The sequence below is a fragment of the Ischnura elegans genome, chromosome 13, assembly GCF_921293095.1.
Source record: "Ischnura elegans chromosome 13, ioIscEleg1.1, whole genome shotgun sequence".
In the NCBI taxonomy this organism is placed as follows: Eukaryota; Metazoa; Arthropoda; class Insecta; order Odonata; family Coenagrionidae; genus Ischnura; species Ischnura elegans.
The window spans coordinates 17,951,011-18,023,099 of record NC_060258.1 but is presented as its reverse complement, the minus strand read 5'-3'; the positions used below and the strand labels follow the sequence as shown (position 1 = coordinate 18,023,099).

The 72,089-nt window shown below is 37.7% G+C and overlaps 2 protein-coding genes and 5 long non-coding RNA genes across 7 annotated transcripts; 5 read left to right on the top strand and 2 right to left on the bottom strand.

The window, feature by feature from the left end:
* Positions 1-6,493: 6,493 nt before the first annotated feature.
* Positions 6,494-9,315, top strand: LOC124170416. The gene is made up of 2 exons (XR_006867451.1): positions 6,494-6,590; positions 9,268-9,315. It is a non-coding gene; the product is annotated as an uncharacterized LOC124170416 (long non-coding RNA).
* An 8,137-nt stretch (positions 9,316-17,452) lies between these two features.
* LOC124170322 lies at positions 17,453-17,984 on the bottom strand. Its single transcript, XR_006867434.1, has 2 exons — positions 17,871-17,984; positions 17,453-17,785 (listed from the first exon to the last, which is right to left on the bottom strand). It is a non-coding gene; the product is annotated as an uncharacterized LOC124170322 (long non-coding RNA).
* Positions 17,985-32,591: 14,607 nt separating this feature from the next.
* On the top strand, positions 32,592-43,958 carry LOC124170293. Its single transcript, XR_006867420.1, has 3 exons — positions 32,592-32,630; positions 34,550-34,630; positions 43,871-43,958. It is a non-coding gene; the product is annotated as an uncharacterized LOC124170293 (long non-coding RNA).
* A 13,800-nt stretch (positions 43,959-57,758) lies between these two features.
* Positions 57,759-61,493, bottom strand: LOC124170053. The gene is made up of 7 exons (XM_046548737.1): positions 61,401-61,493; positions 61,228-61,284; positions 61,018-61,150; positions 60,689-60,937; positions 59,489-59,659; positions 58,824-59,071; positions 57,759-57,773 (listed from the first exon to the last, which is right to left on the bottom strand). The coding sequence occupies exons 1-7, from the start codon at positions 61,491-61,493 to the stop codon at positions 57,759-57,761; spliced, it is 966 nt and encodes a 321-aa protein (XP_046404693.1).
* A 426-nt stretch (positions 61,494-61,919) lies between these two features.
* Positions 61,920-62,710, top strand: LOC124170348. Its single transcript, XM_046549070.1, has 2 exons — positions 61,920-62,194; positions 62,356-62,710. Exons 1-2 carry the CDS (start codon positions 61,948-61,950, stop codon positions 62,511-62,513), a joined length of 405 nt encoding a protein of 134 aa, XP_046405026.1. The 5' UTR covers positions 61,920-61,947; the 3' UTR covers positions 62,514-62,710.
* A 3,070-nt stretch (positions 62,711-65,780) lies between these two features.
* On the top strand, positions 65,781-66,102 carry LOC124169983. Its single transcript, XR_006867275.1, has 2 exons — positions 65,781-65,863; positions 65,958-66,102. It is a non-coding gene; the product is annotated as an uncharacterized LOC124169983 (long non-coding RNA).
* LOC124169984 lies at positions 66,098-66,370 on the top strand. Its single transcript, XR_006867276.1, has 2 exons — positions 66,098-66,159; positions 66,234-66,370. It is a non-coding gene; the product is annotated as an uncharacterized LOC124169984 (long non-coding RNA).
* The last annotated feature ends 5,719 nt before the right edge of the window (positions 66,371-72,089 follow it).

Below are 72,089 nucleotides of genomic sequence, written 5' to 3'. Positions count from 1 at the left end.
TTTCACTGAAGGTGTTTTGAATGCTATTGTCAACAATGAATCCAAGTAGAGCAACGACACTAGAGACTTTCCGTAAGTCCTCGCGCATGTAAATTATTTCAAGTTTCAAAATGTGTTACACCCTATGAGGAAGTAGTGTAGAAAACGGCCATACAGATGACTCTGTTGAAGTTACGGACTAGGATCAAGATCGGTAAGGCACAGGTAGTGTAGGTGGCGGCTACACCACTACGCTACCTGCGAGTCACTCACCAAAAATATACGCGTGCGCACTCGCATTGTTTTGAGTCTGCTCCCTTCACCCGTTTGAACTGTAAATACCCCCCCGCTTACTTCGTCCCGCCAGAGCACCCTCAAGCGATCGCATAGACCGAAAATGCGCCCGGCGAGGAGCCACGGAATCGCACACTTGTAGAGCGGTGAATTCGAAAAGGAGATAGCTGTAGCGTTCGGAGGCTCATGTTTCTTACATATGTAGACAGGATTATTATCCTTATCGTTCCAAAGCACTAGTTTTCTTTTAAAATTCATTCATCTTTGGGTGTGCACTTTCTAACATGCGTATACGCACGCCCCTCCACTGGATGAAAGCGTGTTCTGATTCTGTTAGCATTAGTCACGAAGTTAACACGTCCGTGGCATCGGCCAATAGCAATAAGTTTCGTAGGCTGGGCGTGGCCGAAGCTAATAACGGGGATTTAAGGCTGCTTATCTCGAGTGTGAATTGTACATGAGCTCTGAAAATTTATTGAGATTTTATTATCGTGTTGAACATTTAAAATTTAATCCGCAGATGAGTACCGATAAGGATAGCGTAAATCTAGGTTATACTACCACCCCGTTCAATTATCTCTCTCTTCATTCATCTCTTGCAGTGGCGCAGCGGGGGATTTTGGGAGATAAACCCACCCAGAGCTTAGAGAAATTTTTAAGTTTAATTCATTCTACTGAATTGGATTGATGTTGCTAATAGATTAGTGTAAGATTTAATAAATTATCCCTCAGAGAGCCGTAAAAATCAACATGTTGAACAATTTATCTTAAAACTCCAAAATTTATTAATCTCGCACCTACCCCTTATCCTGGTGGGTATTCCATACTCCCACACACCCCGGTATTAGTTGCACCTTAACCACCCCCCAGCCTTAATTCCTAGCTACGCCCCTGATCTCTTGTACCCTCTTTCATCCAGGGAGAACCCTAGTTTTCTATGAGCGATTGTATTGCCACTACAGGCTTTTAATTGAATGAAAGTGGTGAATACGGAAAGTGACGGAGTAATTGGTTGATTAAAGAACGGTAGGAATGATTGTGTGAATTATAAAATGACGGCTCAATGTGCGATCATTCTTTTCGTCCCTGAAAATCTATCCCTTAAGCTATCAATCATTTGGGACTTATGAAATCGTTGTGTAGGCTTTCGCGGTGTGGTGAGGATTCAGCAGACTGGTTTTCGGGGTTACTACAGTGCAGATTCATCTCTGCAGACGACAGTTTCGCCGGCATTGCAGCAGGCTTCTTCAGGTCAATTAAGTGGAGATCCGTGGTATTGTCCGTCTCTTTTACACCCCGCCCATGAAAAGAGATACTTCCCTCGGACTATTAGGGAAGATATAGATATAATTAAGACACCGAACAACCTCAATAGGAAGGACGGATACCAGCACATCCCTAACATATGGGGATGAGTCCAGGAGAGTAAGCCAGGAGAGACAGGACAGAGCCGGGTGATGCAGACCAATGAGAAGCCACCCGGGCCTCCTGAACCAGCCAATGAGAAGACATCGGCCTCCGACGGGATGTATAAGAGACGGGCGTCCACTTCATTGACCTGAAGAAGCCTGCTGCAATGCCGGCGTAACTGTCGTCTTCAGAGATGAATCTACGCGGTAGTAACCCCGAAAACCAGTCTGCTGAATTTGTGAATTTCAAATTTATCGTGTGATTCTGGATTTACCAATTGATTTTCCACATACATCCCTTATTCAATCTGACCTATATTTGAATGAGATGCATGTTGACAGTGTGGCCCAATGTGGGGTTATGCTATCCTGGAGGAAATTCGCGCAATACGGGGGCGGAATGAGATCCAACAGACTTGATAGCACTGCACAAAATGTCCGACCTTCCATAACTATTGCCACTGTTTGCAATGAGCAAGGAGGTTCGAAATATCTGGAGACGCTGTTTCTTAGTTTTTATAATAGTCAGAGTTACGCCAAATTCGTTTGACAATTTTTGGACTCAGTCTCCGACTGATACTTTTAAGTGGCTATATTTTGCTCTGAAAAATTAACTACATTACCCCATTATGACCCAATGTTCAAATCAACATCAAAAACGTATAAAATTTGAGCTCTATTGAGGAAATATCAAAACTGCATATTTTTGTGTGTATATTTTGTTGACGAAATACTTATCAACCTCGATAATTATGATTGAGTGCAAAGTTTTCATCTTTTCAGAATGAAAAATCTTGAACTTTAAATTCTCTCTTTAGCAGCTCTGGGCTATGACGTTTTAAGTGAAAAATGCTTCCATGATCACTAATATTTAGCCGATGGTTGTCATCTCAGTTTTCCCATCCTTACGTATCCGCGATACTTGTACATATTTATGTATAAGCTCTGTGTCCTGTTAGCCAATTTGAAAAGATCGTCATCCATCAGATATCTATGAAGTAGTGTATGAAGTAACGTGTTCCTGTGGTTTATCATACATCGGGCAAACATCTAGATCCCTCAAATGCAGAATAAATGAATATCTTAAGGCAATCGAAAAGAAAAATTTTCGTCTCTCTGCGGTTGCAGAGCATGCATGGTCGGAACCTGGGCACGTCATACTTTTCAAGGAATCGAAAATCATCGCCAGGGAAAATAAATATTTCCCTAGGCTGATAAGGGCGGCGATTGAAATAGCGAGTCACCCTAAGAACTTCAATAGGGAAGACGGCTATCCTTTATCCTCATCTTTCAAAAACGGCTTTTCCAACAATGGAATTAAAAATCAACATCCGTCTGACTAGCTGTAAATAAATAAGGATCACAGATCTGCAAATCATTTGGACCCGAAGACGGGAGCTGGAACGCGCCCGAAACTGTCGTCCGCAAAACATGTATCAACGCGGTGTAAACCCGGAAAACCATCACCAAATAACTAAACGCGGAAGCCTCCGTAATAAATATTATTCTTATATCCTAAAAAAACTCTTTCTCTGATTGCAATTGCATCTACTCAATTCAATTCAACAAAATAATAATTTCTATCGACCGTATACGTCATCAATGTTACCAATGTTAGGTTCACCAATATCAGCAAAAGAGACCACATATCAGTGCGTCAGTCATGTTGCAAACATATCAAAGACTAATAAAATTTTGTTTCGAAAGTATCAACCATGAAATCGTTAAGAAGTTACCTTCACTGTAAAAAACAAGTTTTCAATTAGTTTTTCTGTGTTCATATTCTTTATTCAGTGATTCGCGTTCGAAAAAAATGCACCAACAATGCAACAAGGGGTTATACGCTTGTTCTCTGGATTTGCTGCCTTGGGTTCATTTAAATGGGTTTACAAAAGTGTCCACTCGCGTAATTGAATAGCAGTGATACAAATGTCACGGAGAAATAGGGTAAAATTAGGGGCGTTTTCTGAAACATATTCTCACGGTGATGTGATGTATCGAATGCATACTTTTTCAATGCGACTTCTCATGATTTAGAATGCATATATCCCTGCAAAGTATTTCAATCCTAAGTTTGTTATACCCACTGCAGGTCATCATTTCTCCCTATCTCTCCCATTGGCAGTTTTTTCAACCTCCTTGAAGCTCTTCTTCCCTGAATCCTTCTTCATCTGACTCCAATATTTGTCCTCATGTCCTACTCTGAAGATTTTTCCATTCATTCCCCATCCATTATTCTCCTCAGTCCAGGGAAATATCTACGTATTCCTGTTCACTTAGATGTTAACAAACAACATTACTGATTTCTGTGAATCACGCATCTTTATGATGATGTCGTCTTACTGGACGACCCGAACCAATTTTATTAGCGAAATTTAACTATGCTTAGCGATGAAGAAAAATGCAAAAGTTGATGTATTGTAATACAATACGCCGGGACGGAGGTTGTTATGTTTCTCACGAAATAACACTAATATTTATCCTAATATCTTCCTTAGGAGACTTTTCCATCGGTTTATCCACCCTATTTGTTTTCCACGTATTAACTGCTGTTTCTAATTCTGTTGCCAATCCACCTTGTTCTTCTTCGTCATACAGCGATCTCTAGTGGTCTTTCTTCTACATAATCTCCTTCCTCCTTATTCCTCACCCCATCCGTTCATTTCGCCTTCAGCATTCATCTCCTGCACCAGGGCGCCAAGGTCACTTTTCTTTTCTGATTACTTTTTATAATGGTCCAATCTTATAAACTATATAGGATCGCTTACACATATTTTCACTCACTCTTTCCTGATCTCGAGCCATACGGTTTTCATAGCACAGTAGTCACGAATACAACCTTAGCTTGGATTTTTTAACGCATTACATCATTCGTTCTTCTGCTATCCCTTGTACTGTAATATGTTAGGTGTGATTCAAGATTTGTCACACATGCATTTATGGCAGCACTATCGTTAAATGCTTGATAAATGTTTTGATTTGGTGAGCAATAGACGGAATGAAGTGGTCAATGCACAGTGATTACTAACTTTAATGATTCTACAGTGCCCTTCAGCTCCTGTTTGCTCACTTTTATTACTTTACTATTTATTTATTTGTTTATTCACTTTTAATAATTTTCACTCGATCCAGGAGTTCCTTCATCATGATAAAATCAGCATTTGCTTCCCGGAGGTCGGTCGAAGACATGGAGGAAGGAGTGCCAATGTCTCTACTCCCGTGTCCAGGAGAGCAGCATCCGCTGATGCAAGAAGACCCAACGTCCTCAATTGCTGATACATCAGCGTCTAAAACAGACGGACGGGATGATCGGTACGTATGAGAGCACTTCTCACAGCTTACGCTACTCTGTATCGTTTAACAGAGAGCTCACATTTGGGACACGAGGGAATCACTGACTCAACACTACACCTCAGAGCACAGAGAAGACACAAATTGTCGGCACGAGAGTTGAGCCAAGACAATTAAATGGGATAAATAAAATCTATGATAGTATCTCTAAACGTTTCTTCTAACATCCTAGATCTAATTTTTCTCATAGTTTATATTGTTCCATCTAATCCTCACATGAATCGCTAACTGCAGAAAAGCACGTCCAAGTTTGATAATTTATCTTTTTTAACTAAGTTGTTGCTACGCGCAAGGCGTAACGCTTCTTACAAAATGGAAACACGCATGCCAATAAAATGAAGTATATGTTTCCATAAAATGTTTTGTTTTCAGTAGGGAACGCTGAATCTTTCACCTAGCAACAACTAAAATAAAAAAACAAAATCGTCCAACTTGGAAATGACGACTTTCTGATGTAACCAATTCCTGTTAGGAATGAATGGCGGTTGAAATGGATAAAACGTTTCAATCTAGTACATATTTCGATTAATGGCTATTTCTCAGCATATTTAAAACAAATTATTCCGTCGTATTGTAATACTTCACATCAAAAGAGTATCGCAATCTACCTAGGGTTTTAAATGGTGATCTGTGAGAGTCTCGTCTCGGTGGTCCAGACGAGACTTGACTTTCTCGCCATTGTCGACAAGACTCTCGGTGCGGCGAGAGTCACCCATTTGACTATAGTCCACTCCAGTCTCCAGAAGTATTGCCCCTTTATACTTACCCATCTATAATTAGGTATATATTTTATTTTATCTAAAGGGTTACACCAATGCTTATTTTGTCAGTAATATAATAAAATCGAGACATTCAGTATTAAATCAACAAAAAGGAGAACTACTACACTGAATCACTACACATCTTTTACCAATGATTATGGATGATAACTTAGATATCAAAAATCATGATCATCAGAAAATTTTGGATAGGCAAGTAATGAATAATTTTTCTTAAATTAGCTATATGAATTTTTTACAACATGCATTTGCTATGAATAAATAATCCATTGCATTGAATGATCTTTTTGTGAAATTATACTTAGTATATAAAAGAGATAATTTAAATAAATATAATATTTTATTTTCTTAGAGGACCCGAGAATAATGACGGGTTTCTCGAAGGGTCAAGACTTCACGAGACCACTGAAGACTGAAGAAGAAATGTTTAACTTCAAGTCTCCAGCGGCAGTGGTTAATATTATAATTTTTTAAAGACTGACCTGAGACCCTGATTTGAATGAAAAAATTTCTCGCACAGGGTGAATTTTATTCCAAATGGGTAGTTATTTGAAGAACTCAGCTGTATGTCTATTTTTGAATGTCCATTTATAAAATATTTTGATATTTTTTAAGCTGCTAACTATAACAATCAAGGAGAAATCATCTTATGTCGAAAATGATTTTATATTTAAAGCTATCAGCACCCTTCGGAGGCAATGGATGAAAATATTCTGACAAGAGACCAAGGGGCACAGGCTGAAGCCCAGCAGAGCGTTGATCATTCAGCAACCAATGGGTGAGTCTAGATGTTTATAATTCTACATTATAATTTAAAAAAAAGCTTCGGAAGAAATAAGAAAGAAGAAGTATATATTCTAAACTGTACTACAAGACAGACTTCTATTACATAAAATACCTCGAATGGTACGGAGGCTTCCAAGATGATGACATGGATAAAAGGTTAGCGGGTTAAGTCCGCTAAAACGAACCAACGTGGCAAAACCCGGGAAAATTTATCCAATTTTCTTTGTTATTTTCACATGTTAGAGTGCATGTTTCCCCAGCATACCTCCTACATTTTACTTTGAAACCTTAGTATTTTAAATTGTATACACTGGTCGGTACATAACGATCATTAACCATGGTAAATATTTAAGTTGATCAGGGATGAGGACCTTTCGTACATACCTTCAATTGTGACCTTTCAGCCGCATTCACTAGAAATGGGCCACGAGTCTGAATCTGATATGTAAAATACCAATATCTTGAATTAATTTGCATCAAATTTGAGGCTTAAGTTGCCCACTCTCTTTTCCATATCTAATGGAAATGTCTTCAGATCCCTCTCTGACTCTTCTGTGGCTGGCAAATGGGGTTACCTCTCTTATAAGTGATTATTTTAATCGGCTGCATTGAATATCGACTTCATATGGTTCTGCTTTGTCAGATAGTAGCACTGCAATCGGTCATTATGGTGGGAGTAAGCTTATCAGCATCGAATATTTGGGTCCTGAATCCTCACCGTACCCTTCTTTAGTTCGTTGTATTTGTGATCCTTGCTTAACCGAGCATTCATCTTGCCACTATCTCCGGCATATTCTTCTTTACTCTGGGGTATTGATTCCATATTTTGGGTGTCCATCTTAATATCTTAAGTAAGAGTCCTGAGATTGTGTAGGAAGCTGACATTTTACTCCACCTGTATCAATTCAAAACAAGATGTTGCCCTTTCCTTACGCCAATTTGTATTAAAGTCATCTTCTACAGCACCCAGTCACCTTTTCCCCGCACACAGTAGCAGGCACCTATCCTCTGGCGTTCGATTGAATTCCACATCGATACGCAAGCCTTCATCCTGGCTCCTTCCCGACTGATTGGGTCCTTTGGTGTTAGAAGACCTCACCATTATAGAAAAGAGGAGTATAATTTTTCTGCAGCCGGGACACCAACCTTAGAATAAGTCGTACTTGATAACCGATAATCCAAAAAAACAGTTAACAACCTTCTCCTCTTTCCTCTCGAATCCCCTAACCCAACTCACTGACTCAGACACCGATCTATATGAACAAAAATTCCCTCTTCCTCAGATTACCTGGAAAAAGTGACCTGCATTGGTCGAGAAACGTTGGAACCACCTAAAAATTGGCGCGGTAGCATAGCTCTTAAGTTTTTAAAATCTAATATCACGAGTACGCGCGGAAGTTTTAACAAAGAATTACCTCACCATAGTTCCTCATGGTTTACTCAGACTATACTTTATAATTGATTGCATATGTCCAAACTCGAATAGAATCACCTATTTTCAGAGTGTCCGCTGCCATCACCCAAAATTAAAAAAAAGAACTATCTTTGCAATAGTACCTTATCGTCATTCCATTTGTAATATTGCACTATAGTGATAATAGTTTCGGATGAATGGAAGAGCATGATTTACAAGAATTAAGGTTCTCTATGTATTAATATTGAAAGCCATTTCAGTATATCAAATGAGTTTCATTGAAGGAAACCCTTAGAGCACTCATAAAATTAAAGATGTCTAAAATCTGTCTATTTTGAGTCTACGGGTGATGTGACCTATTGAAGCTCGATGTATATCATGAATGCAAATGATATTTACAAAGATTTTCCGCATGTATACTATGTTTAAGTCACACGATAAAATTCACATGACAAATACTCGATACCTGATTTATTCCGGTTGAATAGCCAACTAAAAATATTTGATGTTTTCAACCGTTAGAATAACTTAGGGTTGAATATTTACAAAATGGGAAATCCCTGAAGAGTTAAGGCTACCATGATCAGCCAAAGGAAATTGTGATCAGTATTATCTTTAATATTGAGTTTATTCAAGTCAAAAGATAACGTTCTAGAGGCCTTTCCGCCACAATGGTTCGATCTCCATGCTTCGCCCACAAACCAATATCCAAACTATTAATAATTAACCGTTCCCTATTATACCGGCTTTCCTTCCTAATAAATTCCATCCCGAATGATATTGATCCGTTTTCTTCGACAAGTAAACATTTTACTGACCTGATTTCCTCCCATCAAATGAAAAGCGACCGAATAACTACTTAAATACTGAGATGGTGGCTGTCGCATTAGTTTGCTGCTTTATTAAGTTACTGTTTGACATGTAATTTAACTATCGTCTATCTTTCGTTTTTATTGTTACAGGTTTTAGGTAAGTTGTTATTCATTCTGTATAGGAACTATATTATTTCAAATTTCTTAAATTAAAATATAAGAATTAATGTAATGAGGAGGGATTGGATGGATGAAGGGACTATATCGTCTCGATCTCCCCTCCTGTGAAGGTTTTCAATACATACCCTTGTCTTTGTTTAAGTGTTAGCTGTTGCCCTCTGCTTATAGAGTTAAATATCCGAAACAAAAACACTTGATAAAAGGATATTTCATTCCGTGCAGGTGTCCTACTAATTAATGACTAGTTTGACTTTCTGTTGCAGGAAGGACCGTTTTATCTCAACACTGAACATGCTGAAGGAGTTGATAGAGGGATGCAAAGAGGAAATAGAACGACATTTTATATTTGTCGGGTGAATATAACGATTTTGTAGTATTATTTCTTCTATATTACTAGCATACACAAATTTACTGCTAGAAAAAGATACCCATTAAACTTCAGTAGGTAGTGAAGGCTTTAATGCTGCAATTATTATAAAAAAATATAAAATATTACGCTAAAATATAGTAGTATAATGTAAATACTTATAAAGAAGAAAGAGAATGGGATTTATGTTGCATCACGTGGCTTCGCATCATACCTAGCTCGCTCTGCCAACAACGTATTAACCGCACCCACTACCCCGCCGCTATCTTGGCTGCAGGTAGCACAAGACGTCACCGCACTATTTTCTAATCTTAGGCCACTCTGATGTAACCACGTTGCCAGGTGGTAAAATGCATTACAGCATATAATATTGATCAAAGAGCTTTGAATAATCTTTACAAGGAAATTTCCCACTACAAAAATTGATCCCTGATATTTTGTTGCTGGGAACGCTATCAGAATATCCATGGCGCAGAAAAATCATTTTCGTTGAGACACACCCTATATACCACTCAGGGGATCAAAAAAGGTGGTGGGTTTTAGCCACTGTAAACTCAATGCTCCAGACCAATTTGAGCAACGGCTTTCGCTCTATGGCCGAAAAAGAAAATATATTCCGAATTTTTCCTTAATGACACTCTTCTTTGTAGAGATAAAAATATTGTTTAAACTGAAATGTTTGACAATGTCTGACTCGTTACATACTACGTAGTAGATAATTCACCTCACTCTACGAGTATGACCTCTACGCTCCAGGGCAAATCAAATGGACTTACCTGTTTACTCTTGGTTGAGGATACAAATTAATTCTGTAATATCTTCCTAAAAATAACTTTATAGTGCATACGGCAATAATGTTACTTTCAATCATCCCTAAATGGCATCAATCTAATTTTTAACGCCATTGAAGACTCAGGGTCGGGATAATGGGGTAACCTTATTTGAAGACTTTCGGCTTTTGAAAAAAAGTGTCCTTTTTTACGTTTGGCTAGAAATGATAAATTTTTACGAATGCATTCTCTAAGTCCGTCAAAATTGGTCTGAAACTATTTTTGGCCTTATCAACTATTCTCCAGTCTGAGAAAAAATGGCAATCATGTTGAAAAAAACTTTTGGGCTATGTCACTACGTCAATTCTTGGGTGCCTCACAAACACAGAGACACAAAAAAAGAAACACTCACGCTGGAAAAATAAACTCAAAAATAAATTAATAATAAAAAAATGTAGCACAGTGTACCGTTACCATAAAGTGTTAAGGAGGATATGCAGAAACGTATCATGCGTGCTTGTAATTCCCTTCAGCCGGCAACACTGGAAGAAGTAAAGAAGTCTTTCATTCAACAAGTGAACCAGTGTGTCGTTGTCCAGAGTCACCACTTTAAGCACCCTTGAATGATCGACTCCTAAGCAAGGTACATGCACAGTACTGTAGTACAGTAGTAGAGTCCACGTGACTTTAGTGATATGTTTTGAATTGGTTTTCATTTGTTTACTGCTAACTCCAGTAAGTAGACGAGTTTATTATGTTTTAACAACGTTGCGTTTATGTCAATGGTCCATTGAGCTACATTTTTTAATAAGACTGTAGGAGAGGTAAGGAATTGCCGACTAATAAATATGTGGCCATTTAAAAAACACATACCGCTGTTCATATTTTTGTAAATAACAAAGCTACAAGGTAGGTAATCATGCTGATTAATGTCCCCCTGACGGCTTATGAACATTTACTTGACATATTTTTGAAATTTCATCTGGACATTAAGTTATTTCGGGTGGTCAAGATAAATGGGACACCCTGTATAGGTATCTATATCAAGTGGTAAGGGAAAGAAGCGGGAGATTGCAGGAGTGAGTCGTAGCTTGTTTTTCCTGATTACAGGTTGACAAGTACATCCAATTTTAATTCCGGTGTCACTTTTGAAATTGTTCTTCTCTTCTTTAGCAAGAATAATAAAAGATTATATGAGAAATTTGAAGAAGTGGAGGAGAATAGACAAAAGGATACTCAAGAAACTTGATAAGAGTACGAAAGATGAAATTATTGCGGAGGCTTCCGCGGTTAGTTGATTGGTGATGGTTTTCCGGGTTTACACCGCGTTGATACATGTTTTTTGCGGACGACAGTTTCGGGCGCGTTCCAGCTCCCGTCTTCGGGTCCAAATGATTTGCAGATCTGTGATCCTTATTTATTTACAGTTAGTCAGGCGGATGTTGATTTTTAATTCCATTGTTGGAAAAGCCGTTTAAAAGATGAGGATAAAGGATAGCCGTCTTCCCTATTAAAGTTTTTTGGGTGACTCGCTATTTCTATCGCCTCCCTTATCAGCCTAGGGAAATATTTATTTTCCCTGGCGATGATTTTCGATTCCTTGAAAAGTATGACGTGCCCAGGTTCCGACCATGCATGCTCTGCAACCGCAGAAAGACGAAAATTTTTCTTTTCGGTTGCCTTGAGATGTTCTTTAATTCTGCATTTAAATGATCTAGATGTTTGCCCGATGTATGATGAACCGCAGGAACACGTTACTTCATACACTCCTTCATAGATATCTGATGGATGACGATCTTTTTCACTCCGGAGGAGGTCAGAGGTCTTCTTCAAACTTATAAATCGCGTCAGAACGTCATGTTTGGCGAGAACTCGAGCAATTCTTTCCGACGTTCCAGCCACGTATGGCAAGAGAGCATGTGCCTTTGCCTTTTGCTGGTCTTCCTTTGCAATGTCCAAGGCCACATCTCTTTTCTCTTCTTCCCTACGCGCGATTTTTTGAATCAGTACCCGATCGTAGCCATTTTCTTGGAGCGTGGTAAGGAGGTGTTGTTTCTCTCTAGCGAGCGAATCTGTATCCGATATGGAATATGCCCTATGATATAGAGTTTTAATAACTGATGCTTTTTGCCTGGGATGATGGTGCGACTTGGCATTCAAATAGCGATCAGTATGCGTTTCCTTACGATAGACTGAATGTCCCAATGTGCCATCTGATTTCTTCTTGACGAGAACGTCCAAAAAGGGAAGTTGGTTATTTTCTTCCATTTCCATAGTGAACTGGATGGAATTATTTTGGCTATTAAGATGTTCAAGGAATCTTTTCAGTTTATCTGTTCCATGAGGCCATATGACGAAGGTGTCGTCAACATATCTCACGAAGAGTTTCGGCTTCATAGGGAAAGAATCCAGGGCTTTTCGTTCAAATTCTTCCATATAAAGATCTGCGACGACAGGTGATAAAGGAGAGCCCATGGATGCCCCTTCCGTTTGTTCATATAATTTCCCTCCCCAAGAGAAATAGCAATTACGAAGGCAAAACTCCACCATTTTCGGAATGTCTTTCGGAAGGCCTTTTTCTGTCAGAGTCTTAATGACTTCGATGGCATCTTCAATAGGTATTTTGGTGAACAAAGACACCACGTCAAAACTAACAAGGAGATCCTCTTCCGTAATCTTATATTTCTTTATAATATTGATGAAATGGAAGGAGTTCTTCACATAGGTTGCAGTTAGGCCCGAGAATGGCCGAAGGCTATGGGCAAGATACTTTGCAAGCTTATGTGTCGGTGAATCAATAGCACTTACGATAGGCCGGAGTGGTATCCCATCCTTGTGAATCTTAGGCAGGCCCGGCACTGGAGTAAAGAGCACCGTATTAAATATAAGATTAAAGTCATGTCAGGAAGGGCGCCGGGAAGTATTATGCAGGAATACACGACCCAAAAAATCGCCGCCATAAGACTTTTCGAACCGCCAGAGAATGAGGAGGAGATAGTGGCGATATTAATACGACATTTCCCACCAAACGCCCAGGATTCCCTCCGAAGTTCTGAGGTTGCTACGTATGAAAGACTCTCAATAATGCTCGGACGTTTTTAGCAATCCCATGTGGCTGTAGGAAGGCCAGATTAGACACACCCGAATTTCAATGCGATTCGAAATCAGACACGCCGCATAGTGGGGCCAAATCCCACTCCAAAAATTAAAGTTTGAAATGGGGGTTTTTTAATATTAGGTTGGGTAATAGGATGTTTGAACTGCATAACAGTGTATTTCACGGGTTGGTGTGTGCGCACCTTCGCGTTGAAATAAGTATAAGTGAGAGAAAAGCGAAGCACTGGTCCCGCAGTCGCAGACGCCTAAATGGACGGTCGATTTTCAACTGTGATTACAGTACACTAGCCCTCTTCACTTTATTTTGAACATGAAATCAATTGGAATAAGTATGGATAATATAAATTTACTTTTACTATTTATATTTTGGACAAAATAGCCGTGGAGAAATAAATGGGGAAGTTGCATGAAATTTTTTTCATCGAAATAATATATGATTCTTATAGCAATTTTCACCAGGAATCCATTTTCACCAATCAAACTTCTCGTAAACCATTGATTTTATCATGAAATTCATTTAAAACAGTGAAATGCGTCTGCAAAGGCGAAGTTAGCTCTGATTGATGGTGACGTCATTTCTCCCTACGGCGCTTTCGTTTTGCATGTACGGCCGCAGAAGCTACAATGAAGCAGTCGTAGAGTAAGTGAATATCTCGGCATTTTTTTAATCCGTGTTTTCTGTCAGACATTTTATGACGTTATTTAGTCACGTCAAGTATATTTTATCCATTTTCTGTATTCGTAGAACAAGAATATATCGAATATATGCGAAATGGAAAACGGTTTCGTGAAAAGGCTGTTGCAATAATCTCCCAGAGGTGAATTCCATAATGATGGCATTATATTTTAAAAGTAACCAAGACTTTTTGGCTGCAGAATTTAGAGAATTGAAAGATTCGCGGTAAGTTTTTCTAGTTTATTATGGCATTACTGGACCAGCTTTTACGAATACACTAGTAGGTATTCGGCCTCCGTTGAAAATTTCTGCATGAAATGTTGATGAATCTAGTTAGGGCAAATATAGTTTATATGGTACAAGTTACGATTTTTTGCTTTCTGTAAGATATCAGCTTTTTGATTCAGTATGTTGTGTAAAGCTTTCTTTGCACAGATTTAAGGTAATTTTTCTGTACACCTTATGCACATCATATTATGTACAGTTTTAAGGTGTTCTGTATGCATACTGTCTGAAGTGTGTACAGGTTTTTGCAGGTTATGAACTTTTTATATCCGATTTTATAGTGGCTGCTTAACGATAGGCATAAACATAAGATAATACAGCTTTTAATGTTATCTATGAACCCTCTATTAGATGCCGACAAAATAATTATAAGCTATTTAGCAAACGTAGGTATAACAAAATTCAATCATTTATGTTAAATAGTATTAGGTGCGCAACTAATCTCTCGCTGTTTTTTTAAATGAAAAATACATCTTAATTTAAAAAAAATTTATAAATGAATTATTCAAAGTATTTCCCGCCGCTTTCTAAAAAAAATTCCCCATCATTGAGGCAGAGCCCGAATATCGTTATGGTAGAAGTGATTGTCTTTTAAAGCTATCCTCTAATCCTGCTTTTTGCACCAAACGGTTGTCAATGCAGGAATGAAGGACAAGCAACTTGTATTCCCTGACCTTTCTTATTACTCTCTCCACATGGGTCCTAAAGCTTTCTATTTGCTTAGTTACCTTAACTTCATCTTGAGAGCTCTCTACATTCTTGGAAACTCTTGGTGGTCTAATTAACTCTCAAATTTTACCACTGAATGAGTGAACAGTTAGTTTGAACGTGCGATCTACTTTTACCCCACAGCCTTTTAGAATTTGCTCAAGAGATCCAGTCTATGCGTGTGACACTATCTATTGCCCGGCCACCATTACCCCTCGAATGGAATTTTCTAAAGAAGAATCGAATGATTTATTTTTTTATTGAGTTTAGATAGAAATATTTGAGCTATAAACAATTCATTGATTTTATAGCAATGTTAAAAATGATTCCTTTTGAAATAATTGCGTTTGAAAAAACATTATTTCTATTTTTCTTCACTATCAGCGGAATAATGCACTGATTATTACTGTAAAAAAACGGATTTAGAGTTTCCTTCGCAATTCACTTTTTTACTTTATACCTATCGCAGCGTAATAAACTAAGCGCAATTTGTTATACTGATCGCAGTAAAAAGAACTGATCCATACAATAGAAAATGTCACTCTCTGCAGTGAGTACTGATCTATTTTTTTATGCTCCAATTCAGGTTAAACTTTGCCAAATTGGGTTACCTGGCTTTTCAATTTCTATTTCTAAACAATCAACAGTTGACTCTACATGCGAATTACGAGCAGGAAAGGGAATTAGTATATTAAGCAACATCTTATTTTTGTCAACCCAAAAAACTAGATTTTTGAAAAGACTAGCCACCGGAATAATGGAAGCAGAGAAATATCGTGCCGCTGTCGAGGGTGAGACATTGAGATCTTCTAAGCTAAAATATTGAAGGATTTGTTGGGTCTAATTTTCCTGAACATAGCAATAACAGGTGACCCAGTCTTACCTGATAGAATATCGACAATAAAATAATTTTCACAATCTACTCTTAAATACAATGCTGCCTTTATTCCAAGAAAAACACAATATACTTGACCCTTTGGCTACATATCTCCCTGTCTGATTCCATGTCAGTCACTTATCATATTCATAGGAGAAGTAGCAGCATTGGCGGAAACAGGTTTCTTTTCTGAACACCAACAATTTTTGATTCTGGTTTCAATTGGCACGACTTTTCCTGACTCGACTTTCCACCATTTCCTCAGGTTGTATTTCCTCCTATGGCTCTAAGTCAGTTGATTGGAGGAGGAAGTGATTATGCATCAGTGAGTTTCTTACAAATTATACACTGCTAGGTAGCTAATATGGTTTCGAGGGAGTTCAGTTGGAATACTATGCGTGTGAATCAATTGACTTCGGAGAATTGATTCAAAACATACAATAATTATAAGACATCGGGTACTACGAGGGCCGTCAACCTACAATAACTCAGCAAAAACAGCATGGAAGCGACAGGCGGGTACTGCGCGAACAGGGCAACTGCACGTCCTTCGTACCATGCGCTCAAGTCATTTCTCAGCATAATTCTGTCGTAATTACTTAAGGTAAAGTGATCTTCACGAACAAATCCCGTCGTTTTCGTCGACAGATCGTTCTTCCTCTTCATCGCCTAAACCCACTTCTTTCTTCTCGCTTTATTATTCGACATAAGGACGAATATTTTATTAGAATTTCGAGATGTATTTAAACGCATAGGCACCACGCAATATTTATTATTCGATATTATAAACAGCACTTCACGTAGGTAAACATACCGTCTTCCTGGCGTACGTATACCGCAACAATCTCGAAGCTCCACGCCTCGGACGTTAGCAACTCTGTTTGGGGAGAAATGACGTCACTCCTCTTGGACACCCTACTTTCGTTCGCACCCCCCACTCCTCCACTTTGACCTTTAATATCTTGAAAACTAACGCTAGTATTGACATTTCCCCCGGTAGATATTCTTTCCTAGAGGTTTACTACATTTTGGCAGGGTTTTCAAAAAATGTGAAAATTCCCCATTGTCATGAATGGAACATCGTTGATTTTTCACGATTAAAAGTTTTATTTAATTAGAGAAAAGTTATATAATCGGACGGAATCTGCACGTGATTTTTAGACAAATTATTAATAGAAGAATGAGCTAAATAATGTAAAAGAAATCAACTGCCATCGAGCTGCAAAAATAGTTTTATGATAAAACATTAGCCATGCATGACAAGCCGAAATGGAATCCATCCGGCCGCTATGGCCGCATAGCAACGGGTAAACTATAGTATAAACAGTGTTCATTGTGATAATATTATTTTGTAACAAATCAACTTTGCATGCATTATATATTTTGTCTACTCATAGATACAAGCGTACGACGTCAAAGTCCCACAATGACAAGTTACGCGAGATACTAAAGATTTACTTGTCTGTTGCCCGGCCGTAGCTTAGACTCGGTGAACGCACCGATGCTGGTAGAGATGGGGGTGGTTCCCCAAAACCTTGGCTGAGAGATAGACAAATAGGGAGCCAGGTGCATGCATTGGATGCACCACCAAGGTAGGTACGTCACAGCCTTTTACGACGAGATGAAAGATAATAGATGCAAGTTGTATTTTTACAAGACTTTAATTCAAGTTCATTAAAATTCTGGGAGTAATGATGAGTTTCCTCGATATACAAACAAGCCTCCAATCGGGAAGTTTCTAGACGTCGCACACACTCACACAGGTCACACTCCCCAGCAACTTCATCTCTATCTTCTTACCAAACTTGGTAAGATGAGGTGAAAATAATATATAAAATTATGACTCCTGTCATTACAAAAAAAATTAAAGAATGGCTGCATGCACCTTCAGCTTTTGGGAGAGGAAGAGAAAATCCACCTCACAGCCACATGGCGACTAACGCCATTCAGAGAGTAGCAGCTCTCTGCACTACAAAAAGCCCTGCAATGAGAACATCGAATGCCAATGAATATGGAGAGAAATTGACTCTGAGGAAACTTAGGGTAGGCGGAGTGACAGGACTTACCGAATTCGGGCGGAGCTAGCAGCTTTGCGGAGAGGACCTCTTACTCGCGAGTCTGAGCAGTGAGAGAGAGACGGTCGTTCGCGCACGTCGCCAGGGAGGGAGGACTCCCGGGAGGGGAGGGGAGGGGAGATAAAGAGGGGAGTTAGGGGAAGAGGAGAGGGGGAGGGGAATGCCAGAGCCTGTTTCTCTGAAGTAGTACCTAGTCGGTGCGCGTCGAGACCGCGTAACTAAAAATTTTCCTACGACTTGCAGGCATGCGCTGGAGTCGCGGCGGAGACCGTGACAAGTGGTGAAGTTTTCCACACAAGGGCTTAGATGTTTGAAATGTAGAGAGACTATTCCCGAGGCTCCCACCCTGTCGTGAATAAAGTGCTCGGAAGTGTTATTTCCGGTCAACTGAGGTGTACGTATTCGATTTCGGAATGCCAATTTAGTACTTTTTCACTTTCTACGCGCAATAAACCATATTCTATTGTATTTTATTTTTGAAAGTTAAAACTACCTCTTCATGGCAGTATTTTCTTTCTTTGTGTATTGTAAATTTTAGAGCATATTCAGCTTATTTAAGCACTGCCGGACACTGTATCTTTTATTAAGAGCAAATATTTATTTTTCTATTGAGCATGTAGGTTATTTCATAGATATCGATAAAAAAAAATGCAAATTTTATATCAGATTTTTTTCTGACCACTAGGGTTATTGACGTGAACTTTTTTAACTTTATTATTTCAAATTTTTATATATAATCTATTTTTACAATTAATCAGGTTACTTTCAAAAATCTAAAGGTAATAAAAAAAATTTAAAATTCAAAAATCAAAAATATTGAAAACTTAATATTGGATTTCATTAAAGCGGTCTCTAAAACATATATATGAATTTTGTAGAGTTTTTCGTAAAAGTTTTTGACTTTTATCCGTCTAAAGTGGGGTTTGGCCCCACTGTGCGCCGTGGGTTTAGTTGGTGGAATCGCGGAGAAGATAGAGGCAGAGGACAGACGCGGACCGGGGGAACGGGGGGGAGATGAGAGAGGTCAGAATGCGGGGAGTCGTGACGAGGGTAATGTGCTCCAACCTTTAATGGATTTTTCATTTCCACCTCCACAGTCGGGAAACTCAGAGTTTGGGTCAAACGACTTCCCCCACCCAAACTCGCCGAGTATAAAAGTGTAAGTCCCCATTATATCTTCCGTCCGTATGGGAAGGACTCCGGTCTCGAGTATGAGGAGGAGGGGACGCCTCATTTGTGGCCACAATTGGAAGTGCTCTGCGGGAGCCATTCGATGTATGCTCTCGTAGACACGGGAAGCCAGGTCTCGGTGAAATCTGAGAATAAGGTTAAAGAAAGAAAGGTTTGGTAATTTAATTGCCCACTCTACCCCTTGGGAAATCTTTTATAATTGGGGCCGACCAGCGGAAATCAATTTTAGTCCTAGTTAAATTTTAGTCCTAGGCAACATATTATTTTCCGCTTTATTTCTTTGGACGTTTAACGTTTCTGCGAGTTACATTTTTTGTGCAATAAGTGCATAAGTTTTTTTCGTAAATACGTTCCCCCGTGTGTCCTTTTTTTAGAGGGGAGGCCGATGAACCGTCGCCACTTGGCCAATTACAATACTTACTGCCAAGCAAGAGAAGGGTGGGGTGGGAAGGATTGCTAGAGAAGGGGGAAGATATTTCACAAAATGACTAAAAAGGTGGGTAATAGGGCAGGTCATTGAAGGAGGAGGGGTGATTACGGATGACGTCAAAGCCATGCACACACTAACCTCTCTGTCATTTAAGAGCAATGTAACCCTCCCGTTGGGTAAAACTACCATTATTAGGAAAAATATCACACAATTTGAAGAAAACAATTCCCAAAGACAAAGCTAGAGTCGCCTCTTACACCGCGGTAACGTAGGGGAAACAATTGTGTGCTTCTAAGAACATGTATAAGAAAGAAGAAATAATAGTGATGCATAACCACTAAAGTGTAATGACTGTAATATTCATTGTGTAGCGCAAACTGGGAGGAAATTTTAAGACCGAGTGATTGAACACAGGAACAGTTTTATCAATAATGACTAAAAATTATGTTTTGCTAAATATTTGAACTCTTGTAACCGTTTTACTAACTTTGACTTTGATATTTTACATTGCATAGACGCAGGGAAAAAAATGGGCTTAAATTAGAAATTGTTAATAGCCCGCATAATCTTTATATCAATGAAATGTACCCTTCCCAATAGCCTCTTTCAACCCTGATCCCTCCTCCCCACTTTATGAATACATATATGCTTTTGATTTTTTACCTTTACCAGCACCTGCTCCTATCCTTTTTGCTATGATTTCTCATCGAACCTCCCCTATTCACTGCCTTTACGCCGTCTCTAATCCCCCCTCCTTCAATGGCCTTCCCTTTTACCCACCTTTTTAGTCGAACTGTCTTCCCCCTCCCTTGCTATTCCCCACCCCATTCTTCTCTTGTTTGACGGTATATATAGAGCTGAGAAAGGCCAATTTGTGTCTTGATAATGACACTTCGTGTCAAAACCGCGTCGGTGTTCATATAAATATAACAGTGTGGAAGTTTGCCATTTGCTCTTTATTATAATGGAGTTAATAATACGCTGTAACCATTGAAAACGTTAGAATATAATTATCCTCTGAACGTATTCATTATAATGTAGACCACCGAAGGTTCAGAGATACGGTTGTCCATTACCCTAATTTGAAGAGCTAGATTTTTAAATACAAAAAGTGTCCTTATATCAACTTTATAATTATATCAAGGATTTGTCAGTTTGCACTTTTTCACAAGGATTTTAATTTTCACTTAGAATTCAAATTAATGCCTCGTTGTAACAGATAACATTTACGGTAGAAATGGAAGGAATATTGTTTAAGGATTTAAAAATACAAAAATTTTCAGAAGCACAGCGTATTGAGTCCATCTCTGTAAAAGTGTAAAAAGCATACAGGTAGTTTTTATCAAAAATATGGCGAAAGTCGGGAAGTGCATAAAACGGAAAAAATATTGGCCGCTTTAATTATCAAACATTATCTCAATGAAGAATAATAAAAAAATTGTTAACAGACAATCCTAAATTTTAGAGTACTTATTTTCATAAGCAATCATGATCAACGTTATTGTAATATTGCATGGTCTTTTCTTGTCACAGCTGGAGGATGAGCCAAGTATTACGTGCCATGGTTGAAATCCTGGAGGAAATGAAAAAATACACCGAAAACCCAAGGTAAGCTCATTGACGCATACTTTTTCGTCATATTGAATGAGAAATGTGCATTTGGTACCTAAACTCTTGGTGATGTAATGAAAAGCTTTGCTTGAGTAGGTGCCACTTTATCAGGAATCACTGTTCAACCAAGTATTCTAACTCCATGGCTATCACGCTCCTCATAATTAAATCATAGTCAAGTTGGAACATAACAAATATGTTCATTTCATAACTAATATGCATAAGTGTTCATTTGGTGTTCGTTAAATTATAAACGCATAATTTTTAATAAATGTAATTTAAAAACTTTATAAAAATTCTTAATTTGCCATGTTACATCAAATAAATAATAAAATACTTAAGATGTATTGCATATCTAAAAAAGTTGTGCCTTAACTTCTAATATGCTTAAGATAAATATTACTTATAGAGTGGGAATTATGAATACAAAAAACAATAGCATTTTCAATCAAATAAAAAATATAAAATTTAACCCATTAAAACCCATTTTTTCTTCTAAGCAACACCAACAGTGTATATATTTTTAGCACTTTTGAGGAAATATGTGATCTATGTATTATTTTGTTGTGTATGGTCTAACGACGAAATATTAATCAGCCACCGTAATTATTATTTAGTGAAAATTTTAAAATATTTAAAACTGAAAAAAAGTTGAAATTGGATTTCAGGCGAAAGCAGCTCTAGGTTATAATGGATTGAAAGGTAAATACCATATTGAATATCAAATCACAGAATAATCACCATTATAGATAAGTTCTAAACATTTTGTACAATATCCGCTCTGTAAGACTTTTGTGAGTTGCCTCATAATCAATGAAACAAAGCAATACCTTTTCTTGTAACAACTTTAAGGTTTGCTTCAACTTCCACACTGAAGATAGCGGGTCATTCCGCTGAAAAATCTCTCAGTTATTGCGATTGTCTCTTTTTGTGTTTCTGCGTTTGTCATATTCAATTTTGTGATCCGTTGTTTTCCACCGGTTTTTACGTTTTATACTATATATAAATGGTTCAAGTCACTATCACTAAGCATAGTCAATAAAAAATTAACACTAACTCGGGAAAATAATTCTTGAAGCTTTCGAAGTAGTGACTACTTCCTCAGCCTGAGCCAGAATGGGGAGGAAAGGAGTGCGTTGAACAATGGAAAGAGGGGGAGAGGTGTACGGTGGGGAGGGGATTAAGGTAAATAACAGGGAAATGTCAAGAGGAAGGATGGGTTTAAGGGAATGAAAGGAGAGACAGGACATTGAGAAAAGTCAGCTAAAACTCACAGAACAGGAAACGAGGAGGCAGACAATGGGCATACGAAGAAGAAGTAGTCGAGCAGATCCAGGAAAGAATATACAATGTGTTGGAAGAGAGATTCACACGTTAGAGGTTGTTCAGGGGGTATTATGTAGGTGGAGATGGCTGAGGAAAGGCTACAAGACGTGGGTTTGATTATATTTTCCAGTGTATTAAAGGGAACATTAATTTGCCAGCCGACAGTTTATCCCGACTTCCTTCAAATGTTATTAGAAAATTATTTTCATTTCCTAGTAACACTTGAAATTGAAGCATTGAAAATTAACTTCCCATAACCTCAACAATGACAAGAAATTCAATAAGAAAAGATAAAATTTTGAGCAGGGCGGTCCTTTACTATAGAGATTTGTTGGCAAAGAACGGTAGCTGAAGTTTTAAAACCATATTTTAGGCTTTCAAATGAGATTGTACTTACAGTGCTCTTCTAATGTGGGGTCACTGGGTAATAATTCCAACGAACACCCAGAAGCAGCTTTTCATTCTGCAAACTGTGGAATGGTAACCATAAAAATGCTTGTCCACCAGTACCTTTGGTGGCCATGGCTGGGTGCATACAATAAAAGTTATGTTAGAAGCAGTCGTCCTTGTTGAAGAGATTCCAGGTACGCGGGAAAATCAGTTTCAATCATTTTGATGATGCTTAATACGCATCTTACCGGATTCACATGTATTTCTGGGATATTTTCAGGGAAAATGTTTTTGATAGGTATTAATACTTTCTCTAATTGACCAGAGGTTAATTAAATGATAAAAGCAAAATCACAATCAACGATTGATAAGCTGAGAGAATGGTTTGCCCATTTTCGACTCCAATGTTATAATCTTCGATGGCTGCCAGTTCACATTCCTTGAGTTTTAAAACTTCTATGAGACCAATGGAAACTTTCACAGGATGTCTTTTGCCTAGGTTCCACCCACCTTCGAACAAAGCTTCAAGTGATGGTGTATTAACCTTAAAGGGGGGCTTTAAATAGGCTGTTACGGAACGCGAGACAAGCAGGGCTAGGTTTGTGTTCCATTGTGAGCAAGTGTTTGTTTTCATACCATAAAACTCCTCACTGGGCCACTAACGGGACTCTTGAAAAATAGATTTTTGAACGTGAGCCTAGGGGAAGGTTATCTTTATTGCCAACATCCATTGTTGATACGTATATAAATAAAGTGATAAAATGTAACCATGGCGAGAGAGATATAAATTTTAATTTGGGTTAAGTAGTGTTTTAAAGGATTTCCGCGAGTGAAATGCGCCAAAACGGATAAAAGCGGCCGTTATAAAGGTGTTGGGTTTTAGAAAATATTTGCTTCAACTTGTACAATAACAATTTTTTTGGAAAAGGCATACATATCAGATAACAAGAGTTGGTAAGTTTTACAATGAATGTGAAACTAAAGAAGGATATGAAACAGATCTCAATAAAAAATCTGAGCCTCACATTTTGAGTGGGCTAGGCACAGTATTCAAATCAGTTTGCAACCTTTAATTTAAAAGCGTAGCATGCTATATTAGTTTTTTTGTTATAATTAAACATTGGTTTTCATGAATTTTCAATGGTATTATAATATTGATGTTAATTTTTAAGTTAGTTTTGGAGGGGTTTTATATATGTAAATACATACCTGTTACTAAACATTAGAATGTTTTGTAATTGGTTGTTGCTTGCTGATATCTTCTTGAATGATAGAATAAACTGTGCTGTTTGCGATATTACAATGCCTTTGGGATTTTATGAAAATTTTGGTAAAATTCAGTGTTTTTCTACTAGGAAAGTATTGCCGTTGAATACAATGTACTGTCTTTGTTTATTACAGCACTACTGTGGATAAGGACCTGATTCATGAGGGGATATTGAAAGATATGAAAGAGGATTGGGATAAACTGAGTCCTTCTAAAATGTAAGTTTGGCTCTTAATATTATAGTTGAAATACTAGATGTAATTTTTCGTCATATAGGTTCGAATTCAGGAATAGGGTATACCGTCGCAAAATAGAATCTGAATCATTTATTCTGTGAATTTCTTATGCTCATCCTTAAACAACTAATTTGTACCCTTAATGACATTTTCTTTTTGGGAATGGGGAAAATGATAAATTGACAGAACTATCATAATTTTTATTGTCAAAATTATACGTTGTCTTGGAATTCCAACTTTAACTTATACCACCACTTTGTTTAGTTAACGTGACCTGGGTTTCAATGAGTAATCGTCGTCTTTAGGCGCATATTATCATGCATTTATCGTATTATTGTTACCTAGTCACTAAACGGAGGAAGAGGGTAATTTAAAAAACGAACGTCAGAATAGGGGAAAGGATGGGTAAAGATATACGTTTTTCAGATTACTGTCCGGACGTTAAATAATTTGTAAAATTTTTAAATGCTCTCTAGATTCTTATTCGTTCTAAGTGGGTCGTTGCATAATTTTGAATTAATTTTCAAATAATCATAATTTACTTTAAAATCACTCCTATGGCAGTTGCGTATTGAGTGTTTAGCAAAATTACTTTTTTCATCCTTGTAATTCTTGTAAGCACTTAAACGTTCTTTTTTCCAGACATAGAAACTTCTTTCCGTTTGTCTCAAGTAGACACTATTGCAATCGCAGCATTTCATTGAATACACTCCACATCAGTCTCATTGGTATATCGAATCCTTACATTTTACAAGCAGTCTTCTCAGAGTAGCAGATATTTTGGTTGATTATTTGGAAGGAAACATTTTTAGCTCAAGAAACAGGCAACTAAAATCTGTGGTATATTGGTACGTTGACGATTTATTTGTGCTTTGGAATGGAACTGATCGGCAACGGATATGTTCTTGAGTTTTCTGAATTATATCCATCCTACAATTTCATTTACCTTTGAAAGTGACACCAACCATTGCTTACATTATCTAAATCTTACTATCAAACTCGATAAATACCAGCATTCCTTCTTCATTTTTTCAGAAACCAGGTTGTACCGATCATGCCATCTTAGCAAGCTCAATACACCGTTACTCACACAAACTTTTAGCTTTTCATTCCATGATTCACCGCCTGCTAAGCATACGGCTATCAAAAGAAGACTTAGGGAAATAAATAATAATCATCAAAAATTGCTTCAGCCAACGGTTATTTCCTAAGTTTAATGGAAAAATTGATATTTAAATAACAGAGAAGACTGGCTGTCGACCAAATGTTTTCGGCTGACGAGAATAAAGAGAAGCAGTGGTGCACAGTGACGTACTATCGTTTTCAAAAGTATGTTGACCCCCAGAGTCCTACTTAACTGATGGGGCCGGGTCGGTGAAAACTTGTTAGGTTGGCACATAAAGCGACCTGCATCCCTCACTCGTATGCCACCAAAAGCCGACGAGGACGAAGGTGGACGTGATCTAGCTACCAAAGATGGAGACAAACACCAGGAGCATAAGCCCGATCGGGATTGATATTAGTGGATGGAATATGCTGGGGTAACTCACGTCCACACTCACGTTGGGCCGTCGGAGTGTTTTATTTGGAGCTCTATGGCGAGATGTCACCTATTTTTAGATTTATATTTGAATTCACCAGTTATCTCTTACCAATATGTAACCCCGTGGCCGAGCAGGTCTACACTGTGCGCGGTTTGGCGGTAACATTCTGGGAGGGTTATAATCCGGAATTATTACACTTTTTTCACTTTTTAAAAGACATCCTGAACATAAACATAATTTATGCAGTTGACTCAAGAAAAGTTACTATTGATTTTTTGAACGACTAAAGTTATTTAACTAAAAGTAGCCCCTGAGGTAATCCGCATTACAAAACTTTTGACATAAAATTAACTTAGGAGCGATAGTGCCGGGAAAAAACGAATATTCCAAAACGTTTACTCAGAGAAAGCTATTAAATCAATGCAATAGGCACTTCCCTTGTAATTCGCCCACCTAGAGCATAAGCGTGGAAAAGAATCAACCAAAAAGTAGTCCACAAAAAATTGCAGTAAGATTGTTGTAGTTGAATGCCGTAGCATCAAAAACAAAGGCGCAAAATCGAGCATATATTTCACGGAGAAGACATGGTCATAGGAACATAGAGTGTGATTACAGAGGATAAATTAGTGTCAGCGAAGCTTTCCCTCCAAGATATACAACTTGCAGATGCGATATACGCGATAGAACTGGTGGCTGAGTAATTCTATCAGGTAATTCACATTTACACCGCATCGCCTACAAAACTACCGAAGGTAAAATATAAAGAGTATGGGCTACAATCAAACAACAAAACAAATGGATTATACATGTTTGCTCTTTTTATAGATCTCCATACTTCGAAGTTGATATTATTTACAAATTAGAAAACCAGTATCTGCATCTACTTAGAGAAACTGAAAAGTTGTAATAATCAGGGGAAATTTATTCTCCCATTTGAACATTGAGGTACTTACACTGCAAACCGAATTCAAAGAGGAGGGAAATTAGCGTGATCTTACTAGAAATTTACTCACAGAAGTAGTTTACGAGTGTATGTGAGGAATCAAACATTAGGCCTTTTATCAATAAGCCATCATAAGTAAATGAAACAAATCAATATATTTGACTGTTTAAGTGATCACAGTGTGTTTTTGCAACCTTAAAAATTGGAGTAGGCTCGTTTGTAAAACCGAAACGGAATATTTATATATTTGATACATGCAACTTTACTAAATTTGGGAGATGCTTAATAAATCGTACACGGACTTCATAGTTTAAGTAGATAATAAAAACATTGAAGTTCCATGGAAATACTAGTTAGAAATTCTGCACCAACGAATCGAGTAAGTAGTTCCGTACCAACTGAAGGTTCATAGTGGAAGAACCTCGCTGGTAGAGCAATGACATTAGGAGGGTCCTTGAGAAATAGAGAAAACTGTACAACTTACTTATAAGGTCCTTGGTATTGTGGTATCCCACCCCTGGCTTGCTCGGATACCAAAATATAACCGGGGGGAAATGTCACACAAAAACAAAAGAAAATATTTAAATCCGCGTGGATCCCTCCCGCATGGGACTTACGGGACAAACCTATGCCACTCTCTTCGTACAATTCAACAGAAATTAAAAATATTATCCTTCTTTGGAAACAATTGCGGGTCGGGGGTTCCCGATTCAACCTGATGGGTAACGTTTGGGCGCTTATGCACTCTTCCACAACGCATTCACGGAAAGAAAAATGAACGGGGCGAAAGGAATGGCGAGGGATATTTTTCCCTAAGATGACCCGTGAAGGAGTTAAAACAAAACACTTACTCAACTCTTTCAGAGAAAAAAATATAATTCAAGCAATAAGACTACATATGACAAAACAAAAAGAAACCCTCTTATAAACTAATGATGTATGAGTTGGTGGAAACAATTTATAACACATCCATGATAAAAAGAAAAACACAACAATTTAACTTGATTTTCAAGATGAAATTGAAGTAGCAAATGATAATAACAAAATACTGTTCGGTTGTGAACACGTAAATAATGATACACTTTTTAATTATTTCTTGATGGGGGAGGTAAATGAAAGTCCATCCCAACGAGTGTTAATTTTACTTTGGTGATTAATTTCACTTTCACTGAGTAGCGGCTGCGTTTCGTGACTTCGTCTTCTACATTTGGCAGAAGACAAAAAAGGCTTTGGGGGGGATAGTTGCGATCTTACTTGATCGTTGACCAGGTTGGATCCAACAAACTCTCGTTCCATTTACTGCACACTCCTTTCTCCCTTGTTGGAGGAAGCTGCATCCGGAACGGAGGGAATGCGTCCTCTTCAGCTGGTCCTTGCTCCTTTGGACAGGGGGGTCTCTTATTTCAGACCAATCAGTCGCGTGATTTGGTAGGCCCCTCGTATTCTCTGCCGTGTCGCACCCAAAATTGGGGCATGGGCTCCGCCCGGCACTCACTTCAAAATTGTCCTTTTTTCTTCCACGCGCACAACCTTTTTATAATTCCCATCTTGTGGTGGGGTAACGCACAAGAAAGGGAGGAGGAACACGTTATTCACAAGAAAAACCCGGGTTCCCTGCCTCCCAAACACACTCACACAATACACTCATAATCTAACATGACCACATTCATCCCAACTTACACATTCACGCTTTCCTCCACGGGCCGTGGTCTGGGGGGGGGGGGTTTGGGATAGTTTAGCGGAATTGAGCGGGCAAAGGGAATGCACCTAATTGAATGCACCTCGTAACTGTGTCTGAACCATTACAGTATATATGTATCCGTAATTGGCAACAATGGTGTTCCTTGGTGCCATCTGACGCATGCATCGTAATATTTGATTTTTTTACAATATACATACTCGGAAGTCTGGAAGTGCGAGCACTATTTGTGTTGCATGCAGTAAATTCAAAATTTTAACTCAGGCATTAAATGGAATTTACTCGTGATAATTTTCGCGTGATGATTGACTACTACTTTCGAAGTAAATTATCTCAACAACAGTGCATCTACCAACTTACTAAGACTTTTGGCTGTTTTGAGCCAACCAAAAGCACTGTATATCACTGGTCCATTAAGTTCAATCTCGGCCTTAGTTTACTGAAGGAAGGATTTAAAGAATGTCGTCCAACATCGATTGTTGTGCCAAAAAACATCGATGCTGTAGAGGAAGATATAAATAAATATCGTCATAAGATATATTGGGAGGTTGAGGCATTAGTATGACAAGAAAAAACGAGATTTTACACGAATTTTCGCCGTGAAAAAAATTTGTGCGCGTTGGATCCCACATAATTTGACAATCGCTTAATAAAAGTCTCATGTCGATTTTTGCCAATAAATGCTCAAAAAATACAACTACGGCGCGTCAAAAGCCGTGTATAACAATTTCACTGGTGAAAAATGTTAGTTCTATGCATATGAGCCCGTCTGTCAATAGTAATCGACTGTGTGAGTCTTCCAAGATGAGCCAAACCCAACAAAAGTTGTTGTTGCCAGAAACACTATGAAGGGATTTGTCGCCTGTTTTTTCTGGATAGACGGGCATGTGGCACCAGTGCCGTTGGAGAATCGCAGGACGGCAAAATGGTACACAACAATTTGTGTGACAAAAGCCTTTAAATAAATAAGAAAAAACAACCAGCGACGTAGGATCATCCTTCATCGTGACAATGCGAGATCTCACACTTCAGCCCAAACATATTAATATTAAACCGGTCAAAAAAAATCTAATTGATGGGTCATCCACCAAAAAGTTCCAATTTGGCCCCCTATGATTCCATTTTTTCCGATCTTGAAGAATGAACTACGTGATCAGCGATTTTCGACGCCAAAATGACTGTTGATGCGTTAAAAATGTATGTTTTAGTAATACCTCAATCGGAATAGAAAAAGTGCTATAGAAATTGGTTCAAAAGTATACAAGAGTGTATTTATTATCTAAGACAATAATTAAAAAAATTAATTTTAGAAAACTTTACAAAATACTTAAAAGGTCCTTTTTTAAGTATTATTACTGGACTAGACTGGATTTGAGAATGCCACATTTGTTGCGGAGGTGGACAATTATCTTCATGTATGTGCGGTGGATAGTTTCAACATAAAAGCGACAGGTAAGGTGAAGGCAGAGTTCTGAATAAGTAGTCAAGCGTATTGCGAGAATATTCTTGGTCGTGAAAATAAAAGATAGGTGCCATTTCGCACACAAAAATTGCTGCGGGCGTACAGAAAGCGTTACACAGATGTTAAACAAATTAGGTTGGGAGCCACTAGAGACTCGGAGGCTGCGCGCTAGGCTTACTTATATTGCGTGAGATATGGAGCATGGAAATCTTTATGAGCGACGCAGAGAACATCATATTAGGGCCTCACCACGTTTCCAGGTCTGATACGATTTATAAGAGAGATATTTTGGATAGGTATGGGAATTCGTTTTTCAAACTCACATTATAGACCTTAATAAATGCTAGTCGTAGTTTTGAAAGAGTATTTCCTTTTGTGTGTAAAAGGCAGGTGCCATAACAACCCCCGCCAAACACCTATTGAGGTACTTGCAGGGTAGTATGCAGATGTTGATGTATTTGAATGATGATGTAACACTATTAATAATTATACGATTATGACCGCAATAGGATTGTTTCCCATTATTTTTATTTCCTAAATCAAAATATTATTACTACTGAAGTACATATTTCACACTTTTAGATTTTGAAATGGCAATATCTATTTTCGTGATTAAATAAACATTGAAAATTTTCAAGCGCGCGAAAATGCGATGGCTATAAATGAATGCAGGGAAAAGCCTGTATGATGCTATTTTGGTTCTGGCTGCCGCCGTGTGAGGTGACCTTGGGACGAGGATATGAGCGCCAATACGATGAAGGCTGCTATCAGGTAGCAGAGTACCCTGCTAGCAGGAAACGCTTGGCTTGAACAAATATTATTAATACCCTATGAAACGAAGATAACTTTCCGGACATAGGCAATTTTAGTAAGTGATTATTGAGAAATATTTCTCTGAGCTCTGTGCCACATGCATGCATTGGTAATCACAGACGATGTAAAACTCTTAAGAACCTGCAGAGCATCTACGTCCCTGTGACGTCATGTGGAGTGGCATCGTATGGGTGCCAATCTGGCCTTTTTCAAATGAGATTAAAATTGACCATTAACATTAGTCTAAACTGGGGTTTATAAAACCAAATAATTTTAATATTATGACTACACTAATGGTGGTTAAGGAATCGCAATCAATTCCTTTCGTTTTCTTTAAAGAAGGAAACTTTCCTATTGATATCACCCATTTCTTCAAACTTATTAACAGCGCTAACTCAGGAGTTTGTTGTGATATATTTAGGTGGGATGTACTAGCCGACAATGATGTTTTTCTTAAGTTTGCAAAGGTAAACTGAGAAGAAACCAATTTATTTCCAACTGGTCTTTATACTAGTAGTGGTTCCACTCTCGCTGAAACGAAAGCGTCGGTGCTTTTATTTACGTTATTTCCCACATTTTATGGGACGAAAAATTAGAAATTTGAAAACTATGATTAATTATCGAATCAAAATTACTTTTATTTCTTTATGGTCACCAAATTTATTTCAAATACGAGTGTATCTGATTATTATGAGAGAATCGTAAACACTATGTGTAGCAATTACAACTGAAAATGCGCGATGATACAATTACTCTCGCCTCCCCTGGTTATTTATCACCAGCGAATGAATCTGTTTAGGAATGTGTTAACGTAGATAAAGTAACAATTTTGATAACTTAAGTCGTTTAAAAATTTCAGGGTGCCACTCTGAGAAGACTGCTTGTAAAATCTAAGGATTCGATAGACCAATGAGACAGATGTTGAGTTTATTCATTGAAATGCACCGATTGCAATGGTGTCTACGTGGGGCAGACAGGAAGAAGCTTCGGTGTCAGGAAGAAAGAACATTTAATGGCTTACAAAATAGCCGAGATGATAAAATTGATTTTGGTTTACACTTACTATGCACCTTCCATTGAAGCGATTTTTAAGTGATGATTAATAATTTGGCAAAGACTGTCGTGAATAAGAATCTAGAGAGCGTTTGGAAAGTTTTAAAAATTTGAAAGTGAGGACAGCCATCCCACACACGAATATATCTACCCATCTTTTTCCCTAATTCTGACGTCCGTTTTTAAAATCATCCTCTTCCTCCGTTAGCTAGTTAACACTTATAAGAAAAGAACATCATAATTTGCGTCTGAAGATGATGATTACTTATTGAAACCCGGGTCGCGTTAACTAAACAAAGTAGTGGTGTAAGTATAAGTTGATATTTCAAGGAATCGTATAATGGAATACCATAAAGTAGAGAACGAGTTTGTGATTTTAATCAAAATTATATGAACAATAATTGCTATAAATTTCATTACATCTCGGTACATACTATTATTAACCATCCAACCTTAATAAAAATATATTTCTTGAAAAATCGAAACATTAAAAGGTAACCCTCTAATTATTTTAAAATTTTATTCTTTATTCTTCTATTAATACCATTCTCTTCAGCTTCTAGTGATATTTGTTTAAAGTATACAGAATGTTACTCTCGTGCAATGTGAAGTTATGGCCATAGACATCACAGCGCTTTGGCGAAAACCTGCCATGCAAATATCTCTTGGAACATCGTTATCTCACACTAATTTTGTTTGGTGTTCCTTTTATGTTTTCAGAATGTTTGCGCGTACCATATTGTTTGCGGTTCTCTCCCAAATCCAGAGAGCAATAATGACCAATTGGTGAGTGTGCACTTCTCCTCGATACATTGTACAGCAATATGTGTCATGAACACTAAATGAACTCATGTGGCTTTGTTTGAGCATGAATCATGCGATGCTAAACCAGAAGTCTGAATACCTATCAGGAAGTAGAGCGTTCCATTATTTTGAATTTAAACATTTGGACTTTATACTTTTCATGAAAAAAAATTTTGTTCTTGAAGCATTTTAAAGCTTTGTTCATCATGAATTACAATTTTTTTCATTAATCTTCTCGATTTTATGAAACTGCTGAGACGTTCCACACATTGTGAGGTATTAAATTGAAGCCATCAACGTTTGCTTTGAAAGTATAACAACCCAGCTAGCACATTATAAGTCGTTGAGATAAGGTGAAAGGATTAAATAAGGAAGGTGCTTATCAAGTAAGCTTTTTATGGGTTTCTCACGACCAGGCCGACACAAAACCAGAGTAATGACAAAATGTATGCCAAACTTTCAGCACTTCCGTAGATGTTGTTTCCATTCCATCGATTTAGAGCATTAGTTAAGGGTTTTATGTATAAGAATATGTTTTGCATTCTTGGAGCTTCTTAATTATGAGTAGAAATGACATCATACGGCTATAATTTGAAAATTATTCACATTTATGAACTGATGGCAAAATGACGGTGGCAAGAAAAATACATAATTTCATAAGAATAGCAACGTATAATAATATAAATATGCCGGAGGGAATTTCTAATATATATATTGTATTCATCTCGTTATCAGGTCATAAATTAAAATTCATAAATGTTACACTGTGTGGACCTTAAATAATTTCAGTTTTTCATGCACATACCAGCAGTTTTTCTACCTAATTGGATTTTAAACTGGTAACCACGACCTTGGCACTCATCAGTAGCCCTAGTGAATTAGTTAGTGTACAGAGCTGCGGTTACTCAGGTTATAAGTTCGGATCTCTTGAATGTTTTTTTTTCTTTCCGCCGGAAGGATTAGGTACTTGTATTATGCTTTGTGTCTTCACCAGCCGGTCGCTTGCAGTTGTATACTTTTTCTATTTACAGGAAAATGTGTCATTCGTTGTTAAACTCTCATAAAGACTCGCCAAATTTCACCGGTAGGCTTTAAATTCATGTCGGGATGAGCCGCGTAGCATTTTTAGTACGCTGTTCAGCCACCTTTGGCGCTCCAACAGAAGAGCCTTACATTGCCTGAGGATATTTGACGGCATTTCTTACCTATTCTTCACTTGAATCTTACCCTTACCTTATACAAGTCACTTAGCTTACGATAAACTGCTTATTAATTTTTTCCGTAAGAAAACCATAAGAAACGGATAATTCTTTGACTTGGTGCTATCTGGGTACTGACAATGAAGTGGATCACTTGCATCACAATAGTAATTCTTATTCCCAGGAAGGGATAAGTGCAGTGACTAACAATGAACTCAGTGAATGGCATTTGCTGCGGTTGATTAGCTTTGGGCCTGCGTCTTTGAAGTGGGAATATGGCTATAATTTTTCATGAAAAACTTGGAGTTTGCAAGTTTCTGTTTTAATTAAAATTAAGCTTTTATTTTTCCTGTCCTCAATGTAACGACCTTTTGGGTGATGAGTCTTTTCAAATAAGACCATATTATGACTTTTTGGTCTCTGAAATTGAGTTTATTGGTTATTGTTTTCTATAGATCCATCGGAAAAATACTTTCTATAAAGAATTTACATATGTAATAAGAATGTTGTATATATTGACTATTAACTTAAAAAATTTTACATGATGAATGAATTGTTGACAAGTCATGAGGTTTGTCTTTTGGACTAGTGAGCATGTGGGCTGATAATCGTAAACGGATCATGATTAATCTCTTTCTTTCATTTGTTGCCTTTCTTCTATGTTATGATAATCATAGTAACATAATTTTCTAATTTCCATAGGGGATTAGAGGAAGACCTAAAACCCGTGGCTCACGTTCGCGAAATCGTTCAGAAGTTGTTGGTTTTCGTGAGGACAACGAGGTAAGAACATTATGTGCAAAACAAATGTAATTAATTGCCTCCACATTTCAATTAAATAAATTTCCTCATCTTGGGTGTTACCGGACTTAGTTTTTATCTATGATGCTGAAGGATTGGTGTTCATACAAACTGCGAATAATTCTTCGATCATTGCAGAGCACTCAGATTTCTTTCAGAATTCTAAGCATTGAATGCTATTCAACGTTATCAATTCCATCTCTATATCTACAAATGAAAGTCAGGTTGTTCTTCTCCATTCTTTTCCCTCTGAGCAGCCTAAGAGTCAAAATCCCTTCCCTTGTGCCCTGATCTATCTAAAATCCGAATTGGTCAACATCCAGGAATTTTTCAGCTCTTCGTTCTATTCTCTTGTAAATGATTCTTGCTAGAATATTCGAGGAGTGTGTCGTCGGGCTTATTCTCAAACTCTATTCGGGCCTAAAATATTTGCACTTTTCTGCTCTTCTTCTTGGGTATAGAAATGATGATGTTTTTCTCGAAGTCATTAGGGAAATCTCCTGTTGAGTACATATTGCACAGAGTTGATTTTTATACCCTTTCTCCTGCATTTTTGATTAGCTCTGCTGGAATGTTATCTATTCCTTCGCTGATCTCTTATTCCTGCGTCAAATTCCGATCTTAAGATCCCCGCTCCCATGTTATCCATTTTTACATCACTTTCTTCGTCGATAATTTTTGAGCAACAATGGCGTCCGTTGTATAATTCCTCCAGGTATTCGTTCGCTTTCTATTTGAAAACTTCCGCACATGTCCCTTATGGTGCTACATATTATGCTTCATTCCTTGAAATGGTTTCTCACTTTTTTGTAGGCCGCTTCCACTTTCCTTGTAGGAGGTTATTTTGCACGACCTCGCATATGTTTATCATCCGCGCTTCTCTGGCTTTCCTTGCTTTGCGGCGAATTACGTTTTTTATTCTCTTGCTTCAAGCCTGTCCTTTCTCAGTATTTGCATTATTATACTTTCTCCGTTCTTCAATGAGGTCTTCATCCGTGATTCATGGATTTTTATTAACACATTTTCTTCTCCCTTAAACTTCTGTAGTGGCCTCATGAATCCCACTTTAGACATCGTCCAGCTATTCTGCATTGGTTTCTCAGTCTGATGTAATCCTACCTTGCTCTCCACTTGTAATTGAAAGGCCTTTTGATTTTTGGCACTTTTTTTTCTCTTATTGCCATGCGTTCTTCGCTGACTTCTTAGTTTCTTGAATTTCACGTGGCACAACATCGTCATTAGATTATGATTGTTGTCGATATCTGACCCCGGGTAGCTTTTACAGTCCTTTTTCTGGTTCCTAAACCTCTGCTTCACTAAAATATAGTCTTGTTGAAAACTCCTTTTTTCTCCAGGCATTTTCCAAACCTGTCTTCTTCCCAGGCGATTCTAAGGTAGCGGGTTTGCAATCACTAATTAGTGTTCTGCGCAGATTTCTATAAGATTTTCCCCTCTTTCATTTTTTTTATTTCCTAATGCATATTTTTTTGTTATTCTTCCCTCCTGATCATCGCCGACGACAGTATTCTAATCACCTAAAACAATAAGGTTTTCTTCACCCCTTACCTGTTTGATTACGTCCCTGATAACGTCGCAGACGACTTCAAACTGATCATCCTCGTAGTCGGTCGTAGGCATGTAAAACTGTACCACTACGGTATCTTCCGGCTTATTCTCTAACTTTAACATTACTATCGTTTCATTGTACTGTAAGAAGCCTTTTACACGCATTCAGGCGCCCTTCCTGAGTATTATCTGAACCCGAGCATTACTGTTTAGAGATCCTGTGTGTATAATCCTATAGCTTCAACTCCATAAGTCTCCCTCCTCAGGCCACTTCATTTCGCTGATTTCTAACGTGTCCATATTCGATCATTTTGTCTCCACCGGTAAGTATTTCTAGCTTACCGCAGGTGTTTAGTGACCTTACGTCCCATGTACTTGTCCCAATAACTTTATCTCACTTAGCTGATGTACCCTCTCTGGTAGTCCCCGCCCGGAGATCCGAATGGGGGACTAATTTACTCACAGAATATTTTACCTGATAGAATTCCATTATGTCAGTTACTTTAAAGTTGGAGTAGCTGGAACTCCTTGGGATAGTAATGTGGTGTTATCCTCCTACCTTCCACATCGCAGTACTACAGCCGTTAAAGTAAATTTCACCACGCCCCTTAGTGAAATGACTGTCGCTGTACTGACCGCCGTGGTCTCCACCTTCACTCATATGAAGAAGTGCTGCTGCCCTATCCCCCCCCCCGGTCTATGTGATGCATAATTGTGGGCGGCCTCTTATTGCCAAGTCATGGCATCTTCACAGCTTTAATGTATCATTTAGATGGTCTATCTTACCCCCAGGGATAGGCCCATACCTCTCGGAATGCCGCCGCTTTTTGTACTCGACTGGACTGATTAGACAAGTTAACTCGCTTATATCGCAGCTAACCTCTATATGTAGAGGTTGACCCACCATCTGCAACCCGGTGGACGCACTCGGTAGCTTAAAAGCTCAGCCGGGAGTCTACGCCTATAGGAAATATAAATCCACAACAATAAAGTACGAAACAGTTTTGTTTGGAAATTTTCCAATAATTTGTACAGTGGCGGAAAAAAATTAACGTAAAGCTCGTTGGCGTCTGAGAGCGGCCAGTTCAGGAACTACTTGTCTTCCAAATTTTTCCCTCGTAATGGTCTCATACAACCGGGGGTTTTGAAAGCAATATATCACTTATACCGGGGAAATAATCATACCCGTCGCATCATGAGAACGCGCAAAAGATCCAGCTACGGATTTTTCGCCATATTCTCAGAGGTATGCTTCGCCCTCGACTTACCTACAACGGAATCTACTCTCGTCGGGGCATAGTGGACACAACCGACATATTGGACATTGAGACTGCCTTATAAATCAATCGTTTCGGTGGTGTAGTGGTTAAGTATCGTGATTCGAATCAGAGGTTCCACGGATCAAGTCTCAGTGACGGATGACTTGATGCTACACACACGCACTTTAAACATTTTTCTGATCTTAAAACTTCGCAATACCTATCACTAGGTCCATAGGTCGTTGCATGGCTATTGAATTCTTACGCCCTTATTTACTTGTTGAAATTCAACCACCATGTTGCATAGCCACTTGGGCAGTTGACTGTGGAGTGAATTTTGACTACTATTTCCGCGTCGTCCAACCTAGCTTCAAGGCCCCTAACATTAGCTGTATGTGCGATGCGTCACGGCCAACTACTCCTCCCTCATTTCATGGGAAAATTCCTCGGAAGTTCTGCAGAGCTGAGCGAAGGCAGAATAACAAGGCGCCCATACTCAGTAGTTCTCAATCGGGTAATTTTGGGCGTCTGCGTATGTATTTCTTCAGAAACATTGAGAAAATGATTAAGTTAACAGAGGTTAGACTTACCCTTAAAGTTTCCCACAAAATGAGCATTAAACATTTAAAATTATTTCATCATTATTATGGAACTTATGTCATTTCTAAGTAATGTAAATATTGGACTGTTCGCATTTTCCGCTATTTATTTAATCCCTACTTCGAACTTTATATTACTTTAAGCACTCAAAACAAGTTAAGGAATAGAATAAATCTCAAAATCAATTATTTGAGGTAATTTCTCGTCAGAAATGCGGTTGTATGACATTTATGTTAATTTACAAACTAACTTTTTAATATATAAAAATGATTTCTAATTACCTTTACCTATCAATGACGACTCTTCCTATTACATGAATTACCATTTATTGCGACAACTTCATTTCATGGCCGAATTTCCAGTATTCTCTACTAATCTAAGAGGAACGATAGTATGTTTTTTTACCATCCCGTATATTATAGTGTGGTCGAATTTTCCCAGTCTTCGCAAAAAATATATTTCCAGTAAACCACGTGATGCTTACAAAAAATTTACCTCATATAGAGCAGATATTTTCTTTTTACTTTCTTACGAAGGATTTACTCTCATGATTGTTGCATCACTGAAATGTGCATCAAACATGGACTTCTGAAGCAGTCTACGTAGCAAAAGAAAAATAAATTAGTTTAATTTTGGACACTAAATATTTTGCTGAAAACGATTCGGACACAAAAACGGAGTAGATAGGTAAATGACTGCAAGGTGCAGCATGAGTGTGCCAGAGATTAGGAAAATTATGCAGGAATTGATAAAGAAAGCTAGCATCAAAGATCGGATTTGAACAAAAGAAATATTCACTAGAATTAGAAGAAATAAATTCGAGAATCAATTGATTGATTATGCCTTAACGAGAAATTAACAAGGAAAAATATATCAGTGCATGATATGTATCAACTTGTAGCAAGGAAATAATAATAATAATTCGATTACCACGGAAACGAATTCTAGATAAAATTCTTTCCCATCTATTAACTCAAAAATAGAGTCGAATTCCATTAAGTTCCTTTCCACCCATTCAAATTTCCGTAACCTTTCCAGTTTCCTAAATAACTTTTCAATAAGTGAACCTTATAATACTTTTCTGATTTTCAATTTATGCCAGTTTATAAAATTGAAAAACATTTAACGCTTAGTTCAGATACATCTATTTTAATAAAGGCCTATTTTTTAATTGATGTTGTTAATGAAATATGCGTATGGATCAGAAATTCTCAAAACAGCTTATAAAGCGTACCTTCATTTTTTACGAATTTTAATTGCTTTTTTCTCGGAATTTTACGAGAAGTGCGTCGTCTCAATTCGGCATATTACATTTGTACCCATAAACTACCGAATTGCAAAATTTGAGCTCGATCGGCGACGCGAAGGTCGTGTATTCCCCTTGTTAGTCATGCATCCCAACCATTCCCTCACCAGCCCTCCCACTCCACCCTTAATAACCCTTATCCCTCCCCCCTGCCAGAATTTGGGTATTTATTGGATTGTCGATATAATAAACAGTGTACTTGAGAATGATACCTCAGCGTCGAAACGCGTCGTACCAATTAATAATTTTCCAGTGAAAAGTTACCAGGGTTGAGTATTTTCATTTCAACATGCACTTTTACAAAGTAAAAGCCGAATGGATTGTATTCTTCGTTAGGGATACTGCCGTCTCCGGTGGCCTTTCTATTTGGTAGGCATTAAATGACTCTACTTGCTTTATCTAGAGTGATGGCCGGAACGGTATTTGGGTTTATGTTCCATTTTTCAGGCTTTACGCTCACGATCGGAGTGTGTAGTGCCAGTTTATTGTTGTAAAAGGTTTTTCTTTAGATGTTATCCATTGTGTCAGATTTTTATTTCATGTAATATATTTCCCTCTCATTGGATTTAATAATTGGATCACTCTGTGGAGTTCGCCTTAGTGATTTATTTTTTTTCAAAATTTAGCCGTCTTTTTCTATTCAGTGAGATTAGTATGTCTTCCCACCTTTCCCTCCCGAGTGTCCCTATTTGTCTTTTAATTTCACTGTTTAGTGCTCGAAGTCTTTTTTTTAGGTATGACGTGCCGATATCTTTGTATAGTCTTTTTACGCTGTTACTTTCCTATATAAGGTATTTAGTATGATCGTTTAACTTCACTTCATGTGTCGTTTTTTGCACATTTTGGGGATGGCAATGCCCATTGCTTCTTTAATTGCCTCCTCCAACGTTTTGCCATTATGTCAAAGTCTTCTTCATTTTCGTGTCTTTCATTTCCATGCGACACGGCATTACGGAAGATCTCCCAGTCTGCCAGCCCGTAACACAGTATTTGTAGCAAGTATGGGAGTTGTGTCAACATGAATTAACCCGGATTAGTCATCACCACATCAAATTCAATGTTATTGATTTAGCTGGGATTCTTAGCCCTCTTGTTACAGCAAAGTCAATGATGCTTTTGCCATGCACCCTCATCGGTACGTCAGGTGCAATGGGTAACCTTCATGAAATTTGTTCATCATGCTAGTTAGTCTCATTGAATAGAAAATTTTCTCACGAGTCCAAATATATAAGCCAAAATTCTCCTAGTGCTCCACAAACGCCAATAATTTCTAGTTAAAAATGCTCAATTATCGCTTGAAGTCACGTGACCTGAAACGCCTTCTGACGTCATCGCACGGTACTAAACACGATATATATGGTTTTCACACGTTTGTCTATTGAATATCCTTGCTGCAATACACTTATTCCACTAACCAAATGATATAGGAGTCCAACGTAGATCACAATCTGCAACCAAATTATTTTCATTTAATCTTTCCAAATCTTCCCCAAACAATCCACTTTATTTGTTTCAACAAGGCCTTGGCAACCTAATATATTTACAGTCAGCATTTTGACATTAAAACAGCAATTATTTTCACCTAATTTGCATTTGAGCCGTCGTAGATCGATTTTCTATCCACTTCCGCAGTCTGTCATCAGTAGATACCGTGCCTTGACGTCACGCTCCGATGACGTCGTGTTTTCAAGCATCTGATGAAGGTTTATTTTTAAAGACTCATAACTCAGCTAAAAAGCATTATTCATCCGCGAAATTAATCTTCGGTGAGTACATTTGAGGCAGGGAGCTTTATATTCAAGTACTTTTAAAAAATTTGTGCATGTTCCCCATTATTCATAGTTTATTTTCCTGTGTCCATTTATATAACAGCTTCCCATTGTTACTGTCTTTGGGGAAGTGCCACATCGTATGTTTGCAGTTAAATTCTCCTCCGCAGATAACTGGCTGGTCGTCGTCTATTAAAAATTAAAGTCAGTTGTCTTGAATTTTCTCGTTGGAGGTAATTAGCATGAGTAAATGACTACTTCTTCAGTTTCCGTATCTATTTTAGTACCAACTGCTGTTGTGTGTTGTAATTGTGTGTTTTCAATTTTCTCGTACTCTAGTTCGTCTTTAATTAGGATCGCAGCACCAACAACGCCCTTGCCTCCTCTTGTTTTGATTATATCTAGCCGAAACACGTCATTACCACTTACCGCGCACTCTTTATCAGGTTGGCTGTGAGTCTCGAATACAAGTATAAGATGGTATTCATTTTTTGTAACATCTGCATTTGCCGCTGTATCATGGCACCAAATGTCTTCAACGTTTTGGACTAGTTTGGCATGATAGAACATGTATTTTTGTCATCCGTGGTGCGCTTGGTGCTACGTTTTCGTCAGTAGCAACCTTCGTTTGTGTGTTGATTCCATTGACGTCATCAGATGGGCTTCCACTCCACTTAGGATTTTGTTCAGCTATTGACTGCCTCGTCACTTGGCTGCCGTCTGCTGTCTACCTTGTCTTTGTGTCGTTATCATAAGCCCCTTGCGATGAGGGATTAGTGTCTAGGGAGATTTCAAATTCTGGATGTGCGTCTCTGTTACGCTTCGTTGATTTCAGTGTAGCTCTTTCTTTTCAGATATTGACGGCCGGTGGCGCAGCCGGGACGAAATTTTTTGACGCGTCTTTCTTATTTATTTCTTTTCTTAATTGCTTCTTTTCTTTATTTCTATTTATTTCTTGTAAAATAAACAGTTTCGTGTTCGAAAATCACTGACCTCTCCGCAGTTGTAGCATTTCTTTGAATATAGTCGGTGAAAATCTTTCCTCTTGTGGCCCCGCACAAATATAGCATCTCTGTGTCCTGGTACAATATCTGGCGCTATGTCCGAATGAATTTCATCTTCCGAATGAATGATCCGAACTGTTACTGTCTAAATGAATGATCTAAGGATGCTCTGCTACAGCCGACTTCTCCGTGTCTTGATGTAATATCGCCTATTTGAGTTCTTTAATACGGGAAGTCACGGAGCACCCTGTCTGCCCAACATAAGATATCCCGCATGAGCAAGGGATTCTATAAACGCCTTCCACGTTGAGGGGATGGAGTCGGTGCTTAGCAGAAGGAAACAAGTCGCTCATCTTCTTTAATGCTCTGTGCCGGTCACGATGCCTGCTTTCCTCAGCACGCGAAAAATTCTCTCCGACGTTCCCACGACGTATGGGATGGTGGCATAGGCCACTGGCTTGTTGTTATCCCTTCTCTCGGCGCAGTTCGGAATTCTTGCACGGCGATGATTGAAGGCTTCCGAATATCCATTGTGTCAGAAGGTTTCTTTCACGCAACCCTCTTCTTTCTCCCGAGCGCAATTGTCAGAAACCACTCTGACCGTATGAAGGAGTGTTTCCATGACCGATGCTTTCTGTTGCGGATGATGGTGGGAGTGCGCGTGGAGGTTACGGTCCGTGTGTGTTGCTTTTCTGCAGACAACGTGTCTCAGGGATCCGTTCATGCCTCTCCGCACCAGTACGTCTAATAAAGGCAGTTATTCATTCATCTCCATCTCCATGGTGAATTGGATGCATAGGTGGATGCTGCTGAGATGACCGGCAAATTCTTTTAGCGTCTCTTTTCCATGTAGCCATATGACGAATGTATTTACGAGTGAACGAATCCGAATCCGACCCAAAAAAAATCCTGGATCCGTCCATCCTTAGTTTTTATGTTTCTGAGGGTCCGGACCCCTCGGGCTTCCCCTCTTGCTACGCCACTGGTCAGTGGTTTATTCGAAGATTTTTCCTATTTCCATTTCCTAACCCTAGCGTAACGTCCTGAGCATGTAAAGGTGTCTTTAAAAAACAATTTTAAAACCTATATAAAAGATTTTAATTTCTTTAAAATATTAAAATGTGTGTGAAAATCTAAAAAGCATTCCTTTGATTGTATGTACCCAGAATAAACCTGAATAATTACTTCGTTTAATAGCAGGAATTTGAAAATGCATTTGGATCCGAAAATATCCGATCCAAAAGATCCGGCTCCGAAATTCAAGGATCCGATCCAAATCCGGATCCAAAAAGAAATATGTATGTAATAAATATCAGTGACTCTGCAGTGCATCCACGTATCCAAGAAGTACAAGGAATAAATAAATTTGCTTACACGGTCTGCTGGCAATAGACGAAGCACAAACGCTCAACCCCGCAGCTTGGAGAGTCGTAGGTAAGCGTTGATACGTCGGCCACAGCCAGCTGAGCAGATTCGCCTTGTTGACCACCTAGATGAGCGGATTTGATTCTGTGAGCGATTGTTTAGCGCTTGTGCAGTGGGGGTATCGTAGTGTTTCTTTAAACACATACGCATTCATTTCTTACATATTGCGCTCTATCTGATTCCTTAATTTTCAGCTCTACCACTATATAAATACTACAGTTAAGTGACAAAACATAAAAGATGCAGCTAGCAAAGTGCTTACAGCATTGATTTGATTTCTTTACATTTTACAGGAGTGACCATGAATATATTTTGCACCTGCAAAGGAAGGTGTCCAATCACACATGGAGATTCAATCATCTTGATGAATCAAGCAAAAGGTAGGATTTTCAACAGTAATTGATAAATTATTTAAGTAACTTTTAGCAATGAAAAAATTTAATGCGAACAGTAATCGTCATTTAGCTAACTCCCATGGAGGCTTCAATTCCTTGTGAAAGTAATTTTATGACATGTTGATTTCTGGGCAATTCCATTTGTGATGGGATTACCTTTGGAGTAGACTATGCAATAGAATATTTCGATAAAATTGTAGAACACTGAAAAATTTGCAAAACTTCTGACTGTACATGATCAAAAACATTTTTAAAGGTGATATCCATTTAAAGAAACAAAATTATTTAAAGAAACACCTTCTAATAATGCTAAAATTAACATGTGACGGAACTAATTCAGGTCAACTTCATACGCGGAATAATTTCAAACATCTTGAAAACTCTGTGAAACTGCGTATAGTTTGAAAACTTTTAATAAGGCTCTGAATAATATTTCAAACACTGATTTCGCAAAATTCGATCATTAAGCGGTTTATTTATCAAGATAAAACATTTCCAACCTAAATTTGAATTTGAGAGAAAAAGTTGACATATTCATACATATGCCCTTCTACGATCTAGTGGAGATGGAAACATTCATTCAAATAAATCATTCTTGCGTAATGATGTTATATTTTTATATAAATCATCATAAAAAGAGAATATAGAAATTGAATGCATTTTTGTTGTCCGTGGCTTTGAAAGGTGGTCCTTCCTTTTCCATTGCGATTCCAAGTAACTGGGTCATTCTCCCATAGTCGTACAAAATTATGTCCATGGACTGCCGTTAAAAAGAACGAAATTGTCAAATTAAAATATAACTGGTACATTATTTTATGTACCCTTTTACTCGTTTTAGTGACAAATTAGTAAAGAGAAAATTATATTTCCCAATATTAATGCCCACAGACTATTTATGATTCATCATGTCAGTGGACAGTCCCACAGATATTCGAAGAGGTTTTTATTGTATTGAAAACCTAAACTAAATAATTTATTATAAAATCTATGGTTAAAAAAATTAAAATAATATGAAATTCCAAAATAGTATTTATGGGCTGCTTTCATTTCATAATATTAAGCTAATATAAGATGGCAAATTGGTTAACCACTGACTGACTCATCAAAATTCACAGCCCAAACTGTGGTAGGTGTGGATATTTGGCTTATTGGACGCAAAAGTGAAAAAAAATTCATCGGGAGAAAAAATCTGAAAACTTGAAAAAGTCGATTAGTTTTCGAGATATATCGACTTGAATTAACATGGGAGCCTTATGGGACTAAAACATTTTCGCTTTTATTTTGTACTTTGAAAATCTTGAGGAACATGGTATTCAATGGACATAAACTAGATTTTTTGTTCGATTTTTTGGTAAGGTTGTCATGGCGACCAATTGATATTTTGTATTTTTTATTATTTTTTGAACGTTTTCTATGCTTTTCTTATGGAAAAAGTTTAGGATTTTTTTTGACCAACTTGCAATAATCGTACGACAAATTCCTTGACTTATTTGGTGGAGGATTTTTTGGTTGATTTTTTGGCTATCTTGAAATTTTCATATGTCGAAACAATTCCGAGGAATAAACGATTTCGATTTTACATTGTCGTGAAGGGCGAATTTTCAAACTCGGATTTCGGCGTTGAGACATGTGCCTTATGAAAATTTGGAATCTCCTAGAAAAACCGTAGAGGGTACTCCGTACCCTCACGTTTCAGCCTACTTTCCCCGTAACCCTCTTGGTTAATTAATAATTAAATTCCGAAAAATGTCCTGCACGCGAAAAATCATTGTCGCCATTTTTTTGTGGAGCATACAACCTTGAATATCTTAGCAACCATTTCAGCTAGATGAATGAAATTTTCAGGGTAATAGCATCATTAAAATAGTCAACTTTTGAAATGATGGCCATTCCGCTCGATCGATTCATGCGCGAGTTATATTGATACTAATCTCTTTAGTTACGCTTTAATCGCTAATAACTTTTTTGTTAATCAAGTTTTGAATATGAAAATCATACACAATACAACTTCTAATGTGTTTTATCCGATAAAAGTTAAATCAAGCCGATTCAATGATTAGAACCGATGTTATCATCGATGGAAGTGTGCATTCGATATATCCCTTTTTCTGAGTTATTTACATAGTTACGGGGATATAAATTTTAATAATTTGGTAAGAAAGAAAAGTTCTATGCAGAATTGTAAATAATTTTGATGGGTAACTATTCCTTATGAAAATAATTCGATATGAATTTATATCGATAGGTCTCATTTTCTCCTTTGCTATTGACCGTACCTGTCCGTAATTTTCACGGTAGTACCTGACTGGCAATATAAAAGTTTCTTTATAATTAGGGCTCCATGGCAACCATAGTTTTTATTTTATATCGACATTTATTTTCAATGTAAAGTAAATGGCGATACACTCATATCGCTTTTACGTACGATTTCATTCAGTATTTCGAAGTGGTTGCTAAGGCTGGAAGTGATTGTTGATGTCTGGTAAACCAACTCTACTACACGTAAGCGTAACCAATTCATTATTTTGGTTTAAACATTGACTTATTTTTTTACTTTCAATGACGTATGCATGCATTACACCATTTAAAAATGCTTAACTGTATTTATGTATTTTTTATATTTGATTGTTTTTAACAGTTTTAATTTCCCTTTGATAATATATCTCCTTTCCAAAATTACATACTACATTATGCATCATTGAAATACGAAAAATTCAATATTCAAGGAGCATCCTTACCCATTCTTTCATCAAATCACTTCAGCCGCGGTATTGATTGCCTAATGTGCGGAATAATTTCTATCATAGTAACCGGTAATACTGACCATTATATACCAGTGTTGCTTTTTTCCGTGGTTATTTAACCACACGAAATTACGGATAGTATCCTATTAAAGTATTTACTTACGTTTTCTAGCATACGTAGGGTCTATATGTTATGCCTTTCGCATACTTCTTTACCAACGCTGAAATTTGGGGTTACGGAGACTACACCCTCACGTAATTCATCTTTTAAGAATGTTTAACATTATATGGGATTCAAGTAGTCGGGAATCGATATCTAATAAAGCTCGCTTAAGGCGTCACGACAAATGAATGCCATAACCAAAAATTGAGTTAATTCGGCGAAGATAATTTGCTGTGAATATGTAATGATTATGAAAAAATCTTCCGCGACCTGTTATGAAAGCCGTGTTACGCTGGTTTGCGTTGGTGGCACCATCTATACAGTGATAATAAAAATATCTTTTAGATCATCTATTTTCATGTGTATTGTTAATAAAAAATACTTTCGTGTATGGTGATACTTTTGAGTGCCGATATTTCGCGTTCATATTGCCATCTCCCACCTCTCAAATAAGAGCAGGTTTTAGAATAGCTAATTTTATGGCTGTTTGTGAACATAATTTACTGGCCAGGCGATAGCTATCTTTCACATTATTCCGCGCTCATATATTTATGAATAGATGAACAGTTATGATGTGTATGAATTGTCGAATTTTTATAAATAAACCTCAAGGAATATGCGAATGCTGGAATTTTGAGGACAGAGCGTTTGAGCTTCTCTCGGTTGAAAGGTCATAACATTTAATAGATCCGCACTTTTTGGATTTCTGTCTTCGAGATTAACTTGATCGGCTGGGTATTGGTGCCTTGACTTGGTCTCAGTCAGATAGTAAAAAAAGCTGTTATATTCTTTTAAGTATGTTGTGTTCAAATCTTCATAGTCAGAAAGAGAAAAGCTACAATTCTAGGACAAGGGTCAAAATACGAAAAATCGGCGATATTTCACAAGTGCATCCGTCGTTAATTTTATATTTCTCTCCATTACGTAAATATTCTATTCAAAACGGTCTTCACGCTTAAATCATCGGGGTAACTAAGACGACGTTAAGTATTGTTGAGAGCGAAAGAGCGTATCATCCGTCTATTTCATCTATTAAAAGGATATTGTAAGTGTTTTCTTTCCCTTTTAAGCAACTTATGGACCCAATACTCGAACACGCGTGACACAAACATGTTCCCACCCCCCTCTCGAACCCGCTTGATGAAATCAAGCGACTATCGACTCGTTAAGCTAATATATAATGGCAAATCGATATGCCACTGACTGACTCATCAATATTCGCAGCCCAAACTGTGATAGGTGTGGGTATTTGGCTTATTGAACGCAAAAGTAAAAAAAAATTCATCGGGAGAAAAAATCTGAAAACTTGAAAAAGTCGATTGGTTTTCGAGATATATCGACTTGAATTAACATGGGAGCCTTATGGGACTAAAACTTTTTCGCTTTTATTTTGTACTTTTAAACGCCTGAGGAACATGACATTCAATGGACAAAAACTATATTTTTTGGTTGATTTTTTGGTATGGTTTTCATGGCGACCAATTGATATTTAGTATTTTTTATTATTTTTTGAACGTTTTCTATGCTTTTCTTATGGAAAAAGTTTAGGAATTTTTTTGACCAACTTGCAATAATCGTACGACAAATTCCTTGACTTATTTGGTGGAGGATTTTTTGGCTATCTTGAACTTTTCATATGTCGAAACATTTCCGAGGAATAAACGATTTCGATTTTACATTGTCGTGAAGGGCGAATTTTCAAACTCGGATTTCGGCGTTGAGACATGTGCCTTATGAAAATTTGGAATCTTCTAGAAAAACCGTAGAGGGTACTCCGTACCCTCACGTTTCAGCCTACTTTCCCCGTAACCCTCTTGGTTAATTAATAATTAAATTCCGAAAAATGTCCTGCACGCGAAAAATCATTGTCGCCATTTTTTGTGGAGCATACAACCTTGAATATCTTAGCAACCATTTCAGCTAGATGAATGAAATTTTCAGGGTAATAGCATCATTAAAATAGTCATCTTTTGCAATGATGACCATTCCGCTCGATTGATTCATGTGCGAGTTATATCGATACCAATCTCCTTGGATACGCTTCAATCGCTAATAACTTTTTTGTTAATCAAGTTTTGAACATGAAAGTCGTACACAATACAACTGATAATGTGTTTCATCCGACAAAAGTTATATCAAGCGGATCGATTGATTAGACTCGAAGTTATGATCGATACAAGGTTTTATTCGATTGAGCCATTTTTTGGGCTTATTTACATGGTTACGGAAATAAAAATTTTAACAATATGTAAGGAAAAGAATGAATTATGCACACACATAAATTATTTAGATGAATTATGTTTCCTAATGAAGATACATCGATTTGAATTTATATCTTTCTGTATTAGGCTCCCGTAAGAAATACACGCATCCCGTCTATCTACGTCACCAATATAAGAACATAGGCTAAATTTTGAAAGCGGGGATATTAGAGAAGGCAGGGATAAGGGAGTGACCATAGAAGGGATATCAATAGGATTGCGGATTTTACAGTACAGATGTCAGCAGTGTCTAATGTACGATTCGATTAGTATAGCAAATACGCAAATTGGCATAACTTGATAAGTGGGTACGTTGGACCAATGAAACTTGGTAAACAGGTACATCTTGGTATTCCTCACGATACTCTATGGTGGTATGTTTTGTATTCAGTCTCACGTTCGATATACACCGAATCTACTTTTTCTTAAAACACATCGAATTGCTATAACATGCAGGTTTTAACATCAAAGGACATAGTTAACTAGGGATTAAATAGGAGGTACCCATTAAGTGGATATTTAACCAATAGCATTGCGGATTTTTCAGTACAGATGTCAGTATGATCGAAAAATCGATTCAGTTATTAAAGCAAATACACATATTGGTATAACTTGAAAAGTATACCCGTTGGACCAATGAAATTTGGCAAATGTGCACATCTTGGTATTCCTCACAATGCCCAACAGAAATATGTTTTGTATGTAGTCTAACGTGCGATATATATCGAATATGCTTTTTCTTCAAATATATCGAACTGCTATAACAAATAGGATTTTACATTCAAAGGCATAGTTGACCAGGTATTATATAGTAGATACCCATAGACTGAAATTTAAACCAATAGCATTGCGGATTTTACAGTACAGATGTCAGTATGATCGTAAATTCGATCATTATAGCAAATACGTAAATTGGCATAACTTCAATACTATATCCGCTGGACCAATGAAATTTCGTGAATGGGTAAATCCTGCAATTCCTCACAATGCCCAATGGAAATATGTTTTGTATGTAGTCTCACGTTCGATATATATCGAATCTACTTTTTCTTAAAAGATATCGAATTGCTATAACACATAGGATTTTACACCCAAGGACATAGTTCACCAGGAATCATATAGAAAATACCCGTAGACTGGAATTTAAACCAATAGTATTGCGGATTTTAAAGTACAGATGTCAGTATAATCGAAAGATCGATACAATAATTATAGCAAATACGCAAATTGACATAACTTGATAGCTATATAAGTTGGACCAAAGAAATTTTGGGAATGGGTATATCATGATATTTCTCACAATACCCAATAGAAATATGTTTTGTATATGGTCTCACATACGATATATATCGAATCTTAATTTTCCAAATTATATCGATTTGCCTTAACATTTAGGATTTCACATCCACAGGCATTGTTGACCAGGAATTATAGAGTAGATGACTATTAACTGGAATTATAATATACAGCATTGCGGTTTTTACAGTGCAGATGGCAGTTTAATCGAAAGATCGAATCGATTATTGAAGCAAATATGTATATTGGCATAACTTGAATAGTATATGCGCTGGACCAATGAAATTTGGTGAATGGGTACACATTGTTATTCCTCACAATGCCCAATGGGAACATTTTTTTATGTAGTCTCTCATTCGATATATATCGAATCTGCTTTTTCTTAAAATATATGGAATTGTTATAACACATCGGAATTTACATCAATGGGCAAAGTTGACCAGGAATTATATGGTAAATGGCCATGGACCGGAATTAAAATCAAAAGCATTGCTTATTTTACATTACAGATGCAGTATAATCGAATGATCGAATCGTTTATTATAGAAAATACGCAAAATGGCATAACTTGATTCGTATATCCTTTGGACCAATGAAATTTGGTGAATGTGTACATCCTGGTATTATTCACAAACCCCAATGGAAATATTATTTAGCATGTAGTAGTCTCATTAGATATATATCGATTCAGCGTTATCTTAAAATATATCGAATTGCTATAACATGAAGGATTTAACATCCGCGGGCGTATTTGACCATGAAATATAGGGTAGATGACCTAACGGGAAGATAAATCAAAAGGATTGCGAATTTATATTTTCACATGTGATTATACTTGACAATTTTTTATGATTATGGTAGCAAATATGCTAATTTGCGTATCTTTATTACTAATGATGTTAGACGGAAGAAATTTTATGAATATGTTTATTAAGGTATTATTCATGCAGCACCAATTAAAAGTATATGCTTTTAAAGCTCCCTTTCGACACATATCGTATCTACGTTTTTGTAAAATATATCGACCTGCTATTACTTACAGAATTTAACATCTACGGGGACAGTTGAACATTCTGTGGTTCTTTCTCCAATTCAAGTTTCTTAACCGCATTCTTATATTTATTGTAATCAATTCGCTTTGTTGTTATAAACCTTCCTTAGATATAAAAAATGATAGCATTGGGAGACATACATCGTCAGTGAAATTCGAACATTACTTCATTATTCGAGGCATGTTTATTCGGATAATCATTTCATTAGTCTCTGTTCGTTTATTTTCTAAAAATTATGTTTTTAATTTCATTAAGTTTGCTGTATTCTAACATAATAAATCAAAAATAGGTGAGTAAATCAAGAGGTGATACAATCCTACGGTAAGGGCTAAAATACGATAAATCGGCTACATTTCACATGTTCATCTATCATACACTATATATTTTTCTTTATTGCGTATATCATTCACATCAAAACGGTTTCCCGAAGCATTGACACCGTGGTTACTAAGAAGGTCTTAAGTATTGTTGTCTGTGAATGAGCGTATTGCCCGCCTATTTCAATCATTTAAACGATATTTTGAGTGTTTCTTTCGTTTTTTAAACCACTTATGGGCACATGACTCGGAAACACGTGACACAACTATGTTCCCTCCCCCCTAATTACCCGCTTGATGAATTCAAGCGCCCAATCGACTCGTTTATTATAAAATAAAAAGCATTTGCCCTGTTCAAAAAAGCAATGTCCGTGAAGACGCAGGAAAAAGGGGGAATTATCCATAGGGAATGGTGGCAGCCCTGACACAACCAATTATGTAGAGAAGGAGATAGTTAGCTATATTGGGTTATTTGAGTTTATGCTTTGCTTGGTGAATGTTCTAAAGATGGAAGGAAAATTTTTGTTCAATTATTTTAAAGAGCCAAGACCACCAGGCATGTCCGTGGACAGTTAAAAATGATGAATCCAGAAAAAGGTAGGATTTTCAACAGTAACTGATAAATTATTTAAGTAACTTTTAGCAATGAAAAAATTCAATGCGAACAGTAATCGTCATTTAGCTAACTCCCATGGATTGAGTGTTTCACTAATTACAATTGAGATGTCTTTTACAGCCATAAGATTCAAGTTCACTGTGGTAAGGACAGTGTCCTAACTTATTGTTAGTCCCAACTATAACTTAATTTATTATCTTCAGCGCGTGGATCGATAGGCGTCGGTGCATTTGCTTTTTAATTCCCTTTATAATTGTATCATAAACACGTGTTACCATAGTTACCACACACTATACCACTGCGTTTTAAAATAATGTTTAATGTTTTGACGCTAGAAGACGGGTGTGTTTCCGTGCATGAATTAAGAAAAGACGTAGCAAAACTTCTTGTGTCTCAGTGAGGGAGATGACATAGTGGTAAAGCAGTGGATTTTCTGCTAAAGCTTTACGAATGTGGTGATTCGAACCTGTCCGAGGGAATATATTGTCAATGGCACAAAATGGCGATAAGATATTTTTTCTTTCCCAAAGGAATGCATAAACTCCACTGCTGTTGTTATAAAATTTGTATAGTGAAAATTAATTTTGTTTTCTATGTAAACCGTTACTTATTCGTCTCGAAATCTCATTTCACGGAGAGAAGGGAAAAAATTTGTTGCAGGTATTCTTATGCATCAAGCCCTCTTTCGTATCACCCGAAACCTCTGCAACAAGTACGACATTCTCCCGCCATGCTTGTCGCTATAAACGATGGGAATTATAGAAGTCACTCCTTTTGCCGTTTTTTTACTTGTTTATTGTGCAGCTCAACATCAATTCAGTTATTTTTGTTCGTATATCGACTTTTTCTTTGTGTTATCTTAAGTGAAGAAAGTTCACAAAAACTCATCTTACCTCAGTTATCTGTGCAATGAATCGAAACTGTCTTTATAGACCCCGAAATTCTATGAATATTGAGGCTCGTCGCGATATGGAGCATTTGGAATATACGACCGACAGCTGAGGTCATTGGCAACATGAGGGTAGGGTGGAGAAAAACACGGTATCGGCATTAGCCTGCTCTTAACGAAAGGCGCAGGGGACCACGGCTTAACCTCCCATCCGACGGACAGAGTGTTGCGCTTGAAATGTCCTCATTACCACATTCAAGTAGAGATCGGGTAGTCTCTGAAAATTCTTCACCACCACTAGCATTTAACCCGAGCGCAAAGGGTGGGAAGCCAACACTATAGCCACTACGTGAACACGATCCCCATTCGCCACAGTTATGTTTGTACTATCGTTTTCAGTGGTATGTGAACATCTGGAAGATTGCCACATAAGGGACATGCATCCATTACCCTCACGGCACCAGGAGCCGACGCGGACGGTCGTGGACGCGACTGAGCAATCATAGGTGGAGCCTCCACCAGGAACTCTAGTCTTAGAACTCCATGAGCATAGCCCAATCGGAAGTAAAATAGCAAATGGAATGTACTGATAAAACTCACGTCCATGCACACATTAAGCCTTCGATGTGTTTTCTTTCGGGCTACGTGGCAAGCTGTTTCCAGTCTTTGGATTCATATTTGAACACACCGTTTATGTCTCACCAATACGTTGCTCCGTAGTCGAGAGACTGTGCGTGGTGGTTGCGATAAATATTTGGGAGGTTGATTCCAAAGTAATAACACAATTTTCATTTTTAAAATCAAAATAATTCTATCAACAGAAATGTAAGCAAAGAATTTACTTTATCTTCATAAAGATGTTTACCAGCATTTCATGACCAACTCCCGTATGTAGTTGAGCGTTTAATTCACACGCACGTAAATTAGTGATTATATTAAGATGCTTAGGATCCTAACTAATGAAAAATTTCATTCACTCTATAATCTGATTCATTTCTTAACTGCACTTGACTCTCATTTATAGGCTAGAGCTAAACATTGGTCTCCCTTCAGCATCCTTGTTGAAGTGTGTGCCGAACAACGTTCACATTGAAGCTGGCAAGTCATGAATACAACGAAGGTGACTCACCAAGATTTGCATAGTGTGATCTTGGCAAAGGGCAAGAAATCATTCGTATTGGAGATTTTACAAAAAGAAATTGTTTTGGAAGGGGACAAGAAATTAAATACGTTGCTTATGGCCTTCATTCAAAAACTCTATTTTCATCAATATTTTTGGAATCTGGATGAGTGGTTTTAAAGAAATAGTAGATTTATGACAACTTTAGAATTCAGTGGGTATTCTTAGTTATTAGTTTGAATGTCATTATTGCGTGATTAAGTGAATCATTATAAACTGGAAATCCTAATAAAGTGCCAAGCATAATCCTTTTACAGGAATTTTTTTAACCTAATTACCCACTTCTCAGCAGTTTTGAGAGCTGTACCGATTGGAATTCGAGTAAATGATACGGTTTTCTCAGCTAAATGCCGAAAAAACAGCTAAACTGTACGAAAAATCCACAGAGAAAAAATCATTCGCCTTGACCGGGATTGATTTTTTCTCTGTGGATTTTTCGCACGATTGTGCATTGCGGGTGACTCCCGTATAAGTTATCACCGCGGCTAGTCCCGGTGTACTTAAAACTAGCTAAACTGTATGTAAACCTTTATACATAGTATCACATGCCACATAAAAATCACAAGGTTTAAATACATGAAGCGGAAAGTTTGAAAAACGCCATACTTTTTACGTCGGAAGCTCACCCCAAGGATAGAAGGTGCCGTGAAAAACACTCCAGAGAAGGGTCTAGGATTGCCAAAAACGATGGCATTTTCCACGCTTCTGATAAAATCACATCCTTTTATTTCTTGTTCTGCGGTGGTTCCCCATAAAGTAAAATTATACCACAGGAGGTGAAAAATCTTCTAATTAACAGTGAAAATATTTTTCAAATTGAGACATCTTCATTCTTTGACTCAGAATAGGATTTAAATTGGTACGCCTTTATTTTTGAGGAATTAGAAACAAAAATATTTGTTAATGGTATTGTTTTCTTTATTATTACTCTTCAATGACGAATAATTGCTTCATATAAAACGAGAAACGTCTAGTTGAATGTTCGGCTACAAAACTCAATAGCTCTACTCCAGTACGTGCACACACTATTCAGTTACTTCATTGATCCTCAGATTAAATAGGGTGTAATACTGGAACATCCCCCAATATTTTTTTTTTGCATGTGAAGCAATTTATTTAGAGACTCTGCCAGGATCATAGAAAGTTATTTATTTGAACGCGAGAAAAAAGATTTTTACAGAATTTATTGTTTGATAGCAATATTTTTTATAATTTCAAAAGTTAGTTAAAACCGTGCACACTATGAATTTCTTATATTCAGAACCACAATTTAAACGCAACGATCTATAGTCTTTTGATATTTAAAGCAGCAATTGAAATGTGACTGATGAATGGAAACCATGTCCAATGCCTCTTATCGTGCCTTCCTTGTGAAATGTTGTCGTGCCTTCTTCAGTATGAGATGGTGATCCTCACAATAAAATTGTTGTATGTGTTCGTTACTGTATAAGAACTTATGTGATACATAACTCACTGAATAGCAAGCAAGTAAATGTAACCAATTCACATTTTTAACACTATGCAGTCTGTCTCTCAGAATCAGGCCTTGTCCATGCAAAATGGACATTTTCTCTAAATTATTTGTCTACTCAGAATACCTATGTACGCTAGGAATAAGAAGATGAAGAAGAATTGCCTACTCTTGACTCCAAAAATTTCCGTCGACCCTCTCAGGCAGTCACCACATTGGCTTTTTGCAACTGCTAGGAGCTGCTGAATACATGCGGTCAAACAGGACTCCATTGCGGTTCAGGGAATGTGATATATACAGCAGAGAAGTGGTTCCCGTAAAGGTTACGGTAATTGCCTGGGCCGACAAAATCGCGCTCGTAACATATCCGGGCTATACCGCAAGGTGCTAATATTTCGTTCATTTCGTAATACTATTGCACGAGCTTTTATTGTTTCATAAGAAAATGAACCAGTAATATGACATTGTTTCAATTCATTTGTTTTATTGATACGTCTGCTTTAGTCATCAGGAGACTTATTAAAAGATTATCGCAAAGATCTTTGTGGTTCTGTATATAACAATTATTAATTTTCTTTCCAGAAGTATAATATTCTATCGGTGATAAAATGGAACGCTGCTAATATCTACTAATGGTAATACAATAAAAATACGGTTATTGTAGTGGTATTTCCATGAACTAGTGGATTTTGTGTATCGATTCAATGATAACTTGTTTTCGTAAAAAAGTGGAGGAGTAAACATTTAATAACGCTTCTGTGTTTTAACACTTACTCACTGTATACTAGCAGTGTTTTTTCAGTATATATTTTTAGTCGAATCAAATTTTCAACCAAGTTTGTTGAACTTTTCAATTATGATAGCCCGGGTCCATGACTGACCTCTGCTTCCGACCTCACTCTACTTTGATGTCCCCCTATTCCATTTCCCCACTCAGTACTCCACTTTACTCCACTCGAGTCCGGTTTCCGTTAGCTCGTGGCCGGCTGTGCACTTCGTACGAGTGGGTTTGGAATGGCTAATGTTCACACTGTGCAGTTAACGGCGAAGTCGAGTGCAGTTGAGAAAGAAAATCTGGAAAAAATATAGAATACATTAGATTGCAGTGTAAATGAAATTCCCTAATTGTTATGCAGCTAAATATAAACGCTAACAGCATTTATGTACGTGAGAATTAAACGCTCAGCCACTTACGGGAGTTGGTTACAAAATGCAGTTAAATGTCTAAATGAAGGTAAAGTAAATTCTTTACTTACATTTTTACTTGCATAGAACTGACCGCAAAAGAGGAAAAATCTGTAAAAATTCTGACGGATAGTTTTAATTTGCTCATTCTAGTTATTGCTACAGGTTTTGGCGTAGAAATAAAAGTATTCAAAATCTTCTGACGTGTGGGATTTACATTTGGGGTGAATGCTCTTCATAGCAGAAAAACTGTGATAAAATTAATTTTTTGCAAGGCAAACAATAATATTAATTTTGGTAAATTTTTGTACTTTTGCGTGTTCGAGCACCTGTGGTGAGTTGACGATTCATCAAGAGAGTTATGTGCTTTGGTAAGCCGCTTTGGGAATATTTCCTGGAGGGAAGACTTTGAGCTGTAGGCAAACGATAATTCTAATTTCGATAAAATGATACTACTTTTGTATGCACTTTTTAGCTATGAAGCACTACCCTGGCGAAAAATCTGTGTAACAAATATGTGTAAAAATATGGTACATTATGTAAAATTACATATTTACTACACTTTTCTACTCACAAAGTTACACAAATCGTACAGTTGGTACATCCTGTACATTATTGGTACCACACCTGTACTCAATGTGTTGCATAAGATGTTACACAGATTATACCACTAAGTTGCCAGTCTATTCATACACCAGAAGTGTACACAATTTGTACACATCAATCACCATTTTTGGGTACACAAATGTCATCACAATTTTACCACTGTGTCACGATACCAATAATTTATACTCATAGTACAGAGATGTTACCCCAGAAGTGTATACCTAGTCCATGTTTTCTACCTCTCCTTACACTTTTTCTGTACTTATAGGCCATTCTCACCAACTGTACCCATTTTTCAGGCCACATCATGTACCACATTTTTTTGTCAAGTGTAGATCAACACTCAGTGTTATAGGGAACTTTTGTTGCAAAATAACTTACTAGGTTTGAAAAGAAGATTTTATTATCATCAGGTTACATTCAGGTCAGGTTGAATTCATGATGGTTGACAGAGATTTGTTATGAACTATTTCATTATTGTTTACAGAGTAATATTTATCAAAAAACAACATAAGTAGTGTTCTATTGCATTGTGGGCCTTGTGAAGTATAGCTTTGGCAACGTTTTGAAACAAATATCAACTTTAATACATAGTGTACATAGATTTTAAAATACAGATATAAGTGAACATGAAAAATTGGTAATTTCGTCACAAAAACTCTTAAATTGTTTTTATGATACTATGAAACAAGAAGCAATTGGTAATTCCGTCATGTGTTTATTTATTACTGTGATAAAATGGAATTGCCCAGATATCTGTGTGATTTTAAGCACTAATAACAAATAATGAATCTAATCTCCATAACAACCATAAGGAACGTCAGCTATGAAGTTTCCTGTGTCTGTTTCCATGTGAATGCATTGGCCAATGATGTCTGAGGGTTTAATGGCAATTGAACTACCTTTATCAAGGATTCTTTTAACGTGGTTTACCATTAGCATTTGAGTTTGAAGAATGGGAGCCTTGTCAATCGTCACTTCTTGGAGGATAACCACAATGTTACTTCTTTCTCTACTTAGAAAGTGGAAAATTGATTTTATGAATCCCCTTCTGCCATCTCTACTTCTTACCCAGGAATCGTCATTTTTCTTTCCCTCAGAATAACCCTTCGTTGTTAGGCGCACCTTCCTGTGCAGCATTCTACTATAACTGTAAACAGTCTCCTCCAAGAAATCAACACCTAGTATTCTTAGGCACTCCAAGTCCTCTGCACTCAAACGATGAGTTGTTGATTTCCCAATCAGAACACATTGATTGCACTCTACGTGGAATGAATACCTCTTTCCAGTGATGTCTTTAATAAAAAGTAGAGGCTCATCTGAAGATGCCAAGCATTCACACAGGTTTGGATAATCTTTAAAAGTTAAGTATCTGCGAGTGAGTTGTAAGGCGACTCTTCCAGGACTTGTGTGCATTTTGTTCAAAAAATGATTCTCACCCTCGAACACAAAAGTACTGTAGGCCCAAATAGGCCCCCAATCGGAAACTGCTTTTGTAACATGTAGCAGTAGGTGAACATTGTACGTCATAGCTGTTTCACCGAAATGCTGTTGGGTGAGAAAAACGTATTTTATTAGATAGCCATGTGCCAATTCTAATTCATTGCCTGTTATAGAACCTTTGAGCAGAATGCAAAAAGATGCTGAGAGCAGAGCAAAGTGTTCAAAATATTTACCATTTAAATGACCATCAAAACAAGCAATTGAATAAAAAAGTAGAAAAGCTCTCCACTCACCAGCTGTGTATTTTTTTATGTGCGTAAGTTCCCTGGGTGTTCTTGTTATTGATCTTGGAGGCCTGATCTGCATTAGACGCTGGTTCATCACATAACTTTTCTCTGGATCACCTAAGTAATATGGAGCACCAGCTGTGTTGAGGAGTGCAAATACATGAGCACGAGTGACTCCTAAAAGTGCATTATGCATAAAATCAACAACAACCCCAGAACCAAAATTCAAGTATGGATGTAAATAAACTAATGGGGTAAGACCTTTACACCCTCTGTAAACTCGCTCTTTGGTATTTCTGTTATTTCTACGTTCATGAGCAATTTGCATGTCTACAAGCATAGATTCTTGAGTCCTCAATGCAGCAGGCTCTTTACATACAGTGAATCTACGTCCATGCTGTGTGTTTTCAGCCCTCTGATAACAGAATGTGCATCCCATGTAACCCGAGAAAGATGTCAAGTTCAAAAATTTGTATCGAGCTCCTGAATCTAATACCGCCAAGATAGGGATGAATTTACTACGTTGCTCCACACCATTGGAGTCTTTCCAAGCAAAACCATCATCAGCAAGTTTTTTCAAATCATTAACAAAAGGCTTCAAGAAAATATTCATGTTCGGCTGTTTCCGACCCAGCCACATACCAGCATAAATCAGATGTTTCTTCTTTGTTTGTGGAGACAGTTCATTGATATGCATAAATATTGGCCAGGCAGACTGCGTAGAAGATTCACCCAGAGCTAAACCATCCGTGTTAATTGTAACTGAAACGTTTTTTGGGTCTGAAAGAGGTTCACCAGGTTCACACAATTTTTTGTACATGTATCCATCATAAATATCTTCGTATGCATCATTGTTCAGTTTGCACCTTTCAAAGTGATAAGTCATAATTTCCTGCGCCACATCTGGTTTTTCCATTAAAGCTTGAAATTGTTTGTCTGTTTTAACGGAAACAAAATAAGAGGAGTTCTTTGCAAAGGGTTGCACATTTTCCTCACAGTTATTGCACTGAATAATTTGTTCCTCATTCACTTTCTCCTTGGTTCCTAAATAATTTTCACAAGCGCGACAATACATATGGACGGTAATTACATTCTTATCTTGGTCCAAATGCTTTAAGAGGAAATACTTAGAATCCTGAACTACTTTTCTACCAAATAGTTTGTTTACAAACTTTAAAATATCAACTATTGCTACCCAAGACAAACCATGACGTATACCAAGGAGCAAACACATCAGGAAAGTATCTCCTTCGGTAGTAGTAGTGCATGGACAAAGAGGGACACCCCGAAATTGGTTGGCTTCACGAGGCATGTCTTCATTTAGAGGAGGAGGAGAATTGAGGCCTCTCTCAACATCCTCATACAGTAGTTCATTGCCCTCGTCATTAGATATGTTCTCATAAATATCACGCCCACTCTGACTATCATGATCACTCTCTCCACACTGAGATGCCTCTGAAAAATTTTTTGAAAGGAGTTATAAATGGTTCCAAAGACTTTAAATGATGGTAAAATTTCTGACAACAGACACTCACCGCTCGTGTTCCCCACGTCTATAAGGGAAGTTGTACTATGGCCGTCGGATAAATTTCTACCCAGATCCGTCTCTTCATTTTCGATAGGAAAGGGCACCGGGAGTAGCCTGCCAGAACTGGAATTTTTATAGCCCTGCAATGCAATTTACTGTTATTGCGCGTATTCCGCGATAGTCGAGTAATATCGAATAATAAGTAATTTACACTAACGTTCTCATCCTCCGTCCGACTGCCGCTGTGCTCAGACTCCGTTTCGCTGTCAGGGCTCTGTGTGGACAAAACGATTGATTCATGAAATGCTTCCCAAGGTTTTTAGATAAATATGTCTAAAATTCTTCATGCTTCCATTAAAGATGTCTACCAAGATGCATAGATAATCTTACCACATGCAGCCTCGCAGCTATAAGTGCTTCCTTACGGCGACGATAAGCTGTACGTCTTGGGATAGGGGAATCGTCATGCAAATATCGTTTCATTTTCTCAATATTAACATCTAAAAGTGCTCTTCATTAGTATCAGTAACATATCATAATTTTCAGCATGACAGTATGAAAAATTCCGCGCGGTGTAAGCAGGGAATATTGTGTAGTATGAAAAACTCGATCTACACCCCACGCCACATTTCAGTTTAACAGGGAGTATCAAGCATAAATCACGATACCGGATTTATTTGGAATTGAGACGGAGGATAAATAACAGTATTACGCCATAGTCAAGAACATATCGAAAGTTACACTTTAAATTCATGAAGTACTATTTTACTCAATTAGGACATATCCAACCAAACAACTGAATGCAGAAATTCGTAACCACGTTGCTTGGATTTTTCCTTACGCGTCGGTTTATGTACTTACGTTTCGAATGTTTGTTTAAATTTTGACGTCGGTCTTCTCTATATTTGATTCGGTAAATCTGCGCTTTAGATAAATAATGCCTTATCCAGTAAATGACAACTGTGTTGCTGCTGCAGCTGAAAAAATCCCGGAAGATTGGCTTGTAGCGTGTAAGCACACGGATGGACTGGACGAAACGGTTAGAGTGCATCAACTCGTTCACCACAAGCCGTGGCATGATAAAGACTTTAATCCCGGGCAAAAGTACCTGATAAAGTCGAAGGAGTGGAGTGATGCGAAGGACAAATATCAGCTCTTCAAAGTTTACATTTGTAGAATTGCCGGTAAGTTTCATCCAAGTCGCCTATTTTATTACTGAATTATGTCACGAGGTATGACTTTGGTATTTTTTGAAAATTCGATTTGGTTTTTGTTCAAAGTTTCAAACCTTAAAAAATACAATACACTTGCTATAATTATTATTATCTACGGGATGCATCCACAGAGAATGAAAAAGCATTGAACGAGAGCATCCAGAAGTCCAGGTTGAAGTGGCCAGTTTTGCGACCGACAGATTCTGATGCTCTTGGGTCTGAGAGTGAAGTAGAGCGAGCAAGATTGGTGCAACCGAAGAAGGTTTGTTTTCTCTCTTATTACGATTAGTTATTAATTATTTTCACATCATATGTCGTGAATCCTGTCTTTCCAATAAGAAGCATATTATGTGTTGATTTACATGACAAAACAATCGAACATGAGACTTCACTTGAATCTCAGGTTCGATAGAGTTCTCACATTCTTATTTTATTGAATCCCTGGATGAATATCTGGATTTTGGTGAATGTCAGGATTTAACTCATTTTCAGAAATCAAATGTAAATTTCATTCGCTGTCAAAATTATATTTAGCATTCAACACTGGCCAATATTTATATGCAAGAATATGGCATACTAATAATATTTTTTCCTATTGCGGTCCAATGCAGAGAATGAAAGTAAGAAGTGGAGTGCTAATACTTGTAGTACGGACAAAATGCATGAGTTTGTCAAGGCAATCACTTGTGAAGGCAAACCTGGGGTTTCAAAGAAATCTAAGTTGTCGAAACCTGCCAGCCTCAATGAGTGTGTTTCAAAGTCTTCATCTGGTAACACCTTCCCTTGTGGCTTAGACCAAGATTCTGAAGTGAAGAAATACAAGGAGGAGGCAGAGCACTGGAAATGTGTTGCTCTAGAAGCAAAGAAAGGTTTAGAAGCGAAATCAATTTAAGATGATGCGATCATCTCAAGACTTGATGCCCTCACCTCTCAAGTTACCAATTTGACCTCAGAGGTATCAAGTGTAAAATTTTGCTTGGCCTCTGTCGACTCAACTCTAAGTAAGTGTGATTCAAAGCATGCTGTAGTGGGTCAATGGTTGAATGAGTGCCCTCTTCCTTGTTAAATCCCTCCTATTCATCTTTCCTATGATATTTTATTTAATTTTAAAATTTTAAATAATTGACATTGCAACAAAGATTAATAGCTTCCATTTCAGCAACAGCTACTGCTATGCATTGTAACGTTTCCATTAACTACTCTTTGTTTCACACGTCACTTACAAATATTTTATTAAACTTTAAATGATACAAACTCGGGAGCAAGGGAACACCCGTCTGCCATAACTATCACAATCCGACTCCCCTTCTTTTCACTTCCTCCCGCGCCGTCAACAATCCCAACAATTACCTCACTCCACCTCTGCTGCTTATTATTACGCCAGACCAACAACCAAAACAAACCACTCAAAATTAGGTGTTACATTTGCCCCATTGGAAAAGAAAATGGAATGACATGCAATTTTCTTTTTCAACGCCTTCAAAAACAGAGTATTATGGGTTATGGGCGTGGCCCCAACGCCTTCAGTTCTGAGCTTCCCCCTTAAATTAATTGTAATTAATTATTTTTTTACAGTGGGAACACATGTCATATCACATTAACAGAATATTGCCTCGTTGACCATTTGATCGAATATAACATCGGCTTTGACATGAATAATGCACCAGATTGTTAATAATATTTAGGAAAATAATAAATACTTGAAACCATAACTTTGAAAACACATTCATACCTCTTCTATTGCAGTTTAAAGCCAGAGCACTACACTCTCCCTTCCCATCACATAAACACTGTTCACTCCATACTGGCATTTCATTTTTCTATTTGCCACACTTATTTCACTTATCACTCCCCTGCTTTATACACGTTACTCATTCATTCATCATTGTCATCATTCATTCCAAGCACATAAACATTACATATGTATTTAATAAACAACCAACAAAACATTTTTGTTATCATCCCTATCAATTTATAACACATGTATTTACCCTCAATTTTATGTGGTCATATCACCCTTCCACCATCTCTCCAGGATGTAATTACTTTCGCCACTTATCTAATCGCACTATTTTAAATTTTACTCTCTTCCTTTTGTATTTCTTCCTTCTTCTCTCTACCCGATTTTCGTCCTTCCTTACGTTATTTTCACGTATCCTAAATATACCATTCGCGATCTTCTCAGAGTCACTTTCTCCTACTGATCTAAGCCACTTAACCCATAATCGCTCCGATTTCTTCCCGAAATTAGCCTCCACTGTCGTGAACTCGGTTATGTCATTGTTTCGTTCCGCCATCATGGAATTGACAAGGTGCTGTTGCTCCGGTTGGCGCGCCTCCGCTACATTGTTTAGTGCAGGCCGCTGATCAGCTGATCTTTCGCCCGGCCGGTGAACGTATCCATCGCCGAGAAAGTTATTGTCCCGTCGTCCCTCTCTCTGCTGGCTCGACGCCTGCCACTCCCGCTGCTGCGACCTCCTCGAGTCCCATCCGTGCTGCTGGCTGTGCTGGAACGCGACTCCCGACGTCCTCCACGCACGCTCCTCACGGGGTCCCGATGTATGCCCCCCATCGAACGTCGGGACCCTCAACTGCACCGCGGATGCCACTGCGACGCTGGGTCTCGCGTCCCTCTCACGCGCGATGCGTTGGACCGCCTCCTCATCCAGCCCAGCTGCCTTTGTGGTGGATTGCTGTCCGTCCGCCATCTTCCCGGGCACTTCCTCCACTTGTTTTTCCTTTCTCCCCTTACATTCTCGCCGAAACGCCGCTAGCCCTTCGTTGATGCTTTTTATTGTCTCCTCCAACTTTTTGTCTCTTTCTTCTTGTTTGCTATCTCGCCTCTCCAGTTCTGCTTCCCATTTTCTATCTCGACTCTCCCGTTCTTCTTCCCATTTTCTATTTCGACTCTTCTGTTCTTCTAGCATCTGTCTTAGTAGCACCCGTAGGTCACTGTTTCCTTGGTCCTGCGTCTCTATCTCAAACTCATGTGTCTCTATATCTACCCCTTCTTTTATCAAAAGCGGTTTTAAACGCTCCTGCAGCTCAAATTTCGCCCCTTGGGTCGTCGATCCCCGATCCCTCAACAAACTTTGTAAATCCACCTTTTTCAGTTCGTAAAATTTTTTCACTCCCGCCATCTTGAATTCCCGCTCTCTACGACGCGACTCGTTCCTCAGGCGTTCCGTGGTCTCGATCCTCTCGAGAAGTCGTGCCCCTCACGTTGCGGCGCCAAAATGTAACGTTTCCATTAACTACTCTTTGTTTCACACGTCACTTACAAATATTTTATTAAACTTTAAATGATACAAACTCGGGAGCAAGGGAACACCCGTCTGCCATAACTATCACAATCCGACTCCCCTTCTTTTCACTTCCTCCCGCGCCGTCAACAATCCCAACAATTACCTCACTCCACCTCTGCTGCTTATTATTACGCCAGACCAACAACCAAAACAAACCACTCAAAATTAGGTGTTACAGCATTATGCTCTTCTTGGAAGCCTTTTTCCCCCTCTTAATTTTACCAATTGTACTATATCCAGTCTTGAATGATTGTGGCTTGTTGCAGATGCTAAATTGCCTACGAGTGGTGTCGCAAGTGAACTAGCTTCATGCAGCAGTGCACAAGGACAAGAGGTAAAATCCAATTTCTAGATTCTCTCCTACATCGTGATCTTAACATTCTTCCCATAACTCCCTTTTTTTCATTTTCATTTTTTTTTCATTCAAGGCATTTCTTGCACCAGGAATACCAATTGCTGCAACTGCCCTAAGAGTGATGGAGTGCGAAACTAATAGCAAGAAATGGTGCAGGGCACTCCTGCTAGGCTGTTACAGTCGAGAAGAGGCCAAGCGACTGAGGTATCGGGTCCATGGCCAGAATAAGGGAGAGCTTGTGCCATTCGCAACACAATTTGAAGCAGCAGCTAGAGGTATATATATTTACAGATATTCCTGAGTTGCACTTGTAGATATAATTTATTGATTTGTTATGGTTTCCCTGCAGCTCACTACGAAATGTTCTTAACCAGAACTGGATTTGAGGACAACCACTCAGCACTGTCTCAAAAGTCCACGGAGGTGATGACCATGCTATCAAAGCTGGCCAGAGACTTGAATGGACGACGGAACACTGGCATGGGGGAAAAAAATTGCAGAGAACCTGGCTCCGTAAGTTGCTTCAAATTTTATTTTACCTATTGGCTTAATATAAGTTAGCTTGAGTCAATATGGTATGAGGTAAAATAAATAAGAGCAGGGTCATTCCATGTCAACTCAACCAATTTTTGGGGGGTCCCACGCCTACCATCTCAGATTTTGATCATTTTATCCCTGTTGTTAGTTTCAACCTTAGTTAAGAAAAATCCAAAATATTAAAGACCCATTGCAAGTAATTTCCAAGATATGAGTGTTTGAAGTCAATGAGGCACACACAAAAATTCTGCGCACCAGTCAAATTATTCAAAACTACCATATTTGTGTATCCTGTAGCTGTAACCATGCACTATCCTCCCTCTTTCAGGAAAATTAAACCTGAAGTTGCTCTCATGATTGATAGTGCTTCTATGATTTTTTTAGTGATGGTTGTAAAATGGCGGGCTACAGCACTTATATTTCAGGGCTTTCCCCAAGAGGTGAGTTGAATTTGAGTATTGAGGTTCCTGTAAACCCCTATCATTCTTTAAATGTAACAGCCAAACTATTTTTAATTTCCAAAGAGTATAAAATGGCAACATTTTAGAAAATATATGAATTTACTAGATATTTGCAATTAGGCAAAAAACTGGTGGAATATGTACCTATTTGAAGAATAAATACATACCTCTGACCTCTAAGCCTGATATTAAGCACTCCAGGCCTTCTCCATAGCAGTGACTGTGCAATCTGCCAAGGTGTACTGACTTCCTGTAATGGTGTTACGCACTGGTACTAGCATTAACACAAATTTGTTTATGTAATCCTGCACTAATCCTTATTTTGGCCACATGTTTGACCTAGCCTTACCATCAGATGTCATGAAATTCACAAGAATTGTACCACCCTCAACTGTTTGAACAACACAGCCAATGTAACATCTGTTTTCATTCACATCAGCGACGTAATATCCAGGTGCATGATGAAAATATATGGGAAGTGGAGACATTTAGATATATGGAGTTCAAGTCTGCTATTGAGTTTGAGCACTTTCAATGTGTTAGTTACTTTCATTGGAATCCCATGTTTCATGTTGCTATGCTTTAGCTCTCAACACAGAGTAGACATCATTTAGGCCATAGGTGTTTGACATCTAAGATCAGAGTTCTTGTGCGTAAGGCCATTACAGGAAGTCAGTACACCTTGGCAGATTGCACAGTCACTGCTATTGAGAAGGCCTGGAGTGCTTAATATCAGGCTTAGAGGTCAGAGGTATGTATTCATTCTTCAAATAGGTACATATTCAACCAGTTTTTTGCCTAATTGCAAATATCTAGTAAATTCATATATTTTCTAAAATGTTGCCATTTTATACTCTTTGGAAATTAAAAATAGCTTGGCTGCTAAATTTAAAGAATGATAGGGGTTTATAGGAATCTCAATACTCAAATTCAACTCACCTTTTTGGGGAAGCCCTGAAATGTAAGTGCTGTAGCCCACCATTTTACAACCATCACTAAAAAAATCATAGAAGCACAACAACAGGGAAAAAATGATCAAAATCTTAGATGGCAGGCGTGGGACCCTTGTTGAGTTGACATGGAATTACCCTGCAGTAACTTAAGGGGTTGTTATGTATGAAAATATTGTGAAACATTAAGTCTTCTCAACCAGTTTCATTTCATTTTTGAAAAAATAAAGATTATTTTGCCAGAAAAAGTGTAATGTTATGCATTAAACCATATTATTGTCCATTTTATCATGTTATAAAATTTTGCTTGACATATGTTTTTAATTTTACTTTTTCATTCAACAGGAACTATCAAGATCATCAAGAGGGAGAAGGGGAGGAAATGACAGATGATTTATAGTAATTCATCAAATATGTACATACACTAATAAAGATTGATTTTTAAACATTCTGCATTTATGTATTTAAGTTTAATCCTAATTGCATGGTACCCTTGTTACCATTATTGTACACCTGTGTACTAAATGGTACTATAGTGTACATCATGTACACATCATGTACCACTGCAGACTCTGTACTCACTGTACACAATTCAGCGCCAATTGTTACACAAGTTACACACAAAACCTACACAGATTGGGCCACTTTACCACAAAGTTACACAGATTGTACACTGGAGTTATAACTATGGTACACTATGGTTACACACAGCCTTCACAGAGTTTACCATTTTCCTACACTAATGGTACACTCCAAAGTTACCATTAGGTTACACAAATGTTACCATTCTTTTTCGCCAGGGGAACAGCACTTATCGAGGACCTGGGGGATCTGAACAATGCCCTCCTGTCATCCTCGATGGAGCAGATGGTCGTCCTGTGGCCCAGTCTGGAGTACTACGCTCAGGGTTGGGGTTCAAACCCAGTCCTCCTGAGTAGAGGGAACAGCGACGTTTGCTTCCAGACATTGACCAACGTCTGTGAATCTGACGTTGGTCAATGTCATCAACAATTCTATGAATCCCGACGTCATACATTAAATGCTTTGGGAATCAAGGTATGAGATAAAAGTTAAACTATGTTGAAAGAATTCCATACTAGTAACGGAAGTCATGGCAATGCCTAGGAAATTAGTTAATGATTGTAAGAAAAATACAAAGGGATGAGTAAAGAAGTGTACGCCAGGTATTTTTTTTTAATTTCACTGGCTGTCTTTTACTTCTCACTGGGAGATTTTTCACTCCCTTTGAGAAATATGAACCTCTCCTTCCAATGGTTTGCAATTCAAGTAAACAGCAAAAAGCATTGGCTTCAAGTAGATTATGTAATCTTCTGCGGAGGTAGAATAAAATATTATATGAGGTTAATCACATTTGACGTGGCAGAATGCAAAGTTGGTGTAACCCAAATTAACTTTGATATTGTACCCAATCACATTTTTGTCGATTGTGTATGTATACATGAAAAATGAAGGTTTTAATATTTTCAATACTACTATAGTAGTATTGAAATTATATTATTATTATATTTTCAATACTACTATAGTAGTATTGAAAATATAAAAACCTTCATTTTTCCGTTTTCTGGTCCGTCACCTACTTCTTGAGCTGTTGATGATGATTAATGCCTCAACCATTTTGCTGGTGAGTAAAACACGTCAAAAACTCAATCCGAGTGGTTCTTTACTTATCAACCACACGCAGACCTTAAAAATGGCTTCCCGTGTTTCTTTACTCCATACGGCAATGAGAGCAATTCCTTACCATGGTGAAAGCTTCTCCTGGAACTAATATTTAAACTGGATGTCGTTACTCATTCATGAAAACTGGGCAGAAACATTCACCCTGTCTAATTTTTAACGCAGGAAAGATTTTCCGAATGGGAAACATTTTTTCATCAATCCCCATATTTCCCTTGCATTCTTTACCAATTTTTGTACTTCTGCGGAACTTCGGTGAATAGTTTTTAGAGTGGACGGACAAAACAACGATGTATTCGGGAAAGTTTGACAGGGTTGACAAGTAATTTTGGTATTCATAATGGATTCACACAAGGAATTAGTTATTTATAGTAGCAGTTACTGTAAAAATTTAGTCGTACACTTGGCGTGATTAATTTATCTTTCAAATTTCTTTACGGGACAGGCCTTCTTGCTAAAACAATGTTTGCATACCTTCTCCTCATTTACACTGCTAAACTGGATTTCTGTCTCACGAAAAATGGCGCTCAAACACGAAAACGAACTAATTGTTAATTAATAACATTCAATATTCTCCTTGCGTCATGGGTAACCAAAGCACTGCGAATCTTTTTAGTGGTGATGATGTCCATTTTATCGTATTGACATTTCTCCATGTACTCCAGAAAAGTATCTGCGCAAGCGAGCGCGTGGCTGATCTTGGGTTACTCAGCCAATCTCCATTCTCTTCTTCTACTTCCTTTAGCTCCATTTCTCCATTCCTCTTGAACTTGACTGACGGGGCATAAACACCCCTGAGAGCAACAAAATGTCTCGTTCTTTTGGACAAAATTCAACTCTATGCTCAGCGTTTAACAATATCCCTATGCTTTTCTCCGAGCACGAATATTACAAAAGAGAATCGTCGAGACCGCCTCTTAATTTGTTAACCCACTTCATTTGTTATCTCTTCTACCTCTTAATAATTTGTCTCTAAATTTGTTCTTAACTCATCGCGCATTTAAATGAGTTTATAAAAGTCACCATTAGTGTCGCTGATGGACAAATTGATCCGAGTTTCTCGGGAAAATAAGGCATAATTAGAGGTGTTCACCGACTTTTATGTATATAATGATGTGATCTATCAAATTCATAATTTTTCAATGCTATCGCTCGCAATTATAAACATTATAATGCCAATTATTATAAAAAATGTGGATCGTATTGCTCTCATCACCGTGACGCGGACGTATTTTGAAAACCGATTGAAATGCGACTGAAGTGGCAAAAGAAATCAGCCTTGGATGGGATGAAATTGTGCCTTTTCTATGCTGTCCCCTTGTATCTGAGAAAATGTTCTTCTTCTTCCGTTGTTTTCAGTGGATATTTTTGACATCTCACTTACATCATCGGACGGAGTCAAAAGACAAATAAAAACTGATAGAAATGAAACCTGACTTTACCAAACCCTCACTGAAAACACTCCTTAGTTTGAAGTCAATCCACGTTGGAAAGCATAAAACCACTTGCATGAGGCGAAGTTTGGAACAGACGCTATTGCGTACACGGAGCCGACTGCCAATGGTGAAGTGAAAATTTTTTTAATCCTAATGAGAACGCAACTTACCAACTCATTTCTAACTATAGTTGCACTAGATAAGCAGATGGGTTTGAATGTCATTTGGGAGTAAACAAATATCCTGAGAAGATAAGCCTTCATTTATGACTCTGATTTTTGATATATAGCTTAACTTCTAAATTGTAATGATATTGTTTTCAGAAAATAGTTACCGGATCAACTGCTAAGAAGGTCGACTGCAATACAATATAGTTTCGTTTGAATGCTACGTCTCTTTTGCATTTAGCTTGTCACATATTGTAAATAATAGATTTTATTTTTGTCCAAAGATGGATGCCAGAGAATAATATATTGCAGGGATGTGCGAGTACTCGAAAGTTCGAGTCGAGTCGAGTCGAGTAGCATTACGATTGTGGAGTAGTTTCGGTAACTTTGCTATCGACGCCAGTAAGTTCAGAAAACTGCCAACAGGAGGCGCTATCACGAAATGCATGCATTAATATCGTTTTAATATTCGATAAGGCGTTCTAATGTCTTTGCCTGGGAGTTTCCGCTAGCTGTATACGTAGCAGACAACCACTGTTTGAGTGGACGTGGGCACCAAGAGCGGCCGCCGAACATCTTCCGACCCGGCTACGATTTTGGAGTGACCGTAGCATTGCTTACACTTTTCTTAGGCAATGCTTTTATGCCTTATTCTCTTTACTCAAGCTCCGGAGAATGCGTAAAAATTGTTAAGATTTCTGTGAAAAAATGTAACTTTAAGGGTTTAGCGGACAGTGCCGGTTTTTTTCGGCGTTCGAGGTCATAAGTAGTGCCACCTTTTCGCATATTTAAGTACTACGTACGTTCGGTGTTACTTTTCGTTTATTCCTTTATTGCGTTTAGTTTCTTTCTTGAACGTACAAAAAAATTGCCAAGGTCAATTAAGGAAAGTGGGAAATAAAAAATTTTTTTGTCTACAAAGCTAAAGCTTAGTTTTATTTATTTCGCTTCATCCA

Excerpts from the sequence above, each read along its gene's own strand:
- LOC124170053 (XM_046548737.1), bottom strand. The coding sequence starts at position 61,493 with ATGAAACGATATTTGCATGACGATTCCCCTATCCCAAGACGTACAGCT. Across the intron at positions 59,660-60,688 it reads GCTCCTTGGTATACGTCATG|GAGTCACTCGTGCTCATGTA; the intron begins GTTTGTCTTGGG and ends ATGCACTTTTAG. Across the intron at positions 59,072-59,488 it reads CATAAAAAAATACACAGCTG|ATGAGCCTCTACTTTTTATT; the intron begins GTGAGTGGAGAG and ends TGGCATCTTCAG.
- LOC124170348 (XM_046549070.1), top strand. The coding sequence starts at position 61,948 with ATGCCTTATCCAGTAAATGACAACTGTGTTGCTGCTGCAGCTGAAAAA. Across the intron at positions 62,195-62,355 it reads TTACATTTGTAGAATTGCCG|AGAATGAAAAAGCATTGAAC; the intron begins GTAAGTTTCATC and ends ATGCATCCACAG.